This window comes from Myodes glareolus, chromosome 19 (genome assembly GCF_982192425.1).
Source record: "Myodes glareolus chromosome 19, mMyoGla1.1, whole genome shotgun sequence".
NCBI classification, from domain to species: domain Eukaryota; kingdom Metazoa; phylum Chordata; class Mammalia; order Rodentia; family Cricetidae; genus Myodes; species Myodes glareolus.
The window spans coordinates 31187287-31259375 of NC_142044.1; the positions used below are offsets into that span (position 1 = coordinate 31187287).

Genomic DNA, 72089 nt, shown 5'->3' on the forward strand with positions numbered 1-72089 from the left:
AGCCTGCCCCACAATGACAAAGTTCCTCCAAAAAAGCCATACATACTCCAACAGACACGCTTCCCAACGGTGCCCTTCCTTATAAGCTTAGTCAGTTGTGTATATGATTACAGTCTACCCTATCTCTGTTGTGGGGAAATTTGGCTCTTTTGTGTTGTTGCACTAACTTAGTTGACTTCAGAACAAGTATGAAGAGTTTGTAAGTCATGTCTTCAGATACACAGTGTTGATTTTCATTAAAGCGTCTTGGGTGACTAACTCAGTGGTAACCAAGAAAGCATGTGAATGTGGTTCCCAGCTGCATCTGAGCATAGGAGGGTGATGTGAGGCTAGAGAGCTGAGTCACGTTCCTTTATAGAGCATGTGAGTATGACTCCTTGTTGGGCCAGGGCATGGAAGGGTGGCATGGTCAAGAGTTTGGTGTGATGTACTTACAGAAAACTTTCACTGGTGCAGCTCCTGACTGGGCCCGGGCATGGAGAAGTGGCATGGGCAAGGGTCATTGGTGATTCACCTGGATAAGATTCCTGTCTGGACCTGGGCCAGGGGCAGGGTGCAGGCAATTATATGAATGTGTGTGCATGTGTGTGTGTGTGTGTGTGTGTGTGTGTGTGTGTATGTGTGTACAATATCCCAATATCCTTGTTTCATTTTTGTCTCCTTTTTACTTTGTCTTTTTCCTTCTTTCAGCTTAGTCTTTATCTTTCCTTCTAACTCATAAGTTAAATGTGTACTTTTTGACATTTAATATTTCCAATACATAGATTTAAGACAATATATTTTCCTCTAAGTATCTTTTAAATTGCATTACTTAAGCTTTAATGTGTAATCCTTTTATCATCATTCACTCCTAAGTTCCCATTATGATTGCTAATTTAGCTCATGAATTATTAATTGTGCTTTTTCAATCTCTAACATATGTTTTGTTTGATTCTTTGCATGATATCACTCAAATAAGATAGTTCATGCTTGTGGTAATAAAGCAGAAGGCCCAGTGAAAACTGTCCTGTAACAAATACACCCAGTTTACCCTTCAGAAAACAAAAGAACAAATGAAATTACTTGGTTTCAAATACTGTGTGTACAGCTGCATAGAAGGGTTTTATTTACCACTAAATTTAATTCTACTTTATGGGCACACGACATTTCATTCAGCCTACTTGTAGTTACATCTGCCTGAACTGTGGCTGATGCTGAATTTGCACTTTATCAGGTAACAGTCAACCATACAGTTGCGTGGTTGGCTGGGAGAGGATGTCCAGGGAGGTTAGAGAAGCAAGACATGCCTGGGTTGGGAGTGAGGGGATGGGGGTGGGGTGGGTCTAGAACGTCTGCTAAGGAACAGTGCTCTGGGGGAATAGCTAGCAATGAGTCAGAGAATGGGTTGTGGTCTCCCAGCAAGAGGATTAGACTGGGCACAAGTGTGGAGAGGGGCAGAATAAGGGACTTCATTCTAATGCAAGAATGTAAGTGGGGTAGTTTGAAAGAGGATGATCCCCAAAGGGAGTGGCACTATTAGGATGTGTGCCCTTGTTGGAGAAGTATGTCACTCGGGTCGGGGGGGGGGGGGGGGGGGAGGGAGACAGGCTTTGGGTTTCTTTTGCTCAGGCTTCCCTTGGTGTGACTACCAGTCCATTTCCTGTTGCCTGCAAGATGTAGGACTCTCAGCTCCAGCACCATGTCTGCCTGCGTGCCGCCATGTTCCCCATCATGATGATAATGGACCGAACCTCTGAAACTGTGAGTCACCCCTGTGAAATGTTTTTCCTTTATAAGAGTTGCTATGGTCATGATATCTTTCCACAGCAATAGAAAATCCTAAGATAGAAAACTTGAAGCCATTTCTGAGTAGTGTCTAGAAATCAAGCCAGGGATGGTTTATAAGGGGCTCTTCGCGTCTTCCCTCTGTCCTCCAGCTAAGGAAAGGTCCCTGTAACCCCATTGTTATTGCTCAGATAGGTTCAGGGGGAACACACAAGGCAGCAGACAGCGATAGCATTCTCACCATGTGTCCAGTAATGTCCTGAGAGTTTGGGTGCGCCTTATTCCACTTCACTCCCCAAGGATCTGGGGTCAGCTGGCCTCTTCACATTGCAGATATGGAAAGTGAGTGTCAGGCTGCTAATAATACCTGCCTGAGGTCTCTGCTTAGTTGTACACAACAAAGAATAGTCCAGTTTTCGGGAGAAATTATCCCTCCAAATTGACAAGTTGTCTAATCTTCTATGTGATCATGTTAAGAGATGGAGCCTTTGGGAGGCAAATAGGTGTCTGTGTTGGGGGGACGCTCATGATGGGATCAGTACCCCTAAAAAAAGAAAAAAAGAGAACCCAGCCCCCTCATCATACAACTTGATGGCAGCCTTCAATCCTTCAGAAAGAGTGTCTTTGTGGGAATCTGAATCAACCATCACTTTAATATTAGAATTCCCAGCCTCTAGAAGTGTGAGAAATAAATTCTTGCAGTTTAAATCTGCCGGTCTATGGTAGGTTGTTATGACACCCTGTGCTAACGTGTATTTACAGCTAGAAAGTAATTGAGATAGGATTTGGTCCCTCAGGCCCCAACACAGTAGAACCCATGCCCTCCCTCCCTGTCTCTCTAAAAATCAGAGTCTGGGTTTGTCTTGTGGGCCTCCCAAAGGCAGTAATGTTGAGTTATAAGCATTCGTCAACATTACTACAAGCTGGGCAGCAGTTGCACACCTACAACAAGATCTCACAGGGAATGTAAGCCACAGTTATGGTCAACTCTAACAATTGTATCAGGGATTTTTAACTAGAAGTAATAATATTCAGATTAACATGACTTAAACAGTAGAAATTTTGCTTTTGCTAGTAAGTAGATGTCCAGAAGTGATGATTTATTATCATTTCTGCTTCAGTCAGCATTGACAACGCCCAAGGAAGGAAGCAGTTGATCCTGAGATAAAAATGCCCCCCACAAAGGCAGAAATGGGTGCTTAGAGTTTCTTTTAAAAAACTCCATTTTTTCTAATTAAATGGGGAGGAATAATTTCAAAGCCTCTGCCCCAAATTCAAGAAATTCCTTTCTGTGCCTCATTGGCCCAAATCGTCTTTGTTGCCCAGACAAGCTGCGGAATAAGGACCTAGAATTTCTCACACATCAGAAGCTGTGGAATCCTAGGGATCATGGAAAAGTTGATATGATGCTTCAGAAATCAGCATGTCTAGCGTAGGAGTTCCGTTTACTGTCTGCTGATTTTCAAACATCTATGATTACTTTAGAAGACAATTAGCTTATTATTAAAGGAATGAAAGTTGGCTGAATTGCTTTTAAAACTGAGCCAGTCATTTGTATCAGTTTACTAAGGAATATTACTGAGAATCTACTTCGTGTTAAGCTATGTATTGTTGACACAGAGACGAAAATAGATGGTCTCATAGATGATGATGATGATGATGATGATGATGATGACGCTAATAATGGTGATGATGATAGTAATGGTGAGAGTGATGATAATGAAGATAGTGGTGATGTTGATGATGATGCTGGTGGTGATGATGTTTGTGCTGCTGGTGACAACAATGATGATAATGGTGATGGTGACAATGGTGGATTCTTTTGTGGTAAGAAATAAGAAAGGTATCTCTGACTGTTATTATATCTCTTTACCTATAGGGGTGACAGTGCAGTGGTTATAGTAAAGAATTTACTAAGTGTCTCAGTCTCCCTTTTCTGCCTCAGGCAGCCAATGAGCTGGAAATATTAAAATGTGAGTCATTGAATGCAGACAAACACCATGATGTCAAAGTATTATTACAGTATCTTCTCAGTAGACTGTCTTTAATTTCAGGACTTTGAACTCCAGACTTCTAAATGAGTACTAAGTGTTAAGGCCACGGGACCATTTAAAGTTAAACTAAGTGCACGAGTCATTGGAGTTCATTGGAACGTAATGACTTGGATCTGAAAGTTTCTCACAGGTTCCTGGTTTGAGAACTTTGTCACAGATTGTGGACCTGCTTTGAAGGCTGTGGAATCTTTAGGAGATATGGTCCTGCTGGTAGTGGTATCTCACTAAGGGTGGGCTTTTGAAGGTTATGTCTCCTCCCACTTCGGGCTATAGTCTGACTCTTGTTCGGCCATGATGTGAATAGACATAAGGCTCACACTCCTCAGATCAGACACAGTTTTTACCTACTGCTCTTACCACAGTGAGATGAAATCTTTCTGAAACCTTGAGCCGAAATAGTTCTCTTGATTTGTTTCTTATTTATTTATTTATTCATTCTTCTCTCATATATTATACCCCAACCACATGCTCCTTTCCCTCCTATCCTCCCAGTCCCCCCACCACCTCCCCTCTTCCCCAGATCCACTCCTCTTCTGTTTCCCTTCCGAAAAGAAGCATGGTCATGGTGTCTCATAACAGCAATAGAGACTCTAACTAGGATAGGGGACTTTGATAGGTTTGCTAGTCTCCACTTCACCTTCTATTACAGCCCCTGACCAAATGCCCATCACCCTCTAGATTCCTTTGAGGAAGACTAGTACTTATTTTGATTCTAAGTCAAAGGATTTTGCTGCCTCTTTCTCTGTCAAGGTCTAGCTTCATAGATAAGGGTGATAGGTAGGGGTATTTCTCAGTAAAATGAGGTCATGAACACTAAGTGACATTTCCTATGGAGAACTCATCCTTCATGCAATGTAAAAAATGTAACTGCATTACCTCAGAGATGCTCGGGACTTAAGTCTACCCGTGCCAAGAAAGGCGGAAAATTTTGCTGGATTTTTCATATCTACGTCCTTTTAAATAGATATGGACATTTTATTTGTTTTTATCATCACCTTTGAATTCCCGAAAGACTAATGCCCCTCCTTATACTTTATTAGGATTTCCATGTGTAATGAAATACAATTTAATTTTTTGTCTTGAAATACATTCTATTTCTCCTAGACTTTTGCACCCTTAAAAGTTTGCAGACATTTCTTTTGTCATTGATGTGCCTACAGAGTGCACACAGTTATAAATATAGACATGGAAGCTGACGTTAGCTTCAAAATTCATCCTATTCTTTCAGGCAATGGCAAAGGATTGTGATTTTTAAGAAATGTGACTTTGGTGTATTTAATTTTTAAATGCCATTTACACATTAAAAATAAGTAGCCAAGGGCTTGGGAGATTGCTCATGGTCAAAGCACTTGCCAGGCAAGTGTAAGTGTGATGGCCTGCATGTAGTCCCAGTTTCAGAAGATCCAGAATGGAGCACACCACGTTCACCCTCCCACACACACATATGCAAACCTACATATGCATGAAAATGGGAAAAATGATGGACCTCCATGAATTTCTCTATCTTCATACATCTTGTATTATACATGAGGCTATGTGTGTATTTCTTCAGTGACAAGAATGGATGGAGAAGATGATGTGGGTTTGTTAGCAGGGCTAGAAACCAAGGAGCTCAGGTAATCTCACTAAACCGGTAAATCCTTGTCAGTCTTTACTTACATATAGAAACCTGGATGGGTGTAATCGTTTATGAATCATGTGGGATGGTCCAAGGAATTGCAAGGTGGCAGGGAAGCCGTTAGGTAGTTGGTTGGTGTGGGGCTGAAGCTGGGCTTTGCTGGATGAGTTGGGTAAAGGATATATGTAGAGATGGGATGTATTTGGGAGAGAATTCAGACAATACACAGGAAAGGGGCAGAAAGGAGGGAGGAAGGGAAGGTGGGAAGGAGGGAGGATGGGAGGCAAAGAGGAAGGGTGGGAAGGAGGGAGGGAGGGAAGGAAGGAGGGAGGGAGGGAGGGAGAAAAACATAGATGGGGTGAGAAAAGGGTGGTAGAAGCAGATGGAGGGAGGAGGTACTCTAAGAAAGGAAAAATGCTTCATGAAGAAATGTAGGTTTGGAGTGTTGGTAGATGTATTTTGTTCTTCTCTGTAACCACAGATAAACTTCCTCTTATGTCATAACTTTTTAAAGAAATCAACATTTCCCTTCTGAACCCTGAGCTAATTTCTGATGTGGGATAGGAGGAGAAAGTTTGGTGTGTGTGTGTGTGTGTGTGTGTGTGTGTATTAATGTATGTTGTCAATGAAAATTTCTGGGAATCACTGACAGAGGCACTGGGATTTGTCTCTACTGCATGTACTGGTTTTTGGGGATCCTATTCTCTTTGGATATATACCTTGCTCAACCTAGGCGTAGTAGGGAGGGCCTTGGACTTGCGACAGGGCAAGGTGCCTTGTCCTCTTTTAGGATGGAGGAGGGAGGGGTGGAAGGGTGTAGGAATTTGGATTGGTATTTTTGTAAAGTAATAAAATAATAAAAAAAAGAAAGAAAAGAAAATTTCTTGGAAATTAGCAGAGACTGATTTTCTGGTTAGAATTGCAGTGATGTGGAGAGATTGTAATGTTGCAGACTCAGAGGCTAATTAGCTCATCTTGGACTAGATTTAGCTCCATGAATAGCCATTCATCTCTGTGAATGATAGATTAAAAAACAAACAAACATTAAGCCTATAGTTCACTAGCCTAGAGAAGCCAAATAACAAGGTGAACCCAAAGAAAAACATATATAGATCCTCCTGGAAAATGGGAAGCAAACAAGATTGCCCTGTAAAAGTAGGGAACATGGGGGTGGGGGTAAGAATGGGGGTAAGATTGAGGGAAGGGGAGAGAGGGAGAGAAGGAGAGGGAAGGGAGAAGGGAAAGACTGGTGAGAGCTTGGGGGAGTGGGAGGGTGGAGATGAAGAAAGGGCAGATATAGTAGCAGGGAAGAAGATACCTACAATTAGGGATCCATTTTAGGGTTGGCAAGAGACTTGGATCTAGAGGGGATCCCAGGTGTCGACGGGGATGTCCCCAGCTAGGTCCTTGGGCAGCAGAGCAGAGGGTGCCTGAACTGGCCTTGCCCCACTATCACACTGATGATTATCTCGAATATCACCATAGAATCTTCGTCCTGCGATGGATGGAGATAGAGACAGAGACCCTCATCAGAGCAACGGACTGAGCTGCCAAGGCCCAGTTGAAAGGCAGAAGGAGGGAGAAGCAAGGAAATCAGGATCCCGAGGGGTTGGTCCACCAACTGAGGCAGTGTGCCTGTTCTAATGAGAGCTCACCCAATCCAGTTGGACCGGGTCTGAATGAGCATGTGATTAAACCGGACTCTCTGATTGTGGCTGACAATGGGGGCTGACTGAGAAGCCATTGATAAAGGCACTGGAACTTGTTTTGACGGCATGTTCTGATTTTTTGGGACCCTAGTCTATATGGATGCACAGCTCCCTAGGCCTGGATGTAGCAGGGAGGGCCTTGGACTTCCCCACAGGGCAGGATTCCCTGTCCTCTCTCAAGCTGGGAGGGGGAGGGGGGAGGGTGAGTGGGGGAACAAGAGGGGATTGGGAGGAGGAAAGGAAGGGAAGGAAGTGTAAATATTTGAATGGAAAAATAAAAATAATTTAAAAAAACAAACAAATAAAAATAAACTTTTGGAATTCTCTTACCTCAGCAGAATACTAGCTTCTGACAACCCCAAAGCTAAGACCACCGCCAGCATCTGAGGCTTTCAGAAAATCTTCCCCACCTTGCTTTACCACCGCTCTGATGTACCCACCAATATATTTTAAACTTACCTGGTTTTATACTGTCTTCAGTCTGTAAAACTATACAATGTTGCAAAAACTCGTGTTGAAACATGAAATTTAGGGTAGTCTAAATCTGTTTCTGGACCACTGTCACTCAAGATTGGCTCCAGAATAAGCTGTCTCCAGATATCTGGAGCATTACCGATATATGCATGTGTTTGTAAACACACGTGTGCACATCTGCATGAGTGTATCATTTGTGTGTGTGTGAATGTGGTTTGTGCATGTGTGTGCATGTGTGTATGTATGTTTGTGTGTATATGTGTGGTATGTGCTCCAGATGCTATTTCAATGCTCATGCATGAAAGACTTAAGAATGGGATACAAGGAGGGGTTTCAGCTCTACTTAGGTTGCAGCATTTGACCAAGTTCAGAGACCTTTAGGATAGCACAGAATGGAGGTGGGCAGTTGTCTGTCACATGATTTTCTCACTCTGCTGTATTCATTCCTAAGGACTCAGTGTCTGAAACCAACCTGGATAAGAATCCCTGGTAGACACACTAAAATCTCCACCAGGATGGTGTGAGAGTTGGTAAGCAGAAGGTACCGTAAAGATTATGGGATTGAGTATATAGCTGAGGCCCATGAGGTCTTTGCCCTGGCAATTGAAGAATCTGACTTTAAGCCCTAGACCTCATATAAAACCCAGGCATGGTGTGCATACTTATATGGCCAGTGGTGGGGAAGTGGAGACAGGAATCGCACATCAGATAATTGAACTTAATCTTCAAGTCCCACATCCCAGTGAGGATTCATCTGTGGGCTAAGATAAAAGGGAGCATAAATTTGGGCAGATAGGAGGGGGGCAGATATGTGAGGAGCTGGAGGAAGGCATGAACATGATCAAAACATGTTATACAAAATGAAAATCTCAAAAAACTGATTTCAAAAAAGATGAATTGCTCCTGAGGATGGACCCTCAAGGTTGGCTTATGGCCTTCACATGCACATGGCACCCCCTTACACACATTTGCACCCACTTACACACACCTGTGTATGCATGAATAATTGCACAAACATTTTTTGAAAAACAATTCTGACAACTACTCCTAATGTTTCATTAACAAGTCAAGACGCATCACTAAAATCGGGAGAACACAAAGGACGTTTTCAATCCTAAGTGGAGGATAATGGATGGTGTACAGTTGATACATGCTTAACATTTCTTATGCCCAAGTAATTTTGAAAGCTCTTTGCTCCTTGCTGCTTATAGGAGATGAAAGAACATCCATAAAATGCAGGTCAAAAAAATCGCAGCTTGGAAAAGCAATTAAAACATCCCTCTATTGCTTTCTCCAGTCACCTCCTTAAAATTTATGCAGTGGGTCCACCTTCTCATGCCCCTAATAAAAAGAACGCAAACTCACCCATAGCTTTTTAAGTCATTTTAAGTCCCAGCCATTGTTTTGATTTGGTACCCGAGTGCCCACTCAAAGATCTTATCACAAACTAAAGGATTTTTATAGCAAGTCATCTTTATTCTTTTAAGCATAGACACTTTTTGCAAGGGCTTGTGGTGGAGAAAGGTGGGGCCTTTGTGGTTGGTTTCAGTATATCTGTCTTGGGCTTTAATTGTTCCATTTATGTCGGCTTCTTTTCACCTCTGTCCCTCTGGGGCTGGAAGGGGTGAGAGGATAGGTAAGGTAAGAGGATAGGTAAGATATTCTTTGGATGGCACCCCTGGACTTGGCAGAATCATTGGCATGCCTGTTTACTCCAGACATCCTGTTTCTAAACAGCCTCAGAAAGTGTCCCACCCAGATAGAAGCAACTGGGGGGAGATGCCTCCCTCTCTTCCTTCCTTAGCTACTAGAATTCTGGTTATTTTTTAATAATGAAATATCACCACAACACACATTATTAATTTCAATGTGCCCCCTCTGAATCCCTCTCAATTGAAAGGGTCGCACACGGCCTCACTGGCTTCTGAAAAATGGTGCTGTGTCCTTTGCTCCAAGAATCCCCAGGTCTCCAGGCAGTAGCATTCCTTGGGTTCCATCCAGAAATCCATGGTCACCCACCTCCCCTCTGTGCTTCCTTGGTTAGGGGTTGATCTCAGTGCAGGAGATACTTCATGGAGCTTTGGGGTGACACACTGAGGCCTTTCTCTGGAAACCAGACGTGACACAGAACGCTCTTTTGTAGACATTGCTGCAAGTTTTCTCTTGCCGCCGCCATCATTTTAACTTTCTTTGCAACTGTGATGCAGATGAGGCTCCCTGGACAGGCTCCCTGACATTTCCTTCTGAGTTCTACCACTGGGGATCTGGATTTGAATTTCTCATGTGCTGCCTCCAGGCACTTGCCAGAAGCCTTGGATTTAACATCCTGCTATGAATTTGCTTCAAGATATCTTGTGTGCCAAGAGGAGGTTCTCTCTCTCTCTCTCTCTCTCTCTCTCTCTCTCTCTCTCTCTCTCTCTCTCTTCCAAATGTTCTGTGTCTGTATGACTCTGTGACTCAGTAGCTGAGATGCATTCTCCAAGTCACAGAGGGAATGACTCACTCCTGTTTTGCACCGCCTCTAGAGCTCTCACTAAGGAAAGAATTCCAGAAGGGAGAAGGACGGCATTTTGTATCGCTCAGGTAAGGTGGTAGCTACACCAAAGAAAAAGCACCTGAAAAATGAAGACAAGACTTGATATCTGGTACCGAAGATGTATCACAGCACAAGGCACATTGTTATGCTACAGAAAAACATCACTTAATCTTCAAAACAGTCGTGCTCATCCCCAAGATAGCCCTGTGTCTTCAGATTTTGCTTAGCTATTTCTTCATTGAGAAAGCCTCCTTGACCATAGACCACAGTATGCCTGTGCTCTGTTCTCTCAGAGCAAATTGTAGTTGAGTATTTATCACACCAGGTAGTAATTGTCTACCCTCTCCTCTACTTCTTAATTTATTATCTAAATGAAAACAGGGCCCACGAGTGACTGCATTATCACTTATCCTAAATGCCTGGTGCAAAGCCAACAATCATAGATGCTTAATAAATATTGTGCTTCTATGTTAGTTAGGATAGGTTAGGTTATCCTGGAGCAAGAAATAACCCCCAAATCTAGAGGTCTGGCATAGGCCACATTGAGTGCTTCCTCATGCTAGGCTCCAGAGACTCACCAGGGCAGCTTTCCTTCAGGCAGTGACTCAGGCACTAGGCTGTTTAGATTTATTTCATAACTCCATTTCCAAGAGACAAAGTAGGGCTTAGTGGGGAAGAACATTGATTGCTCTTCTGTAGAATCCTGGTTTGATTCCGGGCACCCACGTGGCAGCTCACAACTATCTGTGACTCATGTGTGTTGTGCTCAGACATATATGCAGGTAAAGCACAAACCAATACACATGACCAATCAGCAAAACAAATCAATAAAAACTTTAAAAATAAAAGTTTTGTGTTAGAGGTCGTAGTTAGCGGGGAGCGGAGCGGGGCCTCAGAGGGCCTCGCTAAGGCCACAGTGGCCAGCAGTTGGGCCCCCCCGCCCCGGCGGGCTGGCGGTCCAAGGAGTGCTTGAAGGGGGCCGGGGAGGGGGAGGACCCGCGGGGGGACCCAGCCCCGCCCCCGGTCGGTCCCCCCCCCTCCCCGGTCGGTCGAAGTCATGAACTCCAACATAGAGAATCTGCCTCCGCACATCATCCGCCTAGTGCACAAGGAGGTGACAACACTGACGGCCGACCCACTTGATGGCATTAAAGTCTTCCCCAATGAGGAGGATCTCACGGACCTGCAGGTCACCATCGAGGGCCCTGAGGGCACCCCCTATGCTGGAGGTCTGTTCCGAATGAAGCTCCTACTGGGCAAGGATTTCCCTGCCTCTCCACCCAAGGGCTACTTCCTGACCAAGATCTTCCACCCAAATGTGGGGGCCAATGGTGAGATCTGTGTCAATGTGCTCAAGAGGGACTGGACGGCTGAGTTGGGCATCCGACATGTGTTGCTGACCATCAAGTGCCTGTTGATCCACCCTAACCCAGAGTCTGCACTCAACGAGGAGGCTGGCCGCCTGCTCTTGGAGAACTATGAAGAGTATGCTGTCCGGGCTCGTCTGCTCACAGAGATCCATGGGGGTGCAGGTGGCACCAGCAGTGGGAGGGCTGAGGCTACCCGGGGCGTGGCAAGTGGGGCTACAGGCTCCTCCACTGACCCTATGACCCCAGGAGTCCTGCGGGGAGCTGAGGGTCCCATGGCCAAGAAACATGCAGGCGAGCGAGATCAGAAGTTGGCACCCAAGAAAAAGTTGGATAAGAAGCGGGCACTAAGGCGACTGTAGTGGGCTCTTCTCCTTCCTTCCTTCTGTTCTATCCCCTCCCACTCTGTCTCTAAGTTATTTAAATTATGGCTGGGGTGGGGGAGGGAATGAGGGGGCACCAGAACCTGGATTTGGTTTTCTAAATAAAAATTAGAAAAGGAAAAAAAAAAGGTTTGTGTTAGAGAAAATGTAATAGTGAAAAGGTACGCACCTCTGCTTTAGCCTGGGAATCTGCAAATCACTTCTGTGGCCCATTAGCCCAGACTGCTCATGTGGACTTGTGTCATGGTGAAGGGTTTGATGGTACCATGAAGGAAGCTGATCACCCTAGTCTCAAAATCTCCATTTAATCTCTTCATGCTGAGATGTTAGTAGGCTGAACCCTGAAGTGAGTAGGCTGAAGGAGGTTGCTGCACATGGGAAACTCACAGTATCACACCAAGTTCATCCTTGTTCAGCAAAAATAAGCTCCTATCTGTTGGAGACTGTATGGTCCCTCGGATCTATTATTTATGCTCCTAGCAAGAACTTCATCAAGGATTTGAGTAACCATGTGACAGAGATAGAATTTAGACTTGGCATTTGTTCCCACGTGGAATGTTCAAACCTGTGCATGAAAAAGGTTGGGCAAACAGGAAGAGGAACATTGGACTGTGCTAAAATGGTTCCAGGAGAAATGGTGCCAAAGCCTCTATTCTCTTAATCAAATTCGACAAACCATAGCGTAGTAAGATCACGTTTTCAACATTTTGCTTCTTTCTTTTCTTATAGCCCAGACCTGGGCAATGAAGAACTAATAGAAGCCACTTTTTTTCATATTTAATTTTGGCAACTCTGTGGAGTGTTTGTAATGCTCAGCTGGGCTGAGGCACAGAGGGTTTGCAAATAGGAGAAGTCCCCGCTCTTGAGGTGCTCAGCATCTGGAGGGCAGTAGACAGTGTTTAAACAGGTCCTTTAGTGCACTGCATCACAAAGATCTGTCTGAGGGAGCAGTCTGCATAATATGAGCCTGGAATTGGAGAAGAGATTGGGGTTCAGAGGAACTGTTTAATTTTTTATTCTAGTTTGTTTTTGTTGTTTGCCTGTTTGGTTTTTTTTTCTAAAGAGAGAGAAAGAAAGGGTGTGGATGGAGATGTGAGGGGGATCTGGAAGGAAATGAAAGATGGGGATTGTGATCAGACTATATTATATAAAAAGTTTATATAATATAAAAATTTTTATTTTATATACACATTTATACACACATATATATCTACATGTACACACACACACACACACACACACACACACACACTTCATTCATTTCTCATCCCTGTGACAAAATACCCAAGGAAATCAACTTAAAAGAGGAGGGTTCATTTTAGCTCATAGTTTCAAAGGTTTCAGTCTGCTGATCACCAGGTTCACTGTTCTTGGGCCTGTCATGAGAAAATACATTTTAATGGGATGGCATGAAAAAAGCAAAGCTACTCACTTCGTGCAACCAGGAAGCAGGGAAGGGTGGTATAAAGAGAAATATAGTCCCCAATTGTGTGGCCCCTTCAACTTGGTCTTCCCTCATAAGCTTGATCACCTCCCAAGAGCATAGCAAATTATGAACCTCACTCTCATACTGATTCATCCATTCCTGATCCAATCACTTCCTGAAAGTCCATGAACTGGAAATCAGGCCTCTAGCATGTAGCCTCCGGTGGACACATTAGATCCAAAATCTTGCAAGGACTGTTTGAACCTGAGGATTTCTAAGCTCATTTCTAAGTGGTTCCTGAACTATCTAATGTGACAAAGAAGGTGGTCAGAGAATTAACACCACAGAAACACAGTTTGTGTCCAGAGAGCTGGCCTTTATTGTGATGCAAGAAAAGAAAACTGGGTTCTTGGTCACCTTGATCACACTTGCTCTTCTGCCACCAGGCTGTGACATCAGGCAAACAAATGCCTTTTGCTCTTCAAGTCTTTCCTTAAACTCTCAGAAACATGATGGTAGCAAGGCAGCATGTCTTTTCTTCTTGCAAGAAACGAGACTGAGTTTCACGGATGTGAACAAGGGATGCTCTGATCTGAGCATGGCAACAGCCCTGGGATGTGGCTTATCCTCACTGCCCACACTTCACACCCGCTCCGCACACCGCGAAGACTACCTCCCCACGCTTGCAGGGCTGGTTGGGCCCAAAGCAGGTGTTCCTATTCTGCTGGTCTTCTTCCAGACAGAGTGCCCTTCCACTTCTGCTCACACATTGGAGTGCAGAAATGCGGGTGTGAGTTCCTGAAAACGAGAAACATCACCTTCACCAGAGTGAAGACTCCACATGCGTTGAAAATGTGTAAAACATATTGCCTCCAATCATTTCTCCAAGCTCCGAAGCCATTTCACAAGTGCAGCGCCATAGGGGAGGCTATCAGCCTTTGCATTCTGTGCTTTTGAGGAGCTGAGAATTTTTCTTCCTTTCCAAAGCAATTAATATTCCATCGCCGAGGCATAATTTAGCAAGCCTATGGAAATGAAGTTTTTATCTGATGAAAATGAAAAGCAGTCATTTAGCCTGACTTTCATTGTTGGGGAAAGTCTCCCATGACCCACCGAGTCCTGAATCACCCCAAAGTCCGAAGTCAAAAACATCTTGTGTTATCAGTATCTCCAATTATTTCTCATTCAAATATTAAATTTGGAAGGTTGTGAGCAGAGAAGCACCCATCTAGTATTCCAATATAGAAAATCTTCATGGACTTAGGAGTCACCAGTTCATACACTGGGTAATAGATGGGTAGCAGCTGCCTTTTATTTTTCTAGCACTCTGATGCAGTTAGAAGAACTTGTTTCACTTCTATTACATTTTAGGATCTTTATCTTCAATCTCCTTGCAAACCATTTCACTACCTCTACCCTTACTACTTCCTCCTGGTCCAGTTGCCCAGCCTCCAGTCTTACATGCAAAATCGTAACTAAATGGTACAGCTAGGTAATTCATCAGAAGCCAAAACTGTTCTGGTATTCACCCGTGAGGACTTTCATATGCTCTATCATCCACAGGAGGAAGGAGGATCTGCTTTCCCAGGCTTACAAGGCCCTTTATATTTCACACTGTAGAAGTATCACCCAGCACATGTTCCCCATTGTGACTTAGATGCCGTCATCTGGCATACATGTGTTAACGCTGGCATCTCTGGCTGAGGTTGGGATCCTTTTCTAACTCAGACAGTTCTCTTAGCTGACTCCTCAGCCTAACCTTAGGTAGAACTCTAAAGACCTCTGAGAAGTTTAGCCTGAACTCTCAGTAACAAGTAAGCTCAGTTCTGTATTTTTCATGGTCCTTAACACTTCCTCCCTTTCGGCCAATCACCCTAATTTGTGGTTCTCATTAATTTATTCATATCCCTTATGGAAACATATCCCATGAGTTTAGAATCCTTATTATAAAAACACATAATCAGTGCTGGAGAGATGGCTCAGTAGTTAAGAACATTTACTTCTCTTACAGAGGTCTTAGACTCAGTACCCGATATCCATATTGGGCAGCTCACAGTTATGTGTTACTCTATTTTTAGGGGATTCAGACTCCATATTCTGGCCTCTCTCAGCATCATGGGCATGCACAAGATACACACAAACTCATGCAAATACATAAATGCACGCACACACACATATCCACACAAAGAGATACGCACACACACACCTAACCACACAAAGAGACACGCGCGCGCACACACACACACACACACACACACATACAAACACACACACACACACATTTTAAGACGTGTTCCAGGATAAATTTGCATTCCATATTATTTGAATGGATGGATGAACATTCTGTGGATGATAAATGCCTTATCAATGAACAGTGCAAATAAGAAAACTACAGCTTGGTGGTTTTAGTGATTTTTGCCCAACCAGGTTAAGAGCTTTTCCACACACAAATTGATCCTTCTCTGTGTTATCAACAGCACACATTCGGAGCCTTAGGCATACTTTGTGTTCAACACATGTCTCCAATGGAGAACCAGGGGAGAAAACTCCGGGTTCAGCTGTGACTGCGTAATTTTCTGTGGGCAGCAAGCCAAATATGACAGAAGGGAAGCCAGCAGTGCCAGTGACCACGGAGAGGAGGCCACGGTCTCCGTTTTTGTCCTCTCCTCTCCAGTCACCTCAGGAAGGATTGGAGGGAAGTCAAAACAGCTGGATGATCCTATTAACAACCAATAATCTAGGAATGTCGCTAAATTCATTTGAAACTGAACTAGCCATAACTCCCCAAGGGTCCATTAACCTGCGGCTGAAATTAGATTACGTAGAAATAACATTAAATAAAGAGCCACAGTGTTCAGTTAATTGAAAGGCAAACTTGTGAGTGAATGATGAGCTCATTCTCTCTGAAAGGCAGAATATTCCATCACCCTAAGACCCTTGGGGACCAGCCATGAGGGCCCAAATTGAGGTTAACTGTAGAAAAAGCACATATTCTACAGGAGTCCTCAAAGCCTCTTTATTGTTCAAAAAAAGCACTTGGAAAGAGAAAAAACTTACATGCATTGGTGTGACAGCCAGATAATGTAAGTTTAAATCTTGGATTCATGATCTGCTAACTCTGAGAGCTTAAAGAAGTTATGCATTACCTGTGAGCTTCAGACACACTGGTCTGTTGAGGGGTGCTTGTAACGTGACTCCAGACTTGTGAGGAAGAACGCCACAGGAGTGGATCATTGCAATACGAGAAAGAAGGGAAACAGAGAGGAAGAACTCTGAGGCATCAAGGAGACCCACTTCACCTGGGAAAGACAGCTAAGGGCGGTTTCTCTCTGAGATGAACTGAGAAGGAAAAGCAGGAGAAACTGGTGAGGTGTTCACATGATAGCACAGACTCTGGAGATCTTGAGGTTTTCTTTACCCCAAAATGCAAGGTAGAATTCAGTTTGCTGATCAGAACTCCCTGAAGATGGGGAGTTGTTCAACCAGACCAAGTGCTTCAGTACATTGCTTACAGGGAGCTGCAGTCTTGAACAGCAGGGGCTGCCTGGGTTTGTTCCATTAAGTGCAAAGCACACCTCCCACGTGGAAAGAGACCTGCCCATTGTTACCATCCTCAGCCAGGTCTCTTCACCCAATGTGCCTCACCGCCCTCAGCTTCTCCAAAGAAACCCTGTACAAAGATACAAGGAATATCATTTTGAGGGGAGACAAAACTGACTGAAGACAGTTGCCTACCCCATGAGAAAGCTCTCAAGGCTCAGGCCTCTGGAGCCACCATACACCGACTGCTTTCATGACCTCCTCTGAATGCCGGATTGTCTGATACCTCTAAAAATGCAGAGCTATAAAGGAGTCCAACAGACTGGGTGCGGCACGGCAGCCCAGCTCAGCTTAGCAGGTTTCTGCCTGAGGAGAAACTGTCTTCTTCACGAGGCCTACATTTGCCCCAACTGCCAGCCACACTGTCAGTACATAGGAGAGAGAGCAGGAGGGGGAAGCAACACGTTTCACTGAAAAAAGGCTTAGAAAATAAGTTTGACCTTGGATAGGCACTTAGCTTTTCTGACTCATGTCTGTGACTTACTTATCTGTACCATCAGAATTGCTGAAAGCACTAAGTGGTGGAAGGTACCAGAAAGAGCTCAGGAGCTTGGCATTTTGACAGACACATAGCATAAAGTCAGTCAATAGTAGATCTCTCTCTCTCTCTCTCTCTCTCTCTCTCTCTCTCTCTCTATTTCTCTCTCCTTTTCCTCTCTTCTCTCCCTTCTCCTTCCTCCATTCTTTTCATCCACTTCATCCCTTACCTCCCTTATCTCTCCTCAATCCTTCCCTTCCATCCCTCCCTTCACTCTTCTTTCCTTCTTTCCTTCTCTCCTCTATATTCCCTTATTTCAATTCTGCCCGCCCTTCCTTCTCTCTCTCTCTCTCTCTCTCTCTCTCTCTCTCTCTCTTTTCTTCCCTCCCTCTTTCTTTCCCTCTTTTCCTCCTTTCTCCCTTCCTTCCCTCCTTCTTTCTTTTATTCCTAACATGCCTGCAAATTCATTGCCTTTCTATTAATCTTCCCACATTTCCTCTCATCATGGCCTTCTGAAGTCTGAGACGAACCATCAATCATTGTTCTCTTGGGCTCAAAGAGGACCAGACACTCCTGTTCCCTCTCTTCCTGATATCACTGCCACATCTCGCTGCCACACACAGATGGCAGGGGAAGACAAGAGTCCCCACAGAGGAGTACAATATCTCTGGTTCAGAGTCTCTCAGACTGCTCTGTCTGGGAAGGCATCCAGAAGAACTGGGAATCAGACACGACTTTTTCAAAGTCCAGTGTATTTGTGACCCCTAAAACAATGAAGATGCGAGGGCCATGTGAAGGACCTGAGATGGGATTGGTCTGAAGCACCAGGGACTGAGGCTCCAAGAATAGCGTACGGCTAGAAAGAAACACTCCCTACACATGCGTGCTGTGCTTCAGTTGATGAAGGCATTATCTTTATGGCTGGACAGACTGGCTCTCAGATGGGCACAATAATCTTCTCAAAATTACACAGCAGGTATTAAATAGAAACAGGTCACATGCCTGGTCTTCTTAGTCTAAGCCAGAGCTCTTTCATTATGATACACTGCCTTTATATGGTTAAAAACCCTGGATTTTCTACTATGTAGACAGATACCTGAAGAGTGTTAAGTATAATTTTTATTAATTTGATTTTCACAGTTTGGCTTCAGCATCACTTGTATTAAAGGACAAACCTTTGTCTTATGAAAATTTCCCCTTCTTCTATGATTCTCCACCTGCCATGGGGGCACCCCACCACCTATCACCCAAACAAAAAGCTGGTGATCATCTCAAACTCCTATCCCTTCCTAGGCTCAGATCATTTACACCAGTCCCAGGTGCTTGTGCCTCTTCCACCTCCAACAGTGCACTTCGTCTAGCAACCTACCTCCAACCTTTCTTCACAGTGAAATGCAGCATCTTGGAGGATTATCTTCAGTAGGATGGATAGGATCAGTGAGATGACCTTCAAGTATCACAAACAATGCATTCAGCAATCACTCATTTCCTAAAGGAAGCTGCTCTGACTGAGCCAGACATGAATGTGACACACAACATCTCAAACCCTAAGTTCACAGAATAATACACGGGACCACTTTACCTCTGGAACATACTGCCATCTCCCCTCCCACACTGACCTACCTGCCTACACCACTGCACTTTGTTCACTGCCCCACACCATCCCCCAGCTTGGGACCATCCTACTCCCTGCCCCTAGATGTACACCACACTCCATTCCAGACACATCTCATTCCTGAAGTCCCTCCAGATGGCTTTGGGTCCTTCTGGCCCAGTCTGGAGATGCTTTCTTCTTCCAGCTGTCCTTCCAAGTCCTTTCAGACAGGGTAGAACCCAATTCTTCAACCCACCCCATCTTTTCTCTTTGGAGCCCTAAACATGTGTGAATATCATTTTATTCTAGTATATGTAATACATGCATACACAAAAACACACGCATACACACAAACACACACACACACACACACACACAAATCAGTGTGGATGAGGACCCAAAGCAGGCCCCCCCCCAGAGAATAAATACTTCAGTTGGCTTCTTGAGAAGCATTTTCTTTGATTAATAGAATTATCTAATTGTTGATAGAATCACACTTTGGTACCAGCTCCCAAATATGAATGGCTCAGTCGCAAACATTTATGCCCTAATCATGCTACATGCACAGAAGGACAGACAGACAGATGGAGGGTGGTCCATTCATCTTGGTCACTAGTGATGCCAGGTCAACAAGGCTTCATCTCAATTCAGGCTCCCTTGATCACTCAGGCATGGTAAAGATAATCTACTGTCCACGTTGGCTCTTAAAACTGCCATTTGCAAGTGACACATATCATTTATGTTCCCATTTACTTGGGTAAAACAGGTGATATTGCTGGGTCTAACTTCAACAAGGCAAGGAAGAACAATCTTTCCAAAATTCCACAAAAGAACTGAAATACTGGTGAACAAACAGGAGATCTTCCAAAAACTGATTCTGCAAGAGACCTGCATTTTGCAACTCATACCCAACAATGGCATTCACCAGCGGCTTGGAAACATTTACTTACCTCAGCTGAATGTAGAACTGTCTTCACAGGCACTGAACCAAGGAAGGTTCCTTTTTTGAAGCTACAGCAAACAGAAAACGAGGTATGCCAATATTCCAGATACATCCAAGGCTATGGCCATAGGGAGAGGAACACTGGATGTTGTGAGACAATACTGAACTTGGCAGAGGTCGACTAGGTGACAGTGGTAGAGTCAAGGAAGAGTTGGCACTGTGTAAGGCCTTGAAGCAAGGTAGATAAGTGATCCCAGAGTTGGTGAAAAGGGCAAGCTGCTTATAAGAATATGGCTCTCTGGCCGAGCCTCCTAACCTGCTCTGTCCAGTTCGCTCTGGAAATGGATTGTAGCACGTTGTTCACAGGCCCCAGTGAAAGAGTCTTAAAGCACGTGGGAGAGCAGACCAGTAGGGACAGGTGAAAGTGTTTTGCATAAAAATACAAAAAGATCAGCCTACTCTAGCAAAGATGAAACTACACCTTAGAGCTATGGGAATTAATTTTTCTCAAAACAGGTCATTAACCAACTCCATTAGAAGAACAGGAGAAGTAGAGACTCAAATCCTTGGCATCTGGGAACCTGTGATGAGAGTTTAACTTTGAATCAGTACAAAAATGAATAAAGCGATTTTTTTTTAAAAAAAAATCACTTAAAATAATTGAATAACAAGTGGAAAATGTCCTTCTTCACATCACAACATACATAAAAACAATACCCCGGTGGATAAATGATATGCTTTAAAAGTAAACTTTGGAAAGTATTATTATAAATATTTAGAAGTAGTTTGAGTAACGGGTTGGGAAAATTGCTCCATAGAAAATTTAAAACATTTCATACTGTAAAGAAAGACTGATATATTTGATTATGAACTATTTTCTTAAATGCGCTTTTTGTGAGAAATGACATAACAAATTCAAAAGAAATATGACAGTGTAAGGAAAATATTTAATATATAATAAACTATGAAAAATCAAAATATTCAGAGAGATTTCTACAATCATTTAAAATCTTCATATACACAAAGGCATAATAAAAATCTTCATGTAAAAATACCAATCAATGAAAAAAAAATTTTAAAAATGCCAATCAACATAAAATACATAAAAGTCTAATAAACATTAAAAAGCTATCAATCCCAGGAAACACCAATGACATGTTTATTGATATTTTTAAAATTAAATTGATATGAAAGTATTAAGGTCAAAATAATATTTAGCCAGTTAAATCCATGGATAGTCAAATTCATGAAGATGAATCTTTAGTGCAAATCAGACTGATTAGGAACATGGGCTAGAAAGGCAGAGTGTTTGGTACCACAAACTTCTCCATGCAGCTTTCAACAACTATTACCTCTCTTTGCTGTACTTTACTTTGAAATGCCTATTTCCCAGGGCTACTGTGAGATTAAATGTGACAATATGGCCAATGCTTTGAACAGCGGCTGGCACACAGCAAGTTCTTGGCGATGATTAGGGTTTATTACCCCCTGTCAATGAGAGCATCAAAGTTAAAAATGCACAGTAGTTTCGTTTATAGAATTGTGCCCTACAGAAATAACTACCCATGGGCATAAATTTCATTTTACAAGAATATCCATTTCAACATTTTAATGGTAAAAATTTATAGACCAACTTTGGTGTTAATTAAAAGAAGAGGAATTGCATAAATTTTGGTGACCTTTTCTTTGTACAATGTTATACTGCTGTTTACAAAGAATGGGCGGGATCCCTATTTATTGAGATGCAAGAATCTATATGTACATATCTAGGGATATATAAAAAACAGAAGTTAGAGACTCATTCTAATAATGTGAAGTCTTAGGAATCATGAGGAGGAAAGGGGAATAACAGAGATGGATACTTCAGTGGGGAGAAGAATGGGAAGGAAGGGAGGTAGAAAGGGCAGAAGATTGATAACAGGATAATTGGAGTCCTACTGTTTCATAGTCTTCCTATATGTGTGTGTTTATATATTCATGTAAAAAAAGTTTTGTTTGGGTCATCCTAAATAGGGTATCATGTGCCTCCCAGAAGCCTTAGGTTGTGGAATAAAAAAAAAATCCTAGTGCCAAGAGTGAGATTCCTCCAATTAAGTTATTCATCAAGTCTGTTTTAGAGACTCCCCTGCCCCAAACAATACAGTATATTGCCATTGTTCTTCATTGTTCACTGGAACTCTGCTGAAGATACCATATGATTTGGTTATAAGAGACAGAGAAATCAAGTTGGTACTGACTACTATGGGGAGTCAGCCAAAGATGATCATTCAGACACAGTTTGTAGCTAACTCAGTCTTTATTTGAGTTGGCTGGGACTACATCCAGGTATTAAGAACCCATAGCTCCAAGTGTTTAGGATAAAGGATTTTTAAAGACTAAAAACACATCCTAGTATTTTGCTCCTCAGCTACAGAAGAAGATTTTGCACAAGCAACCAGCTTAGCAGAAGCTAAGATAAACAGTTAACTGGAAGGGGAGGTTTCCACAAGCAGGCAATTTAACAGAAGTTATAATAAGTTAACTGGAGCATCTTGACCTCAGGTTCTTAGAATAGAGTTGGGTAATTTACTATGGGGTTCTACATCAAGAATCAAATTATAGTCAAACCTAAAATGACCTCAACAAGAATACAAGATGGAAAATTTTTAGCACTGTCTTGTCCTGTTACACTGTTCAGGAAACTTTGTCCCTACTGGCCAGCTTTCATAGTACCAAAGGAATCAACACTAGGTCCAACAGGGAAAAATCATCAAAATTCTTACCCAGTAGCATCTTGTGAGCTACAATGATGATTAGTGTAGCATGCTATGCATGTGGGTGCAATAGCGGCATGGATATTTTGTGATTAATCAGCAGCTTTCTGATTGGACTTAAGGCCTACTTCACTGGGAGAAACTAATTTCAGATATTGTAAATATGGCCAAAAAAAAAATCATGGTTGTGAAACTCAAAATTCCCAGAGGTGAACCTATTACTATTATTCTACTAAATAGTCATACTATTAAACTTACCTCTAAATTCATAGCTCTATAAACACAGATTGGTGAAGCTCTTAGTCTTCATCAGAGAAGTTTCTTACGGACAGGATTTGATGTAGAAACTTATAACTGGATGAAGTGTAGAGCACCAGTGTCTTGGAGTGCTTAGCCACAAATGGACAACTCAAGTCCATGTCACAACTCTTCTCTCAAAGCCCAGGGACCATCATGGAAGAGGAAGATAGGGAGATTGTAAGAACCAGAGGTTGAGGAGAACTCAAATGAAACAGCATCTTCTGGACATGATAGGACTGTTGTGCTCATGAATTCCCAGCAGCTGCATTTGACCGCACAAGACTGGCACAAGATCCAGCCAGTCAGCATTCCTGCATGGGGGGTTAGGAGCTCACAATCACCTATTGACAGCTATTGACAGCTGATGGTTTCTGGGGGAGGAAAAGTCAGCTTTTCTTTTAAGGATGTGGCCCTGGCAGGTCAAGCACACTCCAGTGAATGGTCCCATACCATGGGCAGCATGAATTGTCTTTGTGGGTTATAAAACAAGAAGATACAAAATTGGGAGTGGGTGTTGAAGCTCAATCTTGTCCGTCCTGTTTCATTGTCCTCTTACAGTGTCTGCATGCCTTCTTTCTTGTTTGTCAGCAGTCAGTGGTTTTGCTTGGATTTTTTTTTCCTAAACGAAGCATACGACACTCAAGTTTACTTCTCCATTAAGTTCTTTTATTGTTTTCGTTTTTCTCAACATAAATTGATTTTTGAAAGCAATTCAACTGTGCTGTTGTGAAGCTTGCAAGCAAGCTGCTGATAGCCAGAGTCTCACACCCATGGCCACAGAGGGGCAAGGGGCAGTGAGCACCTCCAAGGACCCAGGGACCGGGCTCTGTCCTTGCTAATTGTTGGCCCAAGAATTCACCTTCCAGGAGTCTCAGTTTCTACACTAACTCCAGGGAGGGCTTAGAGCACAGGCCGGTTGTCACCTTCACCATGCTCAATGCAGTTTGAATGGCAGGGAGGCTTCCCATGAGTAACTCTCAGTTTCTCACATTCTTCTCCCTCCTCCTTGCCTATATTGCTCTGGCTCCTGTCCTTTACCATCCGCTCCAAGCTCTCCCTCTTCAGCGCTTCTTGCCTCCTTTTGTTGGGGTGTCCATCCTAAATTGATGTTGGACCATAATATTCTTTCTCCTCTTTTATCTCTAATGGAAGACAATGAATTGCAATTCAGGTAGATTAGAGCTGTGTATGTATCCACAGCAGGGGATACAGCAAGGGTCTAGGAAGCACGCAGCATGAGAAAATACCTGCAATGCAACATGAGGGCTGTGGGAGAACAGGACATGGTGTAGAGTTTGCTTGGAGCTCTCCCTACCCATTTCTTATGGATGTAGAATTCACCCTCCGCAAGCATGGAGTACAACACTTTGCGTAGACTGTTTCTCTCAAAACAGTAGATGAATTCTCCAGAAATGAAGTTTTTCTTAGTCCTCCCCACCTTAGGATGAAATTGATAGTATGTTTTCTGTCTCTCATTAGTTTCCCCCCTTGTGAAAGCTTGTGTGACTCAAGCAACATTCAACAACGAAGAGAAGAGGAGGAGAACAAGGATGCATTAAATGATGGGCCCTTTATGGAAACACTAGGTCCCCCCAACCTCCCTTCCTAACCTAGGCAATCTTCTCTTGTGCACCCCACTTTCCTTTGAACCCCCAGGAAAACAGGCTCCCTGTAGCCGCTCTGCTCTCTTCACACCTCCGTCTCTCTTGCCAGCCAGAGGCAGTTTGTTTCTTTGTTTCTGTGTTGAGAGGCACAGCCTTGTTTGGAGGAAAGTGTGAACAAACAGACCCGAGGCAATTCTTCCTTTCCATCCCCTCTCTCCCACCCCCACAGCTGCTGTTCCTTCCTTCTCTTCCCCCTTTCTCCCTCAGCACTTTCTAATATGAAACAATGCACAGGGTGGCAGTTCTGCATCCGTCTAGCATTTACAGTCCAGCCTGTGGCTTGGCTTCTCCATGTGCAGGAATGTTCTAAGGGTGTTGGCATCTCCACTATGCAGTCAGTTCTGTCAGATGGACCAATGTGAACGTGCCATGGTTCCACCAAATGTGTCTTACTCTTATTGACAAGGGGCATTGCAGTGACAGGAAGCCCGTGAGCAGGTTTATGGGAAGCATTGATGCGAGAGAATTGTCTGTACTACGCCCACATTCCCAACAAATGGATTATGGGTATTTTCCTTTGTTTTTTTTTTAAAAAAAGAGGGAAATGATGCGGGAGAATTGTCTGTATTCTGTAAATCATATTTTAATAAAACGCTGATTGGCCAGGCAGGCAGTATAGGCGGGAAAACCAGACAGGAAGTAGAGGTGATGCAATGAGAACAGATTTCTGGGAAGCAGAGAGGTTCCTCTGCCATTCCTGTGCAGACCACTGAAGAGGCAGCATGTAACCTGCCCTGCTGAGAAAGGTATGGAGCCATGTGCTAACATAGATAAGGATAATGGGGTAACAAAAGTTATAAGAGCTAATAAGTAACCTGACCTAATGGGCCAATCAGTTTATAATCTTATGGAGTCTTGTGTGTGATTTTCTTTGTTGCTTGCCGGCTGTTGGGGTACCAGGAGGGACAGAAACCCCAACAAGCCAGCCCTCATGTTACAAAGCATTAGATGAGGCAATGTGGCAGGGTATGCCACAAGCCAATCGGTTGACATTTGGAAGACATGCTCCTGATATATAGGGTAAAATCTCCTTCCTTGACCCTACCATCTAAAGTTTTGGAGGTTAGCATGCAGCCCACTGTGTCTGAGCTGTGAACCATTACACATGACTACATCTCTTATTCAGGTAAGAGGTCACTCTGGTTTGCCTGGATTTCTCACACCCACATAGGCTCACATTTTGAATACTTGTTCCCTAGCTGGTGGTGCCAGGTTAAGGGACTGGGGTACCTTTAAAAAGGGGGTTTAGCTGGAGAAAGCGGGTCACTAGGAGTGGATCTCTGAAGGTGATAGCTACAAAGTGTCCTGTCTCAATGTATGACCCTGGTGTGAAGAGCCTCTCACATGCTCCTGACGACATGGACTACACCACCCTGCGCTGTCTTCCCCATGGTGTATCTGTCCTCTTAAAGTTGTCTCTGCCGAGTGCTGTAGTCACAACACCACAAAGTAAGCAGCACAAGATCCCAAGTCAAGACTCTGTCATTCTGATTCCGGTTTTCCTTGCCCTCCTGTGGTTGTTGCTGATGCAGTGTGGCTCCTGGCCAATGGTATCCCTTCCAGGCTTTCCTCCAGCCTCTCACTACTTTGGGAGATTGGTCAGAGCTTGTTGGGAAAGTATGCTAATTTCAAAGCAATTGTATTAATATTTAGGGAGGAGGTGGCTTGGCAGGATGAGTTTATCTATGTAGTAGAGGCTCCAAATGTCTGAGCCTTAGTTGGATCCAGCATAGATATAGAAGAGTGGAGGCCAGAGCCTGGGTGCCCTTTAAAACTCCTGAATGCCTGTCTTCTCCAGTCTCTTGCAGTCTGTGGTTCCTGTAGCATCATGAACCCTGTGCATCGTTTTGTAAGGGGAAAGAGCAGAAGTCACCCCCATTTCCACATTTCCACCAGTTGTTTGTCCTCCACAGGAATCTATCACTCACTGAAGTGACCTGTACAACAGTCCTAGGACTCACAGCTTAAGAAAGTATGGAAGTCCTCACCTTTCAGGGCAGACAGTTGAGCACCTTGCCCTCAAGTATAAGGGCTTCTTTGATGTAGTATTCTAGGCTCACTGCTGGCTCCAGCCTTGTCCTGGTCCTAGAATGTACAGAAGGAATGTAATAGAAAGTGAGACATGCCCAATGGCAGTAAAGGATTCATTGAACATTAATGATTAATGCCTAATGCCTATTAGGGGAACTGGGCTCTGGAGGCAGGACTTCCTGGCACGAATTCAAACAACTTCACTCGGGTTTGGAGAACTCGGCACAACTTAGTTGTTACATTTTCTCTCATCTGTTAAGTAAAGAAAACGAGGGCAGCAGCCCTGTAGTGGTGGGGTGAGGATACAAGTTGAAGGTACATCAATATATGCAATATACGTTAGTAAGTACAAACTGTGTCAGACTGTACCATCTTGAAAGTAATAAGGGAGAGAGAACAAGTTCCTACCAGGTACTGTATCCCATGCTACATATAGGACAACAAAAGTGTCCTCTATGTTTTTATTTCTTCTGGGTTAGAACCCAGAAGTCTCTGTAGGTCTGTGATACCCACCTTTGTGACAGAACATGACAAGCACAAAGAATAATGTAACTGTTCCAAGATGTCACTTTGGTATGAGTTCATAGCATTTCCATCCATGCTCTTGAGATTCCAAATATATACACTCTTCCCTTCCACACTGAAGCCATTCTGGTTACATCCTTGTCCTGGCCACCCCATTCCCCTTTCTCACCTGAATGGATTCTTATCTTATCTGGGGTCCAGGCTTATAATAAGGTCAATTGTGAATCTACGCTGTTAACTAGTAGTCCCGCAATAAGCAGAAGCTACCAGGTTTGGGTGCTGTGGTCAGCAGGGTGACCTCTAATATCCCTTTCCCCGAATGTCTAAGTAAAGTCTCATGGGGGTGAGAGTAAAAGTGATTATCAAATTACAAGAAGAAAGTGCCTCGCTAGGAAAAGCCTAGCACTTTCTGAGGGATGTATAATTAAAGCCCGGTAGATTAAAATCCCTTTAAGAAATGAGTAATACAAAGATTAAGGCTCATCTGATACAGCTTCCTGAATGGCTGCTCAAAGATTTATAGGCAGAGGATAAATCAGCTCTGGAGAGAGAGGAGAAAATGCATCTTGCTGATAGCTTGCATCTCACAATGGAAGGTGTGTGTGCAGGGAAGGAGCTGACTGCAGCATCAGTTCAGGATCGGAGGCTTTTCTTCAAATCCATTCTAAGGTGAAAAGGAAGAAAACCCCTTCCTAAGAGCCGGCTAAGGACGGTGTCCAGCTAAGGATTTGACATGCCGAATTCCCTTCTTAGGAGGTTATGCTTTTTTTTTTTCCAATGCACAGAAAATGAACAAAGAAACTTCGAGTAATTAGGAGGTAATGAAGTTGTCAGGATAAGCTATTGACCAAAGAGCAGACAAGGGAGGAGATGAAAAATTTAAACGTTTCTAATTTAGCCGATGTGGAAGCTGCACATCCTTCGGCCATATGGGAATCATCCTCAGTGTCTAATGAATGAGATTTCTGGGTAATGCAGGGAGCATCCCAGAAGGCAACGGAAAAAGGAACTGGAATCAAAGTCCAAAATGATAATGGTGAGAGTAATATAAATTATAATCAGTCCCTGACGGTTTTTATCCATTTTTGCAAAGCACTTGAGAATACATTATCTCTTTCAGTTTTCAGAGAAACAAGAGGAGGAGAGCGTCTAGAGGTGTGGCTGTGGGAACTGCTGACAGGTTAGTGTTTGGGGGCAAGGTGCACTGGATAGCATCTGCTACACAGAACATGTCTGACACGGATACTGATCGCAAGGATGGAAAAATAAAAACAAAAACAAATGCTTCTCTTTACCACCAGAAAAGAGAGAGAGAGAGAGAGAGAGAGAGAGAGAGAGAGAGAGAGAGCGAGAGCGCAAGGAACTCGGTGTAGGATTGAATATATTTTCACTCCAAAAGAAGCCTGGTACCCAACAACCACACACTGAGAGTTGCCTGTTTCTGGACTCCTCGGGATAGGGATCCACTCATGTTCTCAGGCCTTTAAGAACAGCAGCTCTCGCACCCCCCAGCCCTGGACCGCTCCAGCTTCAACAGGACCTCAGCAGGATGCCTTCTCCCTCAGTTTCCATAGGGCAAGACATTCTGGGGTCCAGCTCACCAGCCACTGCCACTCTCCGCCTAGAAAGGTTCTGTGAGGGCTGCTTTGTGAGATCACAGTAGCCAGGACATTCTAAGGAAGTGCTGGGGGTATAGAAGAGCACACAGCAGGACTGGCTTCCTAGGAAAGTGTGGGAAGAGGCCAAGGAAGGGACAGGATTAGGACAAAGGAGCAGAGACCCAGGCATGGGGGTGGCCTGTATCCTTAGTCTCTGTGCTCAGGCGGCCATGTCATCCGGTCCTGTGCCCTGGGCTCATTTAAACAAAGGTAAGCCAATGTGAGGTGGCTTTAAACATACAAATGGGCTCATTTAAACAAAGGTAAGCCAATGTGAGGTGATGGGGGCAGGAGTAAATGATCCCTAAGGAGGGGATTTGTGGAGCATTTCCCTCCTTCATTGTCTCTTCAGCTCTGCCTCCTTTCCCATCTCCTCCACCCCACAGTGTGATGCTTCCAAAGCTCAGTATCCTGCCTTTCGGCTTTTGTTCATCTTCCAGATAGTTCCCAGCAGTGCCACACCCTCAGGGACCCCAGAGTTGATCCATTTCCTACCCCCCACTGATGATGTCCTTCGTTCCTCTTTCCTGACTGTGATTCCACAGCCACACATTTTCTCCTATGACATTAGTGATCTCCCCTCCCCCTCACACACATCCCACCTTCCACCACCCATCTTTCCATTGTATTCGCTGGGAAAATTCAGAACTCCAATATCATCTAGCAAGATAAGGCTGGAGACAAACCCATAATGACGTTGCCTGGCCTCTTTTAAATCCATGCTCAGAAACCTGAAGCCTCAGGGAGTCCCTTGTTTCTGCCAGGAAACAACTTTAAACACTGGACTCCTCTCTCTCGAGTGACCAGCCACACCTGTTCCCACAAGCCCCCAGCACTTGACCAACACTTCTTGTTCTCAGTGAGTGGCATTGCTCCCCAGAGAATACCCAGCTTAGCAGAACTTCCACGGAACCTCTCCTTCCCCAGTATAGAACTGACTTAACCCTTCCACCGGGATACAAAGGTCTGAACTCACTCCTTTGCTTTCTCACCTGGCAGGTTCTGGAATTAGTTGACATATTATTGTCTTGACTTTTTATTGCTGTATCCGCTCGAGAGGGGACTGGATCAATTGGCTGTGTTCTCCAGATTCCCAGCATGATTCCAGTCAGATCATTCTGCCCAAAGCGAAGCAATACTGTGTTGGTTACTGAGAGGGAAAAGTCTCAGGATAAGCACACACACACACACACACACACACACACACACACACACACACAAAGACAAACCAGAGGGATCTTTAGGTAGAGGTCATGCCTAACACTGAGTGTATTGCCAAGCACAACAAGGTGCGTGCATTAACTCTCAACAGCCGTTTGTGTGTCCATCATACCCTATCAGTGTGTCTTTAAAATGTTGTAAATGTGTGAAGCAATCTCTCTTCTCGGTTAAATCCTGAACAATTTATTTTGTAGAACTAAATACATGTAAGGTTTATCTTTTACCTTCTGACTTAAGAGTCTGATTACATTCATGATAACTTTCAGACCCCCTCAAAAGTGATTCTGCTTTTTAAACTTATTGAAGATCTGGGGAGTAATAATATGAATTCCTTGGCCCGTTCTTTCAAGCCATTATTGGTGGTGTCAATCACTGCTCCCTTCCCCATGACAAGATCCAATAATTGTTTTCCTTGACTTGGCAACAGATAACTGGCTTTGTGTAAATTAATTAGAATGCATGGTCCTGAGAATCGAATCATGGGTGGAATTGGGAATGGGCCCTCTTAGTACAACATCAAATGATGCCCTTGTAGGGTCTTGTGTCCTGTCCTCTGAAGAGTGACCTCTGCTAGAAATCTTAGTTATCAGGTAAAAATACTTTCCCCAGAGGCCTCAGCACTGGCTGGTTTAAGCTGGTAGCTTGTTAGTCGGTTACAATTGTCATTGGAGTCTGGTATACTGAAGATGTACTGAATTCAATTACAGGGACACTGGATATTTGCTGTAAACTGAAAACAGGAAGACCTGTGTTCTTTCTGTGGATACTGGAGCATAGCTTAGAATCCTTGTGTTTAGTAGCAAAAGCCAGTGTAAAACTATAGAAGCCTGTAGAGGAAAGCTTCTAAAGTATCCAGACTTGAAAGAGTAGAAGTATGTGCTATGACCCACTCCTAGAAAAACAAATAAAAATAATAAAACAAGCAAAACCTCCATGCAACAGAACAGAGCCAACCACAAACTAAACTACTGATTAAGGGCCAAGGGAACCTGGGATAGTGAGTTGGAAGACACTAGGAACATTGACCACAGTCAGAGGGGCAGTTACAGAGACGCTGATCACCTCTGGATTCTTGTTAGGTTCAGAGCAAGCAATGGCTGCTTTTATTTTTCTTTTCTCTGCCATTTTGTGATTTCTGTTATTTCTCTATTGAGAAAAATAAGCAATATAGATACTGTCTGGCTTTTAAGACCAAGGCGTCTTAGAATCCAGGTGCCATGAGAAGTCTGTCTACCCTGGAGCCCCTGTGTTAATAGGAAGTCCAAGCATAGAGGAAAAACAAGGAACGGAGGCTCAAGCAGAGCCGAGGAGGATGGCGTGATCTCACCTCCAGGCAAAATGGTCCACCTGCCCTCCTGTCCAGCAGGGACCCACCCTCATTGAGGCCTCTGGGACATGAGAGGCTATGCTGGACAAACCAAGACTAGTTGATAGACCATCAGCAGAATAGGGCTGGCTAGATGGCTCAGCTGTAAGAGCACTTTCTGCTCTTGCATAGAACTCAAGCTTGCTTCACAGTACTCAGAAGGCAGCTCATCACTTTCTGCAACTCCAGTTCCTAGGGATTCCGTGTCCTCCTCTGGCCTCTTTGGGCACTGGCACCTAGTACATATAGTAGCCACGAGCTGTCATACACACATACACATAGAAATTGAGAAGCAATAAACAAATGGAACAGTCTTCTAAAGTAATTAATTTAATCGTATAAATTTATAGAGTACATGCTATATGAAAACTGAGTGTAAGTATTCAGTGTATAATGATCAGATCAGGAGAATTAGCATTTCTATCTAAAAAGCGTTGATGATTATATAATAGCTGCGCATATTTATGAGGTACAGCATGGTATTTCAACCCATGTATACCATATGCTCTGATCAAGTCAGGGTAATTAGCATTTCCAGCTTATCATGACTTTGTGTTAGAGTTCCTCCCTTCTAGTTATTCATAAAAATATAACAGGTTGCTGTGAACTGTAGTCGCCCACGGTGACGTGCAGCAAACAGCATCTGTTCAGCCACAGCACTGCGGGGCAGTGTGTGACACAGCAAGAGACACGGCTATGTCCATTTTGGCGTGCCCAGAGGGCTAACCCTGCGAGCTTTGCTTTCCCAGTGTAGCTAGACCAGAGGGAGCCATTGAATAGACCGAAAGGCAAGCACAAGGAGAAGGCTCCGATGGTGTCTCTGGCAGAAGCTACTTCTCCTCTGTCGTTCTAACTTTCTGGAAAGATTTTCTCTGCTTGTAGCTTTGTCAGGTGCTCTGGCACACTGTGCCTCTCACTTGTCCCATGAAAGGTAATTGCAGGTGGCCCCAGATAGTGTTCATCATATTCTATGGTCATACTCTCAGTTCTTCCACAGCTTTCCTTTGGAGAAGGTGAATATTTCATTTCGGTAGTTGGGTTTTCATCCATCTTATCCCATTGAATTGAGCAATCCCTAATGTCTTCTTGCTTATCTTTTTGCTATACTTGAAAGCCCCTCGCCAAACAATATACACACATGCTCTGTGACCGCCGGCTGCCTGATCCCTGCCCATACCTCTGCAGTGATGCAATCCCCCTCGACACCACATTATGCACAGCTATTGTCTTCGCAAGATGTGTTTAATTACTCACCTTCTCCAGTCCTAGTGAGACTAGCAATCTGTCTGTGAAACATTAGCCCACTACAGGTCATCCCTCAGAACCTTGTATCCCGTTTTTATTTCCTGAAATACTTGATACCTTTTAGCACACCAAGCAATTTTTAATGTTTGCTTACAATTGCCTTTATTTCTGTATGAACTCCCATGAGATCGGGTTTCCTCTTGTTTCTGTTTAATCATCTATCTAAGTGTCTCACATGGGTCTGGCACATGCTAGGTATTCTGTAAATATTTGCAATGGAAATAATTGAATAGCTTAAGGAGAATCCTAATATCTAAACTATGAAGAAGCTGAGCCTCTGTGACAGGTACAGGCACAGTGGGCTAAGCGCTCAGGCCACTCCCTCTATCCCTATCCCTGAGATGTTCTCTTTGGGATGACCAGAAGCCCCAGCTGGCTCTTGAAAAGATCACAAGACTGAGCTGACGACTTGTCACTTATGATCCATGATGAGGTTTGGTCCACAGACATCCTTGCTGAACTTCGACAAACAGCACCCTCTAAGACGATTTGGCAAGCAAATAGCATAGAGACGGACTTCTTTATTGAAAACCTTCTCAGAGTCTTTAATGACTGTTGTATGTTTTTAAGAGGAACTTGGGGTGTTTCCCAAGTATACTGAGGAGTGACTCCCCATCTCTAGGTCTGACGAGACTTGGGCATAGCGGAGCTTTCCCTACTGAGAGCCACCTTCAACTCCATGTTGTAATTGTCATAATCACCATGAATAATTAACTCATAACTCTTATCTCTATCATGAGCACCGCTAGTAATTCTGTCTTAATACCAGGCCTGCACTCATGCGACTGTTGTGATTAGCAATTCATCTTGAATGATTAATTGCAGCTCACTTCTTAGTCCACATTAATTAAGTGCCAGTCCTGAGAAGGTGTCATGTCAGTGGGCCTGAGGGATGAGCGCTCTGATGGCTTTCAGACCTGAGTCTCTTCTTGGCCTCATCACAGCTGTAATATGGGATGGTAACAAACTCCAGACCCTCAGTTTCCTCTTTTGTGAAATGATGGTTTTATTTATTCCTTGAGAATACCATACAATAATTTATTTTTTGTGCAACAGCCCTAGCTGTGCTGAAACTCACTTTGTAGACAAGGCTGGTCTTGAACTCACAGAGATCTGCCTGCCTCTGCCTCCCAAGTGCTGGAATTAGAGGCTTGGGCCACCACCACCCAGCTCCATACAATAAATTTTGATAATATTCATTCTTCTCCCTTTACTCTTCCTACATTCATCCTCACCTTCCTTCCCACCTAACTTCTTGTTCTCTCGAGAATAAACAAAATGAGCAAACAAACAAAAAGTAAAACCCACGGAGTCCAGCTGGTGTTGGAAAATTATTCCTAGACGTAAGGTCTGCCTTGGAGTGTCGTTGACCTATCAAATGTCACTCCAGTGAAAAAAGCTGCCTTTTCCTCACCAAGCAGCAGCCAAATGTCAATATCTCCCCACCACAGTGCCCAAAAGGAGCAGGAATTTGTGCCCGCCTCCCCTCCACCATGCTGGGATTTGGTCTGGCTCAAGCTTATGCAGGTCTTGTGCATTCTGTCTCGGTCACCATGCGTTCTTACCTGCACCTGGCCTCTTATGTCTGGAAAAAGCTATTTTTTTGAAGTGCAGGAGATGGGGCAGAAAGATTGTAAGACTCGGTTGGTTTTCTCTTTTTAAGTGGGCTGTTTGGATTCAGCCTGGGTGTTTGCAGTAATAGGAGCCCACCAACATACAGAGGTGAGGAATGCAGGCACACGTTCCCTTTCAAATGCATCTGCTGGGCTCGCTGTCTTTTTTTTTGTTTTTTTTTTTTGTTTTTTTTTTTTTCTTTTTTTTTTATAGTAAATTTTATTAAATTATAAAAGTTTCCAATTCCGCCCCCCCTCCCAACACCCTCCCACTCCCCCCACTCCCCCCCTCCTTCCCCTCCGTCCCCCAGGGCAGTCAGGGTTTCCTGCCCTGTGGGAAGCTCCAGCTCCCTCCCCCTCCCTCCAGGTCCAGGAAGGCTAGCATCCAAACAGACTGGATCCCCAAAATCCAGCATATGCAGAGGAAACAGGTCCCAGTGTCATAGTCAATGGCTTTTCAGAAAGACCCCGGGCCAGCCACAGTCAGAGAATCCGGCCAAATTCCGAGAATCTGTCTAGATCACGTCCTCGTTCAGTCCCAGTCCGGCTGGCCCTGGTAAACTCTCATCAGATCCGTTCCCTTGTATCAGTGGGTGATAGCATCCCTCGCATGGGCTCGCTGTCTTTATTCCAGCTGCTGTGACTCATCGATCCTGAAGTGAAGTTACAGGCAAAGTGACAGAACCTTTAACAGGTAGGGGAGCTGCTCGAAGGTCTTTAGTCGTGGTGGGGTGCCCTTTAAGAGGTTTGTGGAACCTGGCCTCCATTTTGGTCACTTCTTCCTGCCCACAAGTTTGGCGGATTTACTCTGGCGTGCCCTCTCACCACGCTGTGTCTCCTTACCACAGTCCCAAAGCAACGAGACCAAATGATTCAAGAAGAAGCCCCTTAAATGAGGAGCCTATGTAAACTATGATAGGAAGGTGATCAACAGAAACACTGTGTGCCTGGGACTATCAAAACAGTCTCTGGTAAATGCCTACAAAAACCACTGCAGAATTCTCCCAGTGAATTATAGAAACAAGGTAGGGACTGCATGGGTATGCTGTGCTCTATGGTGTAACTGGCAACAATGTTCTAGGGCTGTGCCGAGAGACACACACAGGCACACATCCTGGTGTGTTTGTAAATGATGCAAAACAATAGATTGCAAGGGCTTAAATGCTTGTCAAAGCCCAGGAAAGCTGAAGGAGCTTAGAGGAAAATGAGATGATCTTTATTCAGGAAGGCTGTAGGGTCAGCAACTGGAGAGTGTCCACTCTGCTGCAAGAGCATTTCTCTCTGTAATGAGAAGTAGGTCCCCAAAGGTTGAGCACAAGCCAACAGCCCAGAGGTAGAATGTCAGTTGGAACTGTTGGTTATTTAGAGGCCAGGCTAGAGAAGAGACAGAAACATTTTTTCCCTCCACACACTGCCTTGAATCACCAGGAAATCAGACACAGTCAGGCCCTGATTAGGGCGCTTCAGTTGCCAACTTTTCACACTTATGGTGGCATGAAAGCAATATGCATCTTGGAGACATTGCATTTTGATTCGCTTTTTCGTTTGCTTGTTTTGAATTAAAGTCTCACTATGTAGCCCAGGCTGGTCTATAACTTGTTTTTCAGACTAAGGTGATTTTAAACTTGTTGGGATGTGCCTGCCTCTGCCCCTCAAGCTGAGATGACATGTCATGTGTCACTAAACCTGGCAAGAATTAGAGTTTGAATTTAGATCTTTTCTGGGATAATGACCCGCAGCTCCGAGTCTGTCGGATGTGAGGAAGTCTTCTGAATTTTGATCACCCCCAGGTTAATGCTAAGCAGTGTGATACCCTCTCTGGAAAGTTAGCAGGGGATGTGAGCTGCAGATTCCAGGTAGTCATGTGGTCAGAAAGGGATGAAAGCAAGACTCTGCAGCATGCTGCTAGTAAGCTAGACAATGGGTAGCCTAGGCGCCTTGAATACCTTCTCTGCCCAGTGACTTTGCATCTGACAATGGATTTTCTGAGACTGAATGCTAAGATGAGCCCAGAACCTTTTGTACTACAAGTCAGATACTCACACTCTGCATTCTTGCTACACAAAGAATACCCACTAGCTAGCTTGACTCAACTCTTTTGATGACTCTTTTAATAGAGGAGGGACAGAGCTCATTACTTGAGTACTACAGCGCCTATTTCTGAGTCGTTGGGCCTATCCTAATAGAGAGGATGACATACAGGTAAATCTAGAGGTAAGACTCCAGTCTTGTTAGTAGTTTTCATTTGCAAATTATAAACAAGTGTATTTTATGGTATATGGTGGCACACACTTTAATCCTGGAACTTGGGAGGCAGAGGTATGTAGGTCCCTGTGAATTCAAGGCCATTCTGATCTATATAGCACGTTGCAGGCTAGGGCTCCATAGGGGTACCTTGCCTCAAAAAAAGTTTCAAGAGCTTTAATATAAGACATTTAGACAATTTAGACAAATATCCTCAAATAGAGCCCTGTTTCATCTCCCCTTTCCAAAATAGGGCAAAGTTCTAGCTTATATGTTCATCACCCAAGACTGAAGATGGGTTAAGCTTGTTTACCTGAGGCTCAGGACTTAAGGAACAATTCTGAACAGAAATCCTTAAAACAATTTGTAACTCAAAGAACCCCCCCCATACATAAACACACACACACACACACACACACACACACACACACACACGTGGATTATACAGAGATCTATATCTTGTGCCTAATATGAATTAGGAAAACAGTGTAAAAAAGCAAGAGCATTCTTCAAGCATGATCTCATTCTCCCACCAATTTCCCAATACATTTGGCCAGTTCTTTGCACACTCATGCCCTTTTTAGTTCCACTTGTAAAACTGAAGTTAGAACAATGTAGAACATGATAGAATATGTAGACTGTGATTCCTACACTTGGGATCTTGTTGCTTAGAAAAAAATTATAATTTGCCAAAGAAGGCTTTATCACCAGACACATAAAGAGACTGAGAACCCTTCCCGATATTGTGCTCTGAAGAATAACACTGGAGTTGACCTGGGTATCTGGATCAATAACAGCAAAACTTGATTCTCGTTTAAGCAGGCATCCTTAAGTGAGAGGGTTCAGTCATATTTTTCCTCTCCCTAGTACCACCTCCACACACTTCTTTCCAGTTATAAATAAAGCTCTATAATTGCTGTCTAGAATGTCCTATGAGTCATGTACGTATCCCAAGGCAGTTGTACCTGAAGGTCAATTGTAGCCTAAAGTCTTTGATGAGACGAACAATCTTCTGATGAAAAAAAATCCATTATGAAGACAAACTCATAAGTGCTGACAGGTATCTTAATAACTAAATCCTGACTGCTTACAAGCAAACACATTTTTAATTGGACTTCCTTGGAGATCGCCTCCTCTGTGATGTCCCGAGGAAGGTTCCTGTTTGGCATCCTTGTGTGAAGGGCACTTCACAACTTTGGGCACTAATTATCCTCTGAGGAAAGAGGACAAAGCCCTCAACCAGCAGCTGGTTGCACAATATAGGTCAACTCCCTAGAGCTGGTATTTTGTTATTTCAATTTCTTCAGACTCATTATCAGGAGGGACCTATGAACTCTTGATTTACCAGGTCCCAGATGAACGTTGGGACTCACTGTTCAGTAAACTTTCCAGAACCTTCCTCTCCAAGGGCAAGAGAGAAATGACAGCAAAACACGGCAACAGGAAGAATAACTTGGAGCCACAACAAAAGCAAAGGATGCGTACACAGAGAAGCATGTGTAGCTTAATGACAATGTTGTGATATTTTGGTTTTTGAAGAAAATAGCAACCACATTTTTGCTTGCTTCCATGGGTCAGGAGTTTAGATGCAGTTAAGCAGAATGTTTCATCAGTGTCCCACATGATGTCAGCATAGGCAATTCGGGTTGGAAAACGTAAAAATAGATTCACTCTTTTTTTTAGGACCAAAATATTTGATATGAGTTGAAAGCCTCCCTTCATCACTATTAGAAATGTTTCTCTCGAGTTTGCTCTGTCGTAATCTGTTTTCTTTATAAATACGGACCCCATACACATGTCAAATGTTTGAGGTCCATATTTATAAAGAAAAGAGGCTTATTTAACTCACTGTTTTGGAGGCCAGATGTTCACAATAAGACAGTACCTTTAGCAAGAGCCTCATACTGTCTTTGCAGCATGCATGACTGATATCACATATTGGAACACACCTGAGAGTGGCGAATGGGATGCATAGAAGAAACACGTGACCACTTGGTGAGAGGAGAAGCAGGTGTGAACAAAGGAAGCCAGATGATATTATAGTAGCCTCCTCTCATGTGGGCAGTCTAACTCTGTAAGACCCAATGCACTCCCATGAGATGAGCGTTGTTCTACCCCGAGGGTGCTGCTCACCAGCCCTAAGCATCTTTTCCTAAGCTCCACCTCCACAATGATTTACAGATCATAAACTCCAGGTCCATGATGGTTTACATGGATTGTCAACGTGACAGGATCTGGACTCCCCAAGCAGACAAACCTCTGAGCATGTCTGTGAGAAAGTTTCTAGATTAGGGTTTTGTTTTTGTTTTTTTTTGAGGCAGAAAAAAACCCACCAAAGCATGAGGGGCATTATTTCATGGGCTGGCGTGTCATACTGAGTATCTAAGTGATCCGCTGTATCAGCTGTGATATGAGCATCAGCTTTCGTCTCTCTGACCATGGACAGAATGGAACCAGCTGCCTCATGCTCCTGCCAGTTATGCCCCTCCCAGTCATGAAGGGCTGTGCTCTATAGTAGTGGTCCAAGATGAACACATCTTTCTTCAAGTTGCTCTGGCCAGACATTTTATCACAGGGGCAGAAATGCTAATGACTAAGACAGTCTCTAACCATTCTAGCACCTCTGAGTGCCATTCCTCTGGGAATCAAACGGCACACAGACCGTTGAGGGGCAAACTGTAGCACGTGCCCATCAAGCAGGAATCTAGAGATGGAAGCTATCCTCTGGAATGTGCATCATTTTTGAAGCTCTTATCTGCAGTCTCTCTGTAATATCAGTCTAAAGAAGAACATTGAGATGTTGAGGATATCAATAAGAGGAATAAAAGGGAGTCTGTTCTACTCACTGAGGGCTCATGATGGTTGCCTCTTAGACTTCTGCTTCTTTGGTGGGAAGTAACTTACGTGCTTATATGACAAACACATTGGGCAGCTTCCATCAATTTTCTTTCTTTGGCATGCATTAGGGTAGAGATCTTGGCGTGTCTCAGGGTGAGATTCTTCTTTCTCCCTAGTACACAGCATGATGGAATGTTAACCATATGTCAATTACGAGCCCATCCTTCAAACCTACTGCCCACATGTAATGTCTCCACTTTATCTCATTACCCACCTGGTCGCAGACTTCAACAGCTGCTCCGTTCCCCCTGAAGGGTCCACTTGTACCAAACCATTAGTGAGCCATGTGGATTGACTGACAATTATGCAATGGTGAAAATTCACAAAGCACAACCCTCAGCAAAATTAAGGCAAAAAAATATATCCCTCGTTACACATTTCTCTTTCCTAATTCTATTCTCTGCAGGACCTCTGGGAGAATGGTTCCCTCTCCAATTTCCTCCCCTTACACCCAGGTTCCTAGGAAACTTTCTCATCTCTGCCAGATAGTCCAGATTATTTCAAAGTCATCGTTTATATTCTATCCAAAGTAATTCATCCCCTTCTTCCTAAATGATCAACATTCCTTCGTATTATTTTTCTCTCTGTCTTTAAAACCCCCGGCCTTTGAACACTATAAGGAAGGAAGGAGAAAGAATGTTTTGACTTGAATCTAATCGCTTTTCCCACCATCACCATCATGAATTAGACAACAGCATGATGTGAGGTAAGAAACTGCCCCAGGGTTTCAGTTTCTCTGATTTGTTTGCATACTTAATTATTCTACAGGCAGTGAGAGTCCCAGTGTGTTTCCAATGTGCAGTCCTAGGTATATAATGGCCGATACGTCTACATGCATCTAACATTTGGGTACATGCATACATAAATAGACTCCTGTGTAGAGGGATGGCAATAGAAGGAAATAAATGACAGAAAATTGGAGAAATTTCTTTAGTCTAAGGACTCCAGTAAGTTTGGGACATTTATGCTAAGAAGGACTCATTGTCTTGCCAAACTCTTGATTTCATCCTGTCTTCTTTATGCTTCCAAGAGAATCAGTTCAAGGAATGTTAAAATAAAATAACAGTATGAATAAGTCTAGAGTTGCAAAGACCTTCAAATGTCTCAGCAAAATATAGTGAGCATGGGGAAAATGGTTCACTATAGTTCAGAGACAGGTTGAGCACTGATTGTTCTTAGTGGGGCACATTGTTCAGAGGTGTCTCTGAGGACACAGTCAGGGAAGAACAGCCTCTTCTGGATTCAAGTATTATGGAAGAAGAGTAGTTTAATAGAGTCATGACTTACACACAAACGGAAGGAACTGGTAAGTCGGTATCCAGAGGACACAGAGCTAAAAGAAAAGAGAAATGGTCCCTGTTGCACCACCAAGTTGTATAATTTAGACCCAGGAAGGAAACTCAATATTACAAACAAGTCAGGCACAAGAAGTAAACTCACAAGGGAAGCTGAGAAGGGGGTTCTGGAATGAATGTCTGGTGAGCAGGAGCATTGAAATAACTGTGGCCTTAAGTAGCTGGGAAAGTGAATTGGTTGCAAAAGACCACAGGTAAATAAGATCTACTAGCTCTCTTCATGCCTGTTCACTACTGTATCTGATCCCTAAACCTTCTAATGCAAGGGTTGAACTTTATTTCTACCTCCAAGTACTTTCCTGGCAGTTCTTAAGCTAGGACCACAGTGGGAAGGGGAATGAAGGAGCAGAGCCCCGCGCACTCCCAGGTCAGGGTGGGTTTTATGCTCATCTACAGACTGTCTTGGAAACACTGACCCTTCTCCACCACTCCTCTTACAAACCATTGTTTCTCCTGCTGCCATCTTCCATGTCTGATTATTACTCAAAATCTCCAAAGTCAGATCCTTCACCTCTCCATTTTTCTAGTGAACACTAGTGAGATTGCACATTCCGTTCTTGGCCTCTGAAATCTCCCTCCACAATTTCAATGCTTGCCTGTGCCCAATGTTTTAGAGGGATTAAAGAGAGGATGTGCATGACTCTTCCCATGAACCCACTGTGTCAAAAAAGCTAGAAATGTTAGCTGAAGAGACAGGACTGTCACTGGTTTTTTAAAAATCATCCAACACCTATTATGTATTTAATAGTAAAATTATAATGCCCAATGTTTATTGAGAATTTTATACATTCTTGCTATTGTGCTGAATTCATTACAATAATTACATATTTTATCATTGTATTAGCCAGTGAATTATGAACTGTTGAACTAGTATTATATAGGATGAGACTAATGAGTTTCCATTGTTCTTGTCTTGGCTCCTAGACAGTCTGAGATCATGCAGAATTCTATATGCTGAAGGTATATCAAATTAATAGAATTGATAGGTAAAACATACTGATTTTAAAAGATGAAATTGTATGTTTCTAGTTTCCAAGTAAGAAAAATTAATAAGCACAATAAAGAATCAGTTGAGAGTTATAGAGTGGGCACTGCAACATGTTATATGTGCCATCCTTAGTCAAGAACACACAGCAGTGAATGGATAAAATATACTCAGATTTGCCTTGTCCGGGGTTTCAATGGCACATATACACAGGAGATAGGTCTATAGTTTGTGATAGGTGGGAAGTTATAACTCAGACTGTAGAAGGCTGGAACCAAAGTAAAATCTAAATTCTTAATAAAAAATAGAATGAGAAAAATTGCAGTTTCAAAGTGTAGGAATTTAAAAAGTATCTCGCCCAACAAAGCTCTATGGAAAATTAAAGCACCAGCCCATCAGTACATTGGGGAGTGGACTCCACAATGCAAGTTCAAAAATCTCAGCCTAGCGTATTAATTTCAAATGTGATCTTTGGGTTATAGCATCCCTGAAGCCCTTGATGAGAGCCAAAACAAAGTGTTCAGGAGCATGGATTTGCTCCCCAAATACACATATTTCCCACAAGACAAAATTAGCTCTCTCAGAAGATGAATTAACGAAAAGCATGTACAAATTACACGAGCAATGACTCACCACAGGAGAATTTCAATGATCCTGGTTATCAGGGGACCCAACACTTCCAAGACATTTAGACAACAGAACAGTCCAAAGGGACTTACGCAAAAAGAATGTTCTAAACGTATTAATCAGATGAGCAGAAGAGTAGTAACTACGAGGAGACAATAAGACTTTTAAGGCAAGCTCTGTTAATGTACAGGATAAGAGACTTGAATGACTAGATGATAATAACTGAATTCCTGAACTTAAAAATCTACCATGTCAGTCAAATATCAAACTAGATAGAGCTGAAGAAGATGAGTGTGGACCTGGACGACCAATCTGAAGAACATAGTCAATGGATCAAAGAACAAACCCATGAGGGAGGAAGAAGACTGTCTGCTGGACAAAGCAAGAAAATCAGGCATTTCTAGTATGATTTGTTGAAGTCAAAAGATTGGGAAAAGGCACCATTCAATGATATAGATACGGAATTTCTAAAGTGGATAAGACATATCAGAATGCAAGTCCTCAACAGTAGGTGAGTTGACAAAGTAACAGATAAGAAGGTGATGGAGCCAGGTTCATCCTGAGTGTGAAATCCTTCACTGCAAACAGCACATCAGCACATTCATATTGCAAATGCATCTTTGGCATCCTCCTTGAGGGCTCAGATCATGACTAATCCATGGATCCCTTAGTGCTATAAAAATCCTGCAGATCCTACGTGGCCCAAACCCAGTTCCTGAACTGTGTTTTATAAAAAGCAATTTTACCACATGATTCTCTTTTCAGGGTGGTGAAGGATAGAAGAGTTGGGTTTTGTGGTCAAGTAGGTTTGAAAACACTATATGTGGTAGATCTTTTCATTGAGCTAGTAAATATCAGCATATTAAACTCAGTGACTGGTCTGGAATGATGATCTCTGACTCTATAACCCATTCCCTGCTAAATATCGAGAGCTCTTGCCTTTCATAGAACTATCACAGCTCTAACAATTTGAGACAAGAATACATCTTCCAGAGAGTTCCAGCATTATGGAGAACATTACTCCCTGAGGTGGCCATCCTTGTTTCCATATAGCTGTTATTAACAGAGTTATTTTCTATATGGAAAGGATATGTTTTATATCCTTTGGATGGCTAATAATTATAACCCAGCTGGTTGAAAAATGATGATGGTGGTGGTCATAATGTGATGATGACAGTAATGATCATTACGAAGGTAGTGATGACGGACTGAGTGAAAATGATGATGATGATGTTGATGGTGATGCCAGTGATGATGAGAAGGATGGTATTGATAACAAGCACAGCTGAAGATAAGCCCTTGGCTCTACTCTGTCCATTACCTGCACCCGATCTTATAATCCTCACAGCTGGCCTGCATTTGGGCATTTGTTACTTTCACTGTACAAATGGGGAAACTGAGGCTCAGTAAGCTTTATTAACTTAGCCAGGCTCACATAACTTCATCATGGCAGAGTTTATCTTACCATAAAACTTGCTCCTTCACCTCTGATGCATACTGCCTTTCTGAGCAGCAATGACCCTGGACACACCAGACAAGCTGGAGATTAGCTGACACATTCCTTCTTTTAAGAACATATGCTGTGGGATATTAATGTCCAAAACAGAGATCGATACTCTGTGATTGCAATGTTTGAATCAAGAGCATGTTGGCACATCTTTCACAAGTGCATGTCCTCTAAGCACCTGGAGGGCCATTTGTACATTTAATGTACATTAAAACCATCTGCACATTCTGGGTACAATAATCAACAAAATAATTTATGAACACGAGGTGGCTCACAGATGGAGAAGTGCTTTGCTTTATATTTCCTCTGAGGTTTAGTGACCACCTGAAGCACTGTGTTGAGAAGATTCCGGGAAAGTCCTCAAGGAGAAGCATAATCAATAAGAAATGCCTGGTGAAAGAAAGGAAGGAGGGAGCTGTGGTTATAGGTGCCAGGCATTTGCTATTGCTGTTTAAGGAGAGCAACCTGTATGCGCTCGGAAATGGATCATCTTTAAATTAATGAATGAGTTAATATTGAATGTTATTAAAAGTTGGAGACCTGGATCCAAATTTAGCATCTTCAGATGAGAGTGCACTTCGCTGCTCACAGCACAGTGCAGATGGGAAGGAGTACTCGGCTCATTCCATCACTTCTGCGTGGCTGTCCTGGCTGAACCTAACAGAGACGGCATCAGGAAGGAGTGGTTTGTTTGGGCTCATGGTTTCAAGGGGCTTCATTCATCATAGTGGGGAAGGCACGGTGAAGCAACTGAGCTCGAAGCAGTGAGAGTCCATGTCAAAACTTACTCACATAGCTCTGGACCAGGAAACAGACAGAGCACAAGAGGAACTGGTGGCCAGGTAAACTTTCAAAGGGTCTCTCCTAATGACCCACTTCCACCAACTGCTACATGGCTCCCACAGTTTGACAGTCTCTCCAGAAAGCATCACTTTCTGGGGAACGAACATTTAAAACATGAGCCTGGAGGTGTGTTTCAGACTCAAACTTCAGCAACAAGCTCATAGCTCTCAACTAACTTTCCAAGACCTGAAGCTCCTTTGTAGTTCTGATGGGATCTTGATACTTAATGACAGCTTACCCCTTTCTAAACTCCCCAGAGTTCAACAAAATGTCTCTGTCCAACTAACTGCTTTGCTGTGATGTGGGATGATTCCAGGATACCCAACACTTTCCCCTTCTCATCTTGCCTCCTTCCTGCTGGCTGAAAACTCACTCCTTTCAGAACACAAATGACTGAGGAAACACACTCTGTTCGACCAGATCGTGCCTCCCAAAGGTGGCAGGTTTGCATCACGACTTTACATAAATGCTCTTGGCACTGGCAGTGGGCGGTAGGCAGGAGGCTGGCTCTGCCATGAGACAAATATAGAGCTGCCATCCTTAAAACTCGAGCAAAGACTAACCCTTCAGGGAGATGCCATGCAATAAATAATTTTTTGCCACAACACATTGCTTCCCTTCGCATAAATTTAACACCCCATTCTCTGTACAATATGTGATCCTCCTGCTAACTCTCCATGGACAGAAATAGCTCTGGTGAGATGTGATAAAAGGATAAGTGATAGAAGGCAAGGGAGACACGACACGCCGAAGAACTTGACCTTGATGCCAGCTCTTTTTGCAGACTACATCATTTTCTGATAATTAAGAACATTCAAAGAGTGACAACAATGGGGCAGATAACACATCTGATGGAATCCCCAGAGCGTGATGTGAACTCTAGTTCTAGGTTCTAGAATGCTGGTTTCCTATTTGTTCTATACGGCGCTACCTGGCTGCAGGCTTCCACCCTCCTTCTCCTTCCCATTACAGTGGTGGACATAGCCCTCACCCTAGATGTGAAGGTCAGCCTAGGCAACACGCTCAAGAGCCAACCTTGCATCCACGGAAAGGGTTCTGAGAAAGCTAACAAAAGTAGCCAGCTAGTTTTCCTCCGGTCTACACATCACTGCAGTTTGTCATTGATGCACATATGCAAATAAATAAATAAATAGATCTATGTTTGGAGTGTAGACTGTTAGATGTTTCAAATCTATTTAAGTCATTTTCCTTGTATTTTGTTTCTCAGACACGGCCAAAAGGCAATAGACAGTCTTTAATTTGGAGGAGTACGGCATGTTCCTTTTGGTTTGTGTGATGTTGGTGGTCTGTCTTGAAAGAATCCTGCCTCCCTGCAGAGAGAGGACACCTGGTTAGGTCAGTTCATTTTCTTAGTATTTTGTCACTGCCGGAATTCAGTAACATAATTCTCAAGTGTTGTATTCCTCCCGTCCGTGTCGTTCTGAGAATGCCACGTGCTGCAATCCATCTTCTGGTATCTATAGCTTCAGTGCGACCACACAGTCTGTAGATTCCATTCCTGGAAAGTGGGCATCGGGACAAATTCTGAGAGAACAGACAAATCACACTGTTAGCCGATTCTAGGCATGGGGTTTAATGGCCAAGGTGAGAGAAAATGAATAACTTGCATAAATCTGGCCACGGGTTTTCAGGTTTCAAGTGACAAAGTCACTAACTTGGACAGAAAATGAAATCTATAGGTCCGTGTGAAAACCAAGAGTAAAAGGATTCCAGAACGAGTTAAATCAAGGACAGCAAATGACATCATGAGCTGTCGCTCTGCACTGTGCTCACTATCAATAAGCCTCTCCTGATCTGGTAGCCAGTGTGTGCCCTCACAGTTTCTGGCCGAGGTTATTCACACTGGCCATCTGGAAGAAGCAGGGCACTTCTGTCCCAACTGCTCCAGTTCTAGGAGTGACTTAGATTTTCCCAGTTCACATCTACTAATCCCAAATAATAACTTACACTAATTTGTAGGTATCATTTGATCATATGAAACCCAAAGAAATAGATGAATGGGCAAACAAGATAGAACTAAACCCCAGGTCTAATCTTTCTAGACAAGCCTATAGTTGCCTAATATGGTATTATGAGCAGTTATAGTCCTATGGCCCCACTGCTTTCTGCCACCCAGTCCCTGCCCATGTATTGCCATTATAGGTCAAACCGTTGTCCTGATGGCTTAGTCCCACTGGAACTTTACTCTCCTGGATGTCAAATGTGTACCCTTTAACTCTGAGTCAATGTTGGAGGATTATAGAACTCTGGCCTTCCTATAGGATGAACAATCTGCCAGGTTGGAATAACTCAGTTACTAAACATCTTCACTGTTTCTATGCCACATCAATATGCCCAATATTCAACAGTTCCAAAATTTTCCTTCCCAGCTTGCTCTTGCATGAATGCCCTCAGTTGCCATGAATAGCAGTATTCTATTTCCAATTCAAAAATGCAGAGGCCATTTCTGCTAGCCAAAGTTCTCTAGAGAAACCTTGGCTAGCAGGAATGGATAGAAAGGGTACGTATTAAAGGGGATTTAGTACACTGGCTCATGTGATTCAGCCTGGGTAGTTCACCAATGGCTTTCTGAACGCTAGAGAGCCTGGAAGGCTGGTAGCTACTATTTCCTTCAGCTGGATGTCTCTGAAGTCCCCATTTAGTGCTGATGGCCTGCGGGAGGATTCTTCATAAACGGGCCCAGAGATGGGTCTTTTAACTGGTCCCAGATCCAATCAAGTAGAAAATCAAGATCAGCAGCCGCACCATCCTTCACTTTGCTCATATCCAGCCAGTCGCCCAGTTCTCATCAACTCCCCATAGCTTCTTCAGCACAGTCTACTTTCTGTCCCAGCACGCTGACCTAAGCAACTAGCATCTACCTCCCTGATCATACCCTGTTTCCAAGATGCACAACAAATTCAAGCTTAAGTTGAACTGGGCAAACCTGCATATGGTGTGCTCTAAGTGTCCCTCTTAGTCTTAGCCTCCATTTGTCTTTCTTATGATTAAGATTTTTTTAAAAAAAAAAATTATTATGTGCATGTGAGTATATCTGTGTCAGGGTATATGCACATGGGTACCGTTGCCCACAGAGGTCAGAGTCATCCAATCCCCCGTAGCTGAAGTTATAGGCAGTTGTGAACCATCTGATATGGGTGCTAGGAACTGAACCCGGATCCTATATTAAAGCAGTAGGCACTCCTACTTACTAAGCCATCTCTCCAGCCTCTACTCTCCAGGTGTTATATTCAACTTCTTCAGAAAAATGTTTGGTGGGAAAATTTTATAGCATTCTATTTCAGTTCTTTTTATACTTCTATAATAGAATACCTGAGGCAGTAATATGACCAGTTTGAGCTTTATCCTCAAGACTGGGCCATCCAAGCTTTGAGACGATGCCTTGAGATCTTGATGCATCATGATGTAGAGAGAAAGCATCACCTTGTGAGAGACCATGAATGAAAATAGCAAGAAGTGGGCAGGTATCACCCTTTCAACCTATGCTTAGGGTAACTAGCCTATTGGTCCGGTCAGCCTTTGGCAGCCTCGTCACCTCTTACATGTCAAATTCTCAACACTGTTGCACTGGGGAGTAAGTTCTCAGTATATGAACTTTGGGTAAAACTCATTTTAATTTACGGAGCTTGATAGAGTTAAAATTTATAGAATGTATCACAACTGCGAAGTATCCATTGTCTGCATTGCTACTTACTTAATATCTGCCTTTCCAGGGAGATTAATTCTATAAAATGAACACCGTGTATAGTTTTCCCTGTTTCTCTCAAACCCAGTTCCCCATGAATTAAGGACCAATAAATATTTAATGAATTAATTTATGAATGAATGCCACGATACATTCAAGCGGTTTCTAAGGCCTTTCTAAATATTCATTATTCTGGAGGGTCTCAAAGGAAAGCCTGTGAGCATGGCTGGAGCAGACGGAGCTTAAAACACTGTCCAGGAAATACCTCACTCCTTTCTTTCATTGTCCTCCTGTTAAACATTGGTCATCGCTGCTCAATGTTTCCGCTGCGAATGGGGTCATCTCCAATGCTCACTGTGACATGTACTAACTTGTCACCAGAGAGGCCATTGGCTGTTGGGCTGCATTCACTAAGTCACTTCATCTCCATTTCCTTTTCAAGCCCTTTCTCCTCTATGGAGGGTGAGGGAAACCATTCATTGACTCGATTTATCATCATCTATTAAAAAAAATTAAACCAATAATTTAGGGGATAGTTTTAGATCTTATAAAAAGATTCGCTAAAGGGATTCTTTGAAGCACTAGGCTCTCTAAAGACATTTAAAATTGGATTTGATTTACAAAAATTTGTTTTGCACGTAAATACTCTAGAATGTATTGATTGCTGTAAGTGAGCTACACAGGGACATGACTACCTTTAATCTTTTATAACAAAGGTGGCAATTAAAATGGCTTTTGCTAAGCAATTTCAAAATTGAAAGTTCGATCTCTTTCCTGGTTTTCCCTCGCTCAGAAGACTCCCTACTCTCCCTAGCCTTTCCCCCTCCTAATTAAGGGAAGGAAAACTTGTATTCTTGGTAGAATCCAGTTTCTGATAGAATCCCATGTTCTTCTTAGAAGCTGTAGAAGCCAAGTTCGAAGTTTAATTTCATTTGGTTACCCTCTTGTTAATGCAGTGCCTTTTAATGTCACTTCTCAGAGGTGCTGTTAGAGAAAAAGTCATTGGTTAGTTACTAAAAAGTGGTCGTTTACCGTGGTGTCTGATGAATCTGTATTCCCCAGCCCTATTGTCATTTTCACACCACAAAAAACCCCAAACTGCCTTTGTTTGGGACCTGTTTGCTTGCTTTATTTAGCCTGTGGTGTAAAGTGCCTAATAAGAAATCCTGACAATAGTTTGCTCCATCTCTAGATTGAATTTCTTTATAGATTCACCTCCGTAATTCATTTCCCAACTGGTCTTGATCAATACAGCTTGGCTCAGCTTAAGGTTAGAGAAACTAACCATAGTGCTGATAGGGTGCCTCAAAACACTGCCTTCATAAAGACTCTCTTTGATAGTAACCTGCCACATTGACCCACAGCCTGTCCCAAAGTCTGGGTCTTGATGCCTTCTAAGTCCCACAGCTGTCATTGTCTTGTTCTCTTTGATTCCATAAAGCCAGAGACCAGAGAGGCTTTTACAAAACCAGCAGGCGTGAGGATGCACGTGTAACGCACACTAGGATACCTGAGTCCAGACGAGGCTCTGCTGCAAACTGGCTGTTGAGTTCCAGTGAGTGACTAAACCATTTTGAACTTCTCTTTTAGCTTCTGTATTTTAAGACAGCTTGGACTGTTGATTCCTGGGATTCTACTGCTTCCCCTGTGCTTAGATTGTGCAGGAAGAAAGAGAAGCCTGGTTTTTCAGTTCAATGGCCATCACTGGAGCAAAAGTGATGGAAAATCCTTGTTTCTAAATCATGGAAACAGCAAACATGCTCTGCCATGAGGATTCCCAAGCTGCTTTTCAAAGTTCCCGGTTTTGGGTACTTGGCCATGCCTCATCATTTCTCTCTGGCCCTGCTTCCTTCTCTGTGAAATGCTGGCTTAGTCTGCTATTTGTCCCTTAAGAGGCAGCAGCACTGACAGAGGTCGCCAATATGAGTAGCACCGTGGAAGCTAAAGGAGATGGCAGAGAGGGCACTATTAATCAGACAGATGCTGCATTGCCAGAGGGCAGAGGCATGAATACCACCCTGGAACCTCATAGTTCTGGCCTGCTCTTCATTTTTTCTGCTGTGGTTCATACTGGGCCAGAAATCATGGCTTGTTTACAAGTTGGGTGCAGAGACTCTTTACTGTGGGCAGCGACACTGATCCTTTAGGGAGGTACAGATTTATCCAAAGAAACTCAGCCAGCCTGTCCACCCCACCTGGATGAAAACAGCAATACCCACTGGCCAACCAATCACATCTCTCCCTATCCTATCAAGAGCACTTGGCTTACAAAATCTCAAGGGACAGAATCAGTCATGAGGATGACCTGACGTCATACCCTTTCAGGTTAGCAGAGACAGTCACAGACGATTCAGTAAGGACATAGCATGAGGCAGGTTGATGCCATTAATTTTATTCTTTCAATGTTGTCACTGTAGGACTTGGGTTCTGGGAGTATAATTATACTCAAATTATATATAGCAATGATTTTTAAAATATTTATAATGTCCTACATTCTTACTCCGAGCAAAGTTTTTCTCTGAGCATATTCCATAAATGAGTCTGCTTGGTATGTATGTTCTTTGCAATATCTCTCTGAGGTGTTCATTTAGTAACCTTTCTGGAATGAACGGGCAAAGTGATGAATTAATACAATTAAATAATGAACAAGTGTTGACTGCTTTTTACTTACTAGGTACTCTGTTAGGCTTTGGAAATTCAGATATGAGCCAAATAGCCCAGAAGGCAATTCTCATTGACTTTAGAGTCTAAATATGTTGACCTCCATTTGAAAACAAACAAACTGAAAATACAGCAGATGAATTAACTTGACCAAGGTCACATAGCAAGATAATGTCAGGACAAGAGAGAGAAATAGGTTTGACTTTGGCCAGAATGAAGTAACTAATATAGACAGACCTTCCTGACCCAAATGTTGGTAAGAATATAAAAACTGTATGATGATAATGTTTCTAGGCATTGGACATCAAGCAACTCAGAACCAAAAGCCTGGAAAAAAAAAAAAAGGTAAGAATCTCACAAGATGAACCTCACCTTTTTTACCTTTTTTCTGCCTTTCAGCTCAGGGGTGCTTTCTCAAGCTGCACATGGAGAGGTGGGGTCCAGTGAAGAGATTTTGCTGAGCTGAGAAGGCCAGCGCCAAGTCAGCTCCAGAGAGTACTAGATTGTTCAGAGCTCCTAACAACAGGGATGAGACACATGTGTGTGGAAGGAAAACACCGTGTGTCACAGCCGAAGACAGAGGCATCTATGAGGTAAAACCTAAAGTGAAGTCACCAAGGTCATGGAGAGATCAGAGATATTAGCGATCCAGCTTAGCAGGAGTATAGCCCTCACTGAACACGTTAGGTATCCAGGTGAGATATAGTTTCAGAAAAGATGAGATTATTGAATAAAGATCAGTTTCTAGAGCTGGAGTCAGTCTTGAGAATAAAGAGCACAGGCTTGAGAGATTATAAAACTGGGCCTGGAGAGGTGGCCTAGTAATTAAGATTGTTTGTTACTCTTCCAGAAGACCTGAGTTCTGTCCCCAGAACTCATGTTGGGCAGCTAACAAACAGCTGTAATTCTGCCTCGGGGGAGCTGACATCCTCTTCTGGCCTTCATGGGCAACTACACACACACACACACACACACACACACACACACCCAACTACATAAAAGATTATACAGGGCACTACAGGCTTACAAATTAAAGCCCAATGCCAGGAATGGGATATCATTTTTGGAGTTGTTAGCCAGTGAGGACTCACAGACACCTCCCAAACATAGCAGACTATTGCCAATGCTATTGGCTCCCCTCCATAACTTAAAGGTAAGATCCTGTTGCTAAAGACACCATATAGTTGAATTATGGAACATGGAGAAATTAAATTGGAACTCACCTGGCAGCTTCACACCACTGGCTAGCTTTGAAAATTGTTAACATGAAAGGAAGGCTTAAGAGTAAGCTATAACCTGCAGAAAAATAATCAATGGATACAAACCCCAAGATAATATAAGCATTGAAATTTGAAGACAGAGAACTTGAACCAGCTGTCATAAATACATTTAAGGAAGTTGGGAAGAGTTTCCCAGAGGCAAGGACAATTACCTGATAATCACTGGGCCTTCATAGCCTTTCCAGTCAGGGCCTGAGACATTCGTACACTGAGCTTAGGTGATAGGGAATTTGAATCCCACCTAGCTCCTTGGATTCTGATCTCTTACTGGCTTTCAAGTTGTGGTTGGCTGCTTTGATGGCAAACCCTTTCTTCACACGTGGCAGCTGCTCAATGTGGGGTCCAGACATTGGATAGGCACGGCCTCACGGAGCAGGGCTGGGAGTTCCTGAGTGGAGATTTGACTGTGGATCTGGATCTATAGGAACTCGGCGTGGTGCATCACCTGAAATTGATGTACAAATGGCAAAAATGGTATCTAACTTAATGGAACATAATCGGGTGACTAGTACTGGTAAGTCATACTAAATTCCCCATTTGGTTTGAGCTTAGGAGGTGACACCATCTTGCTACCTGCCCAATTATCTGTCTTTCAAGTACTCCTTCACCTACCAATTCACTTCATTAAGATGGTGTTGGTGAAATCCAGAGGCAACTTCCAGCCGGAAGACAGGGGTAGTGAAAAACAGGCAAAAAGCAAAAGGCTCCAAAGAAGGAAAAAAGAGAAACCCTAATAAACCTCAGAAGCCAGTCTGTGTGTGTGCGTTATTTTTTCATGATGCTCGGGCTGCCATCAAGGGATAGAGCCCTCTTGACGCCTTTGGTGAGTTTTCAAAGACTGTGGCTTCTAAGTGGGACAGTCAGAGAAAGCAAAAATGTAAGCAGCTGCTGCTCTATGCGGCTCTCTTCATCCTCCCTATAGCCCCTTCCATTACAACAGAAATCTCAGCCCTCACCTCAGCAAGTTACTATTCTGCAGCAACTTCCTCCACTTCAGGTCCTATGTACGACCTCCATCTGAGAGAGAATCAATTTACAACAGCCACCACAGTCCCTGCAGAGCAAGGTTGTGCCTCCACCCACTCTGAAAATGCAGGCTGTGGAAAGCAATCCTGAGCAGCCTATGACCTGCACACCTGAAGCCCACATGGTAGAGACTTCTCCTGAGACAACCTGGGCAATGATCACAGATGCTGTTCCTGAGATGGAAGTCTCCTCTGATGAGTGTTGAATTGGCGAGTGGGTCCCCTGGGACGCTCTCACCCCAACCTTCATGTGTGAGGCTTGGTGGTGAGAACCTGCCTGTTATCAGCAAGGACTGGGGCAACGAACACTGCAGCAGTGAGTGCAGGGTGAGGTGATGCAGGGATGTGTTCCCAGCCTGGGTGGCCACTAGAAACCCAATCTCTGACGTTTGTGAAGTGGCCTTTCTTCTTCTCTAAACCACTGAGGATTCATCTGCTGGACACGAGTACCAGAGCCTTGTTTAGAAACACAAGTTGGGCTTCTGATAGTGTATGGCCTCTACCCATGGTCCTTCATGCCTCTACCTCCAATGTATTTACTGTAATTTGGAATTGCTTTTTACTTGCAACTGCAAGCAAAAATACCAGGTTGATAGCCCAGAAAAGGGTGAAGAGAATGCGGAAACAAATCATTGGTGGTTATTAGAAGAAGCGTGTTGGTAAAATTATCGGAGGACTTGCCTAAAATGTTATTAAAGTGACGGGAGAGTGCTTAGCTTTAATCCTAGGAGAAAACATTGCTGGGAGAAGGGAGGCTTGAGGTTACAGCTCAGTGGTAAAGTGCTTTGGTTTTAATCCCAAATTAATAAATGAGCTTTAAGGAGGAATGAAAATACTGATGTCTTTAAAATAGAATGTCCTTTTTAAAGGGAACTGTTATCAACCTATACAGTGCTTTAAGAACAGAGATTTGGGGGGCTGGGATTATGGCCTAACACTAACGAAACTCTGAGTTGAGTCCTCAGACAGGAAAACCAAAAGTTCAAGGTTACCCTTGGCCACAAGTGAGTGTGAGGACAGTCTAGGATACGTGAGCCAAAGGTGGAATCAATGTTTAGAAGAGCAGAGGCCCATGCCTTTAATCCCAGTATTTTGGAGATAAAAGTAGGAGAATTTCTCAGTTCAAAGCCACCCTAGCTAGATTGTGTTTCAAAAACCAGAGAGGCGAGGTGTGGTGTCACTCTCTTTAATTCTAGCACTTGGGAAACAGAAGCAGATAGATCTCTGAGTTTGAAGCTAGCCAGGGCTGCAGAGTAAGATCCTGTCTTAAAGTCCGCTCTCTACCCCTAACACTACGCTGCCCTCCCCTCTCTCACTAGGATCATTGGACTGGAGAGGAATTAACATCATGCAGGGTCATCTTATTTTTCTCTCCAATATTTGTACAAAACTTCCTTTATCTGACTTGATTGTGTTTTGCTTGTAAGACAAAGTAAAATAAATTTAAGTATGTAAGATAAGATACAGATATAACAATCAAAAAGACAAGGAATCTCAAAAAAAAAGAGGAGAGTTTTTGTAGCAATGATTTCGAAGTTACAAAACTTAAATATATGCTTAACATTTAATTGCCTACTATATTAGAGATGGCAGAAGAGATGAGATAAGTGTGTAGAAATAATCCCAGGGGAGTGGAGGTTGAGGAAACAACTAAGTTGGTAAAATATTTGCTGCAGGAGCATCGGAATTGAGAACCCCAGCACCCAAGCAGCCTTCAGGTGTGGCTGTTTGTTCCTGTAAATCCCCGAACTGGGTGGGGGTGGGGTGGGGACTGGAAAACACCTGGTGATCTTCAGCTTCAGCGAGTGGCCTTATCTCAAAAAATAAGGTGAAGGGTGTGTGCTTGTACCTGCACACTTGTGCAGAGAGAGGAGGTTGAGGAGGGAGGGAGGGAGAGAGAGAGAGGAGAGAAAAATGATCTTAAATCGAGAACATTGACAAAAAGCTTGGAGAAGATGGAATGAGCCTCAGTGGCATGTGGCATAAGAGCAGATGTCTCCTGCCTGCACAATCAAGGCCTCTACAGAAGAAGATGTGGAGAATATGATAGAAAATTGTCTTTCCCAGGGATGAGCAAGCTATTGGTCATCCAGTAACAAATGGTCAGTCCTGAGAACATAATACAAGTAACAGTATATACACTGAGCAGATTGCACTTAAATGCACTTGGGAATATTCATACATACATACATACATATATACGTACATGAAGAAAGAGGCCACGAATTTGAAAGAGAACAAGAAAGGTTATATGAGACTGTTTGGAGAGAGGACACAGAAGGTAGAAATTATATGTCATATTAATCTCAAGAAATAAAAAATAATTTTAAAAACATTTCAGGAAATAGTCAGAATTTCACATTTTAATTTAAAAAATCTACCTATAGACACAAAGGTCTTAAAAAGCCTGAAGCACAATAAGTATAAAGAAACTGGAATGAATGAAAGATGGGAAACACTGTAGATCTTTAAAGAAATAGACAATAAAGGCGTATTTTAAATAAAATCAACAACTTGAATAAAATGCAAAAACCATCTAAAGAGCATAACTTTACAAAAGTTATAAAATATTTCTGTGAGTTAAATTATTTCTCAAATTTATATGGGAAAACAAAGTATACAGAAAATACTAAAATATTGATAGTGTGGAAGGTTTGTGCTGTCTGATTTCTAAACTTGCTATAAATCTCCACCATAAATACCGTGTGTGCTTGACGTGAGCAAATAAATCAATAGAACCTAGTGAAAATATCCAAAAGTAGATCCACATATTCAGATCAATTGATTTCCAGTAAATAAGTAAATAAGTGCTTTGTCAATTTAACGGAAAAGGAACTTCTCCTCAACAAATGGGGTCAAAAAGGAACGCATCACTCTCCTACTCATGCATGAGAATGGATCCCAGACCGACTCTGTGTGTGTATACATGCGCACACAAGCGTTTGCACGTGTGTGCACACGTATATGTAAAAGATGATACTTTTCATATAACTTCAGAGTTCAAATGTGTTTTTATTTATTTTTTAAATTTAATTTTTTAAAAAAGTATCTTTTCTCATTTTACATGCCAAATACATTTCCCACTCCCTCCCTTCCTCCCACTCCCTCTACCTTCCTCCCTACCTACTCCCATCCTACCCCCACATCCACTCCTCAGAGAGGCTAAGGCTTCTCATAGTTAACAAAGTCTAGAACATTCCTTTGAGGCAGCACCTCTATCTAGGCTGAGCAAGTTATCCCTCCAGAGAGAATGGGTTCCCAAAAGCTAGAACAAGCAGTAGGGATAAATCCTGGTCTCAATACCAGTGGTCCTACAGTCTTCCCCAGTCATACAACTGTCACTCATATTCAGAGGGCCTAGCTTGGTCCAATGCTGGTTCCCTCACTGTCAGGCCCGAGTTGGAAGGCTTCCATTAGCTCAGGTAATAAGCTGTTTCAGTGGGTATACCCATCATGGTCTTGACCTCTTTGCTCATATTCTCACTTAGCTGACAGAGGTTTCTTTCCTGCCCCGTTCCACAGCTGTTCATCCCAAAGAAACACACAGAGGCTTACATTAGTTACAAACTAGTTGGCCTATTCGCTCAGACTTCTTATTAACTCTTATAACTTACATTAACCCATAATTCTTGTCTGTGTTAGTCACGTGACTTGGTACCTTTTATCAATGAGGCCTTTTCATCTTGCTTTCTCTGTCTGTGTGATGACTGCAGACTGACCCTTTCCTTTTCCCAGAATTCTCCTGTTCTGGTTGCCCCACCTATACTTCTTTGTCTGGCTACTGATCAGTCAGCATTTTATTAAAGCAATACAAGTGACAAATCTTTACAGAGTACTGTGAGAGCTCAGCCCAATGCTCTGCTATGAGTTTGGTTTTTTGTTTGTTTGTTTGTTTGTTTGTTTGTTTGCATCTGCTTCCATCAGTTGCTGGATGTCGGCTCTATTATGACATTGAAGATAGTCATCAATCTGACTACAGGGCAAGACTTTCTCCACTACTGCTTAGGGTCTTAGCTGGGGTCATCTTTATGGATCCCTGGGAATTTCTCTAGTGCCAGGTTTCTTGCTAGCCCCATAATGGGTTCCTCAATGAAGATATCTCTTTCTTTGTTCTCCTTCTCTGTCCTTCCCCATCCTGACCACCGGTTCCCTCTAGTTCTCCTACCCCTTCCTCCTCCCCTTTTCTCCTCTTCCCCTTCTGCCTTCCCTTCTCCTCTACCCGACCCCTATGCTCTCAGTTTTCTTGGGAGAACTTGTCTATTTCCCCTTCTCCTGGGGATCTATGAATATTTCTCTTAAGTTTCTCCTCCTTACTTAGCTTCTCTGGAATCATGCACCCCATTATTATTTGCTTTACAACTAGTATTCACCTGTGAATGGGTACATATCATGTTCATCTCTCTGGGTCTGGGTTACCTCACTCAGGATGGTTTCTTCTAATTCCATCCATTTGCATGCAAATTTCAGGATGTTATTTTTTTAACATGAGTAGTACTCAACTATGTAAATGTACCACATTTTCTTCATTCATTCTTAGGTTGTTTCTAGGTTCTGACTATTACAAATAATGCTGCTATGAACGTAGCTGAACAAATGTCCTTGTAGTATGATTGAGCATCCCTTAGGTATATCCCTTAGGTATTGCAGAGTCTTGCAGTAGGTTTATTCCCAGTTTTCTGAGAAACTGCCATACTGTTTTCCAGAGTGGTTATACAAGTTTGCATTCTCACCAGCAGTGGAGAAGAGTTCCCCTTACTCCATCAAATACGTTTTTTAATTTTAACTCTAGCTAGGTAAAAAGTGCTGAGAAAGAGCTCAAAAAGCTCACAGTTCAGAAGAAATAAGAAACTAATAAATGAAACTTTATCAAATGTAAAAACTCACAGCGATTAAGAAACAGCCCATTAATAACAGGAAAAGGAACACTACAAGTTGAGAAATCATTCATGTGCATCTTACAAAATACTCGTGTCTCGAATATAAAATGATCCAATGAGCCAATAATTTTAAAAAGACATTAAAAGGGTCTAAGAGTTGAACAGGTGCATCATGAAAGATGATCTCTAAGCAAACAATTAGCCTATAGAATGAATAAACCATCATTAGTTTTATCAGAAAAAAACAAAGTTAATCCACAATGAAATATCACTATAATCTACTAAGATGGCTAAAACTGGAACAACGATATCATTTTGACTAAGATATTAAACAACCAGCATGTTCCTGAATCACAGTGGAAATGTGATGAATTTGGGGGTGGGGACAATGCTTTGGAGTATTAGTCGCCTATAAAAAAACAATGACATCATGAAATTTTCAGGCAAATGGAGGGTAACTATTTAGTAATCTTTTACAAAAATGAAATCTGAAGTGCTGCCGTTGAGCCATTTTGGGTTGCTTTGCTCATGACTCACAGTATGTGAGTTGTTTACATTGGCCTACAAATACTGGACCTGTCAACACTCAGGCATGGATGAGGGAGATTGTGCTGGAGCCCTAGCCTGGAGAATTACTGAATGTGGACAATGGCTAGGATTGGGGGAGTCATTGTCGTCAGTGACCCGACCACTGGAAGATAATACTTCATGCTCCTGACCTTAGATCCACACCTATACTCATGTGGAAGGCCCTGGGTAAACTCAGCACACTACAAAATGAAAACAAAATCAAAGTGAAGGATATGAACCTGGAGGGGGGATTTTTTAGAAGGAGGGAGGATTGCAAGGCTGGGTAGGAGGTATTAAAGAATAGAAGTGGTGAGTATGATCAGAATGTAATATACAAGTTGAAAGTTGTCGAAGAATACATTCAATAGAAAAAGAAAAACATAAACTCACATATGCACAAAACCCACCTAGTTAAGTTCTATTTCTAATTCTATCCTATGACTTACCAATTCTGCTCCTAGGAATTGACTCAAAAGTAAATGAAAAGGCATGTTCAAGACTACAAGGAAACTGTTTTCCAGACTCAAAAGAGGACAGTTGCATATATGAAGTCACAGTAGTGGTGATTGCATGCACAAGACATGTACAAGCTAAATAATGTGTGCTAAAGCCAGACAAAAATCCCAGCTTGTAAAAGATGTGTGCATAATAAAGCATCCAACCAAGGAAATACTGGTAAGTTACAGCTCCTGGAAAGAGAAGAGTCAGATTTCTTTAAGGATATGGCCGTTATTGATAGGTTGATCCAGCTATAGTCTATGCTCATACACCCAAGAATGTATGAACAGCCTCAATTGGACTTCATTTTTTTAAGGGACACCAAGTTGGATAAGTTAAGTAAGGAAGCAGAGATTGGAAGAAAAGTTAGAGAAGGTAGGTAAGTGACATCAAAACACATTGCGTGAAACACTCAAAATATAATAAAAAAGATAAGTCCAAGCAGAGGCTTGCTCATGAATATTACAGCTGAATTAGATCGCCCCATTTCAGAATCAACCTATATGCCCACCAACAGAAAGTGTGGATGAGTGTGTTGCCACTTCAATGCAATAGTTTCTAGAACAGAATTGATACATGCTATGACATGATGGTTCTCACAGTAACATGAGTGCATCTTAAGAATGCTGTGTTAAAGTGCCTTGAGAGACTTATCAGTGGTTAAGAGTACTTATTACTCTTGTAGAGGACCTGGGCTCCATTCCCAGCAATCACATGTAGCTAAGTCATCTATAATTTCCATTCGAGGGGATCCACTGCCCTCATCTGGCATCTGTGGGCACTAGATATTCCTGAAGTACACTTGAATACACCCAGACAGAACACCATAAACATAAATTTAAAAAATAGTAGCAATGACTATATTCTTAAAAAGAATATTGTATTTAGCGAAAGTAGCCAGACAGCCCAGGAGAATTTATAGAATATGAACATGAAGCTTGTACTCATTGATACAAATGCAAAATCTCATTTATCTGTGCCTGTAAAAATCTGTGTATAGAAATTTTGCATCAGTTACAATAATCCAATCGACTTCAAAGACCAAACTTTCTCACCTCCTCTGCTGAGCATCAGCAAAACTTAATCCCTGGGAATTTTGCTACTGCTCGGGAAGGCAGCACCTTGCAGAGGGATGAGAATGATTCTTCTGTGAAACGAACATAAGGAAGAAAATTGTTTATGAACTGTAAAGGTGATAAACATATTTATAATTGTTTCAAACGCAATTACTATAAACTGCTGAAGCAGTATTGTGCCTTGGGGGCTTGGAAAAAGTGGCTGTATTAGTTAGCTATTGTTGCCCAAGAAATCACTACAAAACTATGTGCTTAAAAGAGCAAACTTTATGTTTTGTGGGGATCAAGAACTTGGAGTGGGTTAGCTGAGTTGTTCTAGCCCATAGCTGCAATCCAGCTGTCAGTCAAGGCTGCAGCCAGCTGAAGGCTACAGTTCACCCATGGTCATTGACCTGCCTCCCTTCTTGACTGGCTGTTAGCAGGATAATAAAGAAGTGCTGATAGGTGAGTTCCAAGACTAGGGGACAAAATGATCTACAGCTTTTAGCTGGTCTGTTCCACTTGCTCACAAGGAAGCCAGGGGATTTGTCATGTGCATGTGTAGTCTGTAGAGAGGCCGGGTAGGTGAGGAAGTAAGGTCTCCCTCTAAGAGGCTATGTAGCTCTCGCCTGTCATCAAAGATGCTTCTCTTTGCATCAGACAGAGACCATTACAGAAAACCACTACTGGTCAAAATGCAGAGAACAATCGATAATGGGGTGACTGCCCCCAATAGATTCATCTACAGTACAGCACCCAAAGCTCAGGGAAATCAAGAGAGAGTGGAAAGGTTGTAAGAACCAGAAGACCAGGAAATCTGATGAGATTATGTCTCCTAGAAACGACAAGGAAGCATCACCTCATCAATATGGTTTCCTAAGCAAGACCAGAGGTACAGCAGCAATGTGTATGCTAACATGGAAGGGGCCCTATCCCAGGACAAACAACTACAGGCAACTAAGGAATGCTGTGAGCAGGAGAAATCATCTCCAGGAAGGAGTCGTTGCTCGGTTATCCAATACCTAATGGTCAGCTTTGGAATCATGTGCCTATAAGCAACACCAAGTGAACTCAGCAGGCTGTGGAGTTTGGAGGGAGGAAAGGAAAAGGGAACAATGTAATTGCATTTTAACTTAAAGAATGTTTAAAGGGGATAAATTAAGTAATTACCATTTTTAAAAACGTATGCAGAAAAGTTGAATCTATCATTCAATCTGTCATTGAAAGGATAATAGTTATAAGAACCATCTCAGAATGCAGGGTGGCTGAGGGAATGTCACTTTGGAATATTTGAGGAGCCCTTTGCTCTTAGAAGTGAAGGTATTGAAAAGTATGTTCAACAGCAAGTCTGTATGAACGGTGTGAGACAAAGCTCATATTGTCATTGTTCAGCCGTACTGGCTGTGGCCCTGTTTACCCTTCCTGGGCCTTTAATACCTTGGAGTCTTTTTTTTTTCTAAAACTGAAGTAAAAATAAAATGCATTAAGGTTATTGTGGAAGTTAGCATGTAGAGTGTATGTAAATTATTGCCATAGAGACATAATTGTGAGCAATTAAATGAGCATGTTTTCAGATATCTTTGAAGTTCTAAATAAACTTGTATTGGTGTGAGTCAAAATCTGTAGCATTCATTTCCCTTCAAACCCTGCCACCGAGTGATCTGTTGCACTTTTCATCAAAAGGCAATAGTGAAATCTTTGCTAACCTCATTCCAAATGTGCAAGTTTCTCCCTTTTCCACGGGAAGTGGGATCTGGCTTGCCAAAGGAATTCAGAATTCAACCTTGCTTGACTTGTGCATTCTGGAAAGGGTCTGTGAGCAGCTCCTAGCTATCAATATGGATAGTACCAGTGTAAATGTGTGCTTCCTTTGCTTGCAAATCCCACAGACCATTCCTGTGAGAATCCTGAGAGATTGAGCTCTTTGATGTGTCCTTTGTCCTTATCCTATAACCAACCTTGTATCAAGATGAAATACAGCCTACACCCAAACCCGTTACAAGCCTACCCTCATCACCCAATTCTGCTCCATGCATGTATGAATAAATCTTTCTCTTCTTCTTCTTCTTCTTCTTCTTCTTCTTCTTCTTCTTCTTCTTCTTCTTCTTCTTCTTCTTCTTCTTCTTCTTCTTCTTCTTCTTCTTCTTCTTCTTCTTCTTCCTCTTCTTCCTCTTCTTCTTCCTCTTCCTCCTCTTCCTCCTCTTCCTCTTCCTCTTCCTCTTCCTCTTCTTTTTCTTCTTCTTCTTCTTCTTCTTCTTCTTCTTCTTCTTCTTCTTCTTCTTCTTCTTCTTCTTCTTCTTCTTCTTCTTCTCTCTCTCTCTCTCTCTCTCTCTCTCTCTCTCTCTCTCTCTCTCTCTCTCTGGGTTTCCTGTATCTACTGGTATTCACCTTCCCAGTTAATTTTTGTGAAGTAATCCCTAGTGGTCTGGTAAAAAAATACTCATAATCTCATCACTCATCTTTCTCAACAAAAGGCAAGGGGACCTTTAATGGATTTTCTGGATTTTCATTAAGAGAGAAGCCCAAATTTGTTAGCAGTTAGTCAAAAGACCTCTTGGGACTTGGTGAACCTGCCCCGGTCCTTACCTCTACCTCAACTCGGGCTACTCAATTCCACCCTCCAGTTGAATTGTTGACAGTGCTTTAATATTCTAGCTCATCCCCTTTTAAGAGCTTTACATAAGCTGTTTCCGAGTGTGTACCGCCTTCCCACACTTTAATATCCAGTCCCTGCTTATCTTCCAGGATTAGCTGAAATGACATTTCAAGTAGTCTTCCTAGATTCCCAGTAGGTCTCTTCTACTACCTTCCCATTTTCTTTTGAGTCGTACCCTGGTTTCTTATTATAAATATATTTATAAAAATAAATAAGTAAATATCTTTGTGTTTTATCTTATATAATGCTAGACTAATTTGGATATGTCAGGCTTTGTTGACTCCCCATAGTAGGCCTCACCCTCTCTGAGGAATGGATGGGGGTAGGAGAAGAAGTGGAGGGAGCAGGAGGAGGGGAGAAATGGGGAACTAAGGATGATATGTAAAATGAATTAAAAAAAATTTAAAAACCTTAAAAGTGCACAGATTTAAAAAACAGTTAAAATGGGTATAAAAGCACAATAGTGTCCTTTATGTGATCCTAGAAAAATATTCATTAACATGTTTGTGTGTGTGTGTATATGTGTATGTATATGTATATGAATGAATGAATGAATGAATGAATGAATGAATGTTTAGTAAAATCCTGACTATCTCCAAAACTCCAACAAATAATCTTTACTGGAGGCTTACCTATGGAAGTAGGGGCCCAGGCTAGTCAGATTCTGTTACTAGAAAAACAAATTTAATGCCTTGATCTCAAATAAGTTACAGAGCACTGGATTAGGTTACTCCTACCATGTGCCTCTCACAATTAGTTTCTATAATGAGGGTCCACACACTGGTAAATTGTAGTTTATTATTGGATATAACAGAAGCCAATACTCAAAGCAAGCAGTGTCTTAAGTAATATTGAGGTCCATTTCTATCATTTCTCTTGGTTCTCAGTTTGAAGAGTCCAGGCTACAAGACTCAAACTCTGTTTGCTCTGATTTCTCAATCCTTCAAGCACAGTCCATGTCTAAACTAACATTTCACTGTGAGGATAAAGTGTGCTCCAGACAGTAGAACTGATGGATGAGTAACAGGAATGTCTTGTGCCTTTAAAAACAGCAGTGGAAAAGACAGCTTCCCCTTGACTACACCTGGCTGAAAGAGCCTTGGAGATACATATTTTATTATGGGTCGCTATGGGCTTAATTAAATATTCAGAGATTCCACTACTTGGAAAATGAGGATGATAAAAAACATTTTCCAGAATCAGAGATTGTATCAGAGCCTTAAGTAAAAGGATGTGTCAGAGAGTCCTGATACCATGAGAAATATGCTAAATAAAGAGGAATTAGACTTGCAGCTTCCTTGCATAATCACAGGATATAAGAAACTTGGAACATCTAATAGAAGTGGGTTGTAAGAAAGCCCAAGAGTTATATAATTGTATTCCCTTCATGCAGAGATCTATAACATTCCCTGTTTTCTCTTTTGGAATTTAATTTACTTATATATAGAATGACTGTCTACTAATCAGTTATGCTTAAAATGGGTATAAGCACCATAACAAACTCTAAATAAGACCCCTTCTCCTTAGGCACAGTTTAATCAAGAGGCAAACAGCAAATATGGTAAGTAGACCTCATGAAGAGGTCAGTGGGAGATAAAGAAAGGAGGCCATATTCAACCTTCTCCAAGAACTTACGAATCACAAAAAAACTTCTGCAGACACATCCTAAGCTGGATTTTGAGAGGTAGCTAACAAAAATAGTGTCAGGCAAGAAGGAAGAAAAATAGATGTGCAAATCATCTTCCAGTGATGTTAAGAAAGAGAAAGAAGGAAGGAGAGAGGAAGGGTGTGAGAAGTAGGGAAGGAGGGCAGAAGAGAGAGAGGGAAGGAAGGAAGAAGGAAGGGCAGGTGGCAGAGATCAGGAAAAGGGAACATGGTACACAGAGAAATATTCATCAGAGGCTTTCTGACAGCAGGGCTGATGACGAGGACTGATCAGACCAATTATTTTCATTATTGAAAATGGTAATTTTATTGGAAATGTAGTTTGTTGTGTGGAACAAAGTTGCTGCTCTCTTCTTTGCCTGGTCCTTTTCGTGTAGACACCATTCATCCAGGTGTCTTGTCTGCCTAGGGCTGATGTGCACATCCATCTCTATCTAGATGATGAACTCCGAAGGGCAGAAGTTAGGTCTGTTTCTCTTTTGGAACTCAGACCCTTGAAGGGTCTGACAAAATGGCAGGCTCAATAATTGCCTGACAAATCAGTAAATACACGGGTGCTCATCTAGTGAAAGTAACAGGACTTCTAAGAAGAAAAGTAAATACCCTAAAAGACGGAAGAAGGGGTGATTCATTGTGAGGGGGGATGGTATGTATGCCACAGATGGGAAAGGGAAAGTCCTATGATGCCAAGGTCTTCTCTGAGCCTCAGGCTGAGTACAATGCGGACAACTTAAGCTTTCTTTTATTGGTGCCCATTGCCCATTGTCACTGCATTGTCCTTGGCAACTGAGTAGTGAGTGCATGGTGACTAAGAATGCAGCTCCCTTCCTTAAGATGCTGGTCTTGTTGCTTCCTACCTGTGCGACTTTGGACAAGTCACTTAAACTCTTGAGAAAGTATTATTTTTTTTCAAAATGGAAATGAAGTATTTTTTCATTGGCCTTTTCAAAAATCTAAATCAAATAGCAAGTTTAAATGGTGGGTAAAGGAAAGGAGGGGGGGCATAGTTCAAATATGTTTATCCAGTTCCGTGGACAGTAAAGAAGAGGAACATATGGACTGTGGAAGCAACCTAGCATATACGAATGGAATGGGAAGGTTGGAAAGATTTTCTATAAATGGAGATCGAAAGACTGACTGTTGAAGATGTGACTGGCGTTGAAGACAAGACAACCAACCCCTCAGAACTGTATTGTCTGTGGTAAGAAGTTTGGCCCGCCCCCTGAGGACGAGCCCAGGTTCCTGTAGACATTATCTGTGCTTCAGCAGCGCAGAGACTGGCTGCCATGGAGGAAGCATGCAGGCATCCCAGGGACCTGCCATGTCAGCCAAATGAATGATGCAGGACCTTGCCAGCAAGAGCCTGAATTGAGGAGAGGAGCCACAGAAAGAAAGTTTTATCCTTTCTGACATTAGTCAAATTATTTAATGTTCTGAAGTTTCAATTTCCTAGGTTACCCTTCCTCCAGCACCACCTTCTCAGAACCTTTCCCCTCAGAAGTAAGTAATTTACAGGGGGAATTGGACCTCATGTTTTAGTCATATACTCCAAAGAAGACGAGGATCCTCCAAGGTCAGTTAGTCCTTAGAAATTTGAGGATCTCTTACAATACACCCGCTCCATACACACACAGACAGGAGGGTGGGAAATCAAACATAGCTGACCCAGGATTGGGAAGCTCAGAAGATGCTGGCAACGCTGGTGTCTATCTTGCTGGTAATTCCACAGCAGCTGCTGTTTTTTTCTAGCTTGTCAGAGCTTTTCCGATCTGAGATGACACGATTTTCCAACCCCTGGGAAAATCCTTACTAATCCTCTTCACACTTAGCAACGTCTGTGTTCCCACGGTCATGCAGACACCCTGAAGTAGTCACACCGAGCTGTGTGGCACCCAGATCACACTCAGGGGCCTGGCTCCTTCCTTTCCCTCCCTTACTTTGTCTCATCCTCTTGACCACTTCTGCTTTAACAGATAAGAGAATGTGTCTCCAAGATGCAAAGTGATTGCTTGTGAACAGCGGTGTGCGGGATTAGTCTGCTACACCAGCTCCACGCAGCAGGCCGGGCTTGATTTCTCATGGTCCTGGTACTCTACCAGACACATGATCAGTCTGACCAGAAACTTGGCTTTCCCTTGCTTCAAACCACTACTCACCCATGCACAGCCTACTGCTGATAATACATTGAACACCTAGGTCCATTTCTCTTTTGTAGTTCTGGTTTAGGAAGCTTCTTATTTTCACATTATTTTCAACTATGCTTTCGGACAATACAATTTTCACTACTTTTTTATGGCAATGTGACAGAATCCAGGTTCATTTTACTCAACGGATGCTTAATCGAGTCATAACTATACAAAAACAACATCCTTGAAGAAGGCTGTATTATTCACTGTCTTGTTGCTTTGCAAAAAATAGCTAACCAGTAGCATCATAAGGATGCAAGGGCTTATTGGGCTTACAGTTTGAATGTGCATTTCATTATGGTGGGGGATGGCATGGTGGCAAGAGCATGGAGGAACTGATGACATTGACTCCACAATTACAGAGACTGGGCAGAAAGAGGAACACAGCTTATCACACTTGAAGGCTGATTCATTTCTTCCAAAAGGGCACTACTGAAGGATTCACCACCTTCCAACACATCACCAATTGGAGACCAAGTGTTCTAACAATGAGCCTGTGTGGGAAATTTCACGTTCAAACCCCACCAAAGATGTGGGGAGGTGTAAAGTTAGCAGAAGAGAATTGTTCAAAAGGAGTTAATTTTTACTGTATAATATAAAGATAAAAGGTTTGGAAGGGCAAAGTTGTAGTTAATGATATTTAAGAAAGACTTGTTTTGTGTCAGGTGTGTGTGTGTGTGTGTGTGTGCTTGTGTGTACATGTGTATGGTCAGATGCCAGAGAATAACCTGGGTGTCATTTCGTAGACACTATTCACACTTTTGTTTGTTTAGTTTTTTTCTTTGTTTTTTTTCTCTTTTCTCTCTTTTTTTTTTTTTTTTGTTTTTGTTTTTGAGACAAGGTTTCTCTGAGTAACAGTCCTGACTATTCTGGAACTCACTTTGTAGACCAGACTGGCTTCAAACTCTCTGAGATCTGCCTACCTTTGTCTCCCAAGTGCTGGGATTAAAGGCATGCACTACCACCACCCGGGTTACATTTTACTTCTAAAACAAGGTCTCTCGCTAGATTGGTACTTGTCAAGTAGGACTAGGCTTTGACTAGTTAACCAGTAAACCTCAGAATTTCACCAGTCTCCACTTCCCTACCAATGGGGTTAAAGGCATGCATCCTACACTATTAAAACAAAAGTTATTGGGAATAGAACTCCCGTTTTTCTTTGGAGAAGAAGCACTTCATCAACTGAGCTACCTCCCCAGCTTTGAGCGAGATGTGGGCTGCTCATTGTTCTTGCTTGCACTCTCATAAAAATAGCTCTTGGTGCAAACACACAGCACTAATGAGTAGCACTTGTGGATTCTGCCTCTATCCTGATCGCTCAACCTAGACCCTAGCCACCATTCACAAAAACATCACCATCACAAAAACAGCAGCCAGGAGAGAATCATAGTCCTGTTGGAAAAGGTCTGTCTCCCTTAACCATTTCTCTCCTCAGTGTCTGAAACTTAAAAGTGCAGGGTTCAAATTGGAAGAAATCTTGGGATTATCTAATTCAAGGAAGACACGTTGATCTTTATCTCATAACCAGTAGGAAAAGTCTCACTAACAATGAACTAATCTCATCTAATTATGAGACATGAAATCCAGGACCCAAGCAAACAGTGCTTATGTGGTTGAAACCATTAAATTATTTCCAGGCTTGCTGTTCTGTTTCCACACAGCTTTGGATGCAGGCAGAGTAGAATTTAGTTGAAACCTGTGTGTCAGGAAAGATGATGTTAGAAGAATGGTCCAAATCTAAGAATGGTGGCAAACACCTGCAATTCCAATACTTGAGAGGCTGGGGTTGGAGGATCACTACTTCGTAGTCAGCCTGGACTACATAGTAACAACATGCCTCAAAAAAATAAAACTTAAAACTAATTTAAAAATGAAGTATGGGAAAGTCCTGGGAGAAAACAGACAGGATGGAGTTGTGATACCCAGGATGGAGAATTCAGAACTAAAGAATATTAGTAGCTATAAGAATGTCTGTATAGGACCAGTCAGAAGACAGGAGGAGACCTAGGTACTAAAGATGGACAAAAGGAACATCTAAGACTTTCAAAAACTCCAAGTGTAGTGAGACTGTATTCCCATAACAGGTCAGTTCAAGAGACAAGATGACGGTGGACATCAATGAACACTGTACTGGTTATTTTGGGGTATGTAGATACATGTAAACTTCACAACTACATTATAAGATAGGTGTTCAATCTCTCAATGTCTAGAAAAGGCTTTGGAAAATAATTAATATCATCTAATTTATGAAATAAGAATTCACAGAGCTGAAAATAGAACCTTGATCTTTTATTTCTAGTAAACTGATTTGCTAGTGGCTTAGTCATTATCAGAAAGAGTTATTTTGCCCTGTAAAATACATTTAGAAATGTTTGAAACACTTTGTTGTTGTTGTTGCTGTCACACTGATATTTAGAAGATAGAAGCCAAGGATGCTTCTAAACATCTTCAGTGCACAAAATAACCCCCACAGAGATTCATCCCACATACCAACTGCACTGATAGAGAAGCCTGGATCTTTGTTGCTTATGTCAGAAGAAATGCACTTTGAAGCAAATGTGTTCTACTTAAAATTAACCTCTTCTTCCTCTTTGAAGATTTAGTTTGCATCCATTCTTAAGTACCAAGTTCCACTGTTGCTTAGGCTCAGATGATACAAAGTTGCATAAGACTCAAATTCCTGCCATCTCAGAATTTAATTGTAATGTGTATACCATCAATACATGTGCCAACCAGTAGGAGTATGATGTGCACAATATACAAAGCCATTAAGCTTCAATTTTTGAATATCTTAATAGGGAATATTGGATTAATGAAGATGGCTGAAATATTAAAGTGTTTGTTACAGAAGTCTGAGAACAAGAGTAGTATTCCCAACACCAATGTAAAAGCTGGGCATGATCCACATTTATAATCTCAAATAATGAGGTATGGAGATGGGGTGTGTGTAGGCAGAGACAGGAGGAACCTAGACAACCAGTCTTGCCTAACTAATGAGCTTCAGGTTGAATGAGAGACCCTGTCTCAAAAGATAAGGTTTTTATTTTTAATCATTTGAGGAAAACACATGACATCAGTATCTGGCCTCCACGTGTGTGCACATGCATGTGTACATTCCATTTGTATGTATGTTGAAACACATGAACATGAACACACAAAATAGACAAAGATCTATACCAATGAAAATCTCTATAGCATATCTCCCTTTAAATGTAAATAAACATTTATAAACAATTATTTAGGGAACTTGGGTGTAGTTCTCTCCAAACTGCTTCCTGCTTTTTGTTGGATAAAGTATTTGGAGATTCATGGAGGCCTGTCAGAGGTTCTTGGTCCACCAAATCATATTAGTCTGAAAGGATTCCGCAGGTTCTCATCCTCTGTGGAAACAAAAGAAGAACCCCTTTTCCAAAGCAACAAATCCTTAGACCCAAAGATTGAAGTCATGATACTTTTAAAATATATATGTTGATTTAGTTTAGCAGCCCATACAGTGAAATCTCTGTGTACTTAGCTCATTCATAGTCAAAAAATTCAAAGAAAACACAAATATATATATATATATATATATATATATATATATATATATATACACACACAATCCAGACTATATGTATTGTCCATCTTTATGTGGCATATTTTTCTTACTCTTATTTTTTCAACTTTAATATTTATTTTATTATCTTTACTCCTTTATTCTATGACTGTCTACTCTTTTATGTTACATTTACTATCTTATTACTCTTTTTCTTCTCTCTCTCAAGCCTATGTACATTTTTAAAACATACTGTGTCTTGTTTAGAGGTCTTTTATGTCTGAATCTGACCTACTGTGCATCTGAAATCCTTTCTGTCCAGGAGTGCTACTTAAAATGCTGAGCAACATTATTAGGACTAAGGCTGCTTTGCTTTTTGGCTCTGCCCAGTACAATATGGTGGAGTTTCATTCATTGCCTCTGAGAACCATTCTCTCCACCCCAGATCCAGTGTCGGGTCATAGCAGGTCACAAACCCCATTTAAATGCTCCATAGCCAAACCTTCCAAAAGCGTCAGAGTTCATCCTGGAAGCACAGCCCAGGAAGCTGCCATTTCAAAACTGCACATATTTTTTTGCTACCCCTGAATCAGAAAGACTTCTCTTAAAGAAATCATGCCTTTTCTTGCTTCTAGCAAGCAGAGCCCACCCAAGAAAATCCTGCTACCAAAAGCCATGCTTAACTCTGTTTTTTTGTGTCCAGAATTCCTTTTTCAGCTTTCTCAGGTTTCACATTGTCACATGTCAACCACATTGGCATGCCAGTTTTTAGGCAGAAAGACTGTTAGTTCGTTCCTGGCTAGCTCAGTCAGTCGAGCATGAGACTCATAATATTCAGGAGCATGGATTTGGGCCCCACATTGAGTGTCAATTTGTTGACAGAGTGACTGTTTATTCTTTCCCGGCCACCCAGACTCCCAAAATAATCAAACAGAAACTATACTATTTAAACCACTGCTTGACCAATTACTTAAGTGTATTGCTAGCTAGCTCTTATATCTTTGGTTAATCTTTTGGTTCTATTATTTTATATTTTACCAAAGGCTTATGGCCTACTGGCAAGGTTCCAGCTGGCAACTCACGTCTTTCCCCTCTGGTGGCTACATGCCATCTCACTGACTCCTTCTTTCTTCCAGCATTCAGTTTAGTTTTCCCACCTAGCCCTTTTCTGCTAAGCCACTGACTGAAACAGATTTATTCATTAACCAATAGAAGCAACACATATAGAGAAGGACATCCCACACCATTATACAACAAAGTTTTTACTCAGAAAGCAATGTCACAAAGCCATGGACTCTTTGCTTTTTAAAGTATCAGCTGTTTATAGCCCTCTTACCAGGCATCAGGCATTATTTTGAAAACTTTGTAAATATTCATGCATTTGTTTCTTTCAAAACTCCTATAAGGTTGTTAATCCTGTGATACTTACATCGACATGGTTGATAATTGAAAGGATAAAAAAGGAAAGGCAAAGTGGGTACCTTTCAACAGGCCCTGCAAAGGCATGTCACTAAGCAAACATGCCGCGTGCAGC

At 42.4% G+C, this 72089-nt stretch overlaps 2 pseudogenes; both read left to right on the forward strand.

The window, feature by feature from the left end:
- Positions 1-11205: 11205 nt before the first annotated feature.
- LOC148118933 (ubiquitin-conjugating enzyme E2 S pseudogene) lies at positions 11206-12033 on the forward strand (annotated as a pseudogene).
- Positions 12034-42488: 30455 nt separating this feature from the next.
- On the forward strand, positions 42489-53930 carry LOC125414987 (TOX high mobility group box family member 4-like; annotated as a pseudogene).
- The last annotated feature ends 18159 nt before the right edge of the window (positions 53931-72089 follow it).